This window comes from Phodopus roborovskii, unplaced genomic scaffold (genome assembly GCF_943737965.1).
Source record: "Phodopus roborovskii unplaced genomic scaffold, PHOROB, whole genome shotgun sequence".
In the NCBI taxonomy this organism is placed as follows: Eukaryota; Metazoa; Chordata; class Mammalia; order Rodentia; family Cricetidae; genus Phodopus; species Phodopus roborovskii.
Window position 1 is genome coordinate 15,009,246 of NW_026126547.1, and position 72,089 is coordinate 15,081,334.

The 72,089-nt window shown below is 45.7% G+C and overlaps 1 protein-coding gene and 1 pseudogene across 1 annotated transcript; both read right to left on the reverse strand.

The window, feature by feature from the left end:
* Positions 1–23,955: 23,955 nt before the first annotated feature.
* On the reverse strand, positions 23,956–47,968 carry B3gnt2 (UDP-GlcNAc:betaGal beta-1,3-N-acetylglucosaminyltransferase 2). The gene is made up of 2 exons (XM_051200640.1): positions 47,739–47,968; positions 23,956–26,466 (listed from the first exon to the last, which is right to left on the reverse strand). Exon 2 carries the CDS (start codon positions 26,455–26,457, stop codon positions 25,264–25,266), a length of 1,194 nt encoding a protein of 397 aa, XP_051056597.1. The 5' UTR covers positions 26,458–26,466; positions 47,739–47,968; the 3' UTR covers positions 23,956–25,263.
* A 20,219-nt stretch (positions 47,969–68,187) lies between these two features.
* On the reverse strand, positions 68,188–68,900 carry LOC127233962 (14-3-3 protein theta-like; annotated as a pseudogene).
* Positions 68,901–72,089: the final 3,189 nt, after the last annotated feature.

Sequence of the window (72,089 nt, forward strand, 5' to 3'; positions counted from 1 at the left end):
GATGCTGCCTTCTGGTCTCTGTAGGCACCTGCACACATTGTACACATAAACCCATGCAGCACACACACATATATAAACAAAAAGTAAATCTGAGAGAGAGAGGGAGAGAGAGATAAAGCCACCAACACAGCATACCTCTCTGGGTCCATTCTCACTTACATTGTTTCTGTGACATATTTTATAAGAGCAAAAACTAGCAAGTTTTATCTTAGCAAATTTGTTTACAATAAAATTTCACTGAACCTAAAGAAATAAAATTGTACATGAGTCCCAATTCCAAGTCCCTCATCTTGAGATAAGGGTATCACACTGATTAAGTTAGATTGCTGTTCTTATTCCAGAATGAGCTTTTGGTATTTCTCCCAGGATGGGATGAACTCTCCCTGACCTTCCAAGAGCTAGTGACAAGACAAAGGCCAAAGGTCTCTCTGATACTAAAACTGCAGCATTCTGGTTCCATGACACCACAAGCCCCCCCACCCCACCCCCACTTGCTCATTAGATGGTTGCCTGAAACCAGGGATGCTGTTTGAGATACAAGGGAGTAATTTACCAGACATAGCAGCTTCCTGTTTCAACAGTTTAATTTTCTCAAGGTTTTTCATATTCTGTAACAACATGATAGACTGGTTTTGAGTTTAGTTTGTTCTCCCCCATGTTTTATGAAAGTAGGTAGAAAGCCCCATTAGGGCAGAGAAGTTGTCTCTTGCTAAAGATCAACCCACAATGAGCTTAGCTGGTAGTTGCAGAATGAACAAACAGTATTATTTACTGAAGAAAGAGGTGAATTGAATAGATGATAGGTAAAAACCCCCAGTGTTTCACAAGATGTTGTACTACACACAGAGACTGATTTAATTTGAATGGAGTATTTGTTCTTGATTTTTCATGAGCGAGTGAAATGTCCCACAAGAACAGAGTTATGCTGCCTCTTGAGATTGGCTCCATCTGTACCTTGTCAGTCATAGGTGATCAATAGATGATCATCAAAGGAATTCAGTGGGCATGGTGCTATTTGTTGAAGAAGTTAGAAAGCATCGAGAAAGGAAGGAAGAAAAAGCAGGGACATATTTAGGTCAGTTGCTCGCTGTTGTATCTGTCTGTCTGTCCTGTCCCATTGCCTTGAGTGAGGGTCTTGCCAGTGCGGAGTAGCTTGATGATTAGCTGTGGATACTGGTCCCTTACCTCAAGAGCTTCAAGCAGTTTATCTCTGGATTCCAACCTCAAGCTGCCTCTGCCCTTTGTTTTGGGGCCTAACCTGTATTTCATGATTCATTTTGAGACCTGATTCCCAGCATGCACCACTGGATTCCTGTCTGGCATTTGTTCTTCTTCTAATTGAAGGGATTTGAAATTGTTGTACAACTCAAGCTTATTTCTAGAACTTGCTGGGACTACACTATGTCAGAAGCACAGGTAGTAGCTTTGTCTTCCCACAATATCAACAATAAATTCACAAGGTATGTTAGTGTCACCGGCAGCAACTGCCAGCTAGTCCTGTTTGTCTTGATAGTCCTGGCCAAGGAGCACACAGGTTCTTTATTCCAAACTTAACTACTGATATTAACGTACATCATACAATAAGTGTGTCTCAGTATATGTATATATGTAGGTAACAGAGGCTAAGTGCCTGCAGCAGAGTTCTAGGAGTTTCAGAAGTCTGGTAGAATGCAAAGAGGGTCTGCTGGGGTGAAATAAATAAACAAGCCTAGAGGAGGCTACAGTTAGACTCAGTGCCAGGCTCACTCCATGGACTTAGCAGTAGACTAGGTTATCTTCCATACTCCCAGTGATCCGTCAACAGTTTTGACCTCTTACACAGCGGTATGAAGGCCTGTCCTCAGACAGTCACCACACCATGCCCTGTGATGTATCTTCACTTCTGGCCCAACCCTCGGGCCATTCACCTGCTTTGCCCATTCCGGTACCCTTCACTCCATATGTGAAGCTTTACTGTGGTTAGACCATGCACTTGCCTCTCCCTTACCTGGAAGGTTTCTCGCACATCTGTAGAGATTCTCACTAAGGCACTTCTGTCTTTATGGGACATACTGACAAAATCAGCCACAATGGAAATATCCACAGCATACTGGATGAATGGGGTCCTGTGAGAGTGAATGTAAGGAGCCACTGAAACACTTGAAAGTCCCCTGAAGAGGCACAGCTCCTAGGTCAGAGGAACTTGATAGTGACCCCAGATTTGCAGAAACACTAACAATACGAACCACTTTACAAGTGTCAGACTGAGAAGCTGAAGACCACCTGACCAAACATTCGAGAAGAAAGACTTCAAGTTATTCTTTGCTGAGCTCTGGGTTCAGGTGAGAAACCCTTGCTTGATGTACGGTAGAGAGTGATCCAGGAAAACACTGGGCGTCAGCCTCTGTACCTTCCACACACATACGTGCAGTTCCCGGCAGACAGGAATGACTGGCCGGGCCCCATCTCCACTCCCTCCAACATGGGCCTGAAAATGGTATTTGGAAGTTGTCTTTGCTTTAGACCATTGATTCTTCACTTGGGCCCATGAGGCAACTAAAGCAAAATGAAACCTGACAGTTCCCCCTGCATTTCCTGCCTGTTTCCTTCACTCTGGCTGAAGGCACAGATGTAAACTGCATTAACTTGCTCTTGAACCACCTTGGATTCCAGAAGAAAAGGAACTCCTTAGAATCCCCCTGAGCTCCCGGGGCCAGATGAGGGCACTTACCCATGAGACCCTGCTGTACCCTGGAGAGGGAGTCACACTGTAGAACAAGAGCCAACAGAGCCATGCCCAGACTGACTCCGGGCCACCTGGCCCCTTCAGTGTTTTACACACACACACACACACACACACACACACACACACACACACCAGGTCAGTCATTCTTGGGAGCAGCTGACAGAAGGCAGATGGAGAAGTGAAAGTATGCTTTTCTTAGAGGTTAGTCTTAGTGAGGGAAGTCTGCAACCACCACTTGTGGTAAGCGGCCTTCAGAGAATGAGAATGCCTATGTGTGTGTGTGCATGTGTGTGTGTGCTAGGGGGGTAGGCAGAGACAGCCCAGTCAGTAAGAGGACCTGAGTTTGCTCTTCAGCACCCATGTAGAGAAGTGGAGTGTGATAAAATGTACCTGCAATCCTAGAACTAGGGAAGCAGAGGCAGTAGGATCTCTTGGGCCAGTGACTTCCAGGTTCATCGAGACTCAAAAGGGCAGACAGTGGTAAGGTAGGACATTGGATGTTGGAGTCTGGTGTCCAGACACACACATGGGGAGCTTAACTCCTGTCTCACTCTACTCAAGGGAAAGAAAACACCCATTATTCGATGGGCAGTGGTGCTTTACACCTTTAATCACAGCACTCAGAAGGCAGAGGCAGTCACATCTCTGAGATCTAGGCCAGCCTGGTCTACAGAGTGAGTTCCAGGACAGCCAGGACTACACAGAGAAAGCCAGTCTCAAAAAAACTTTAAAAATAAAATGGCCATTATTCTAGGAGGCACGAACCTCACTGACCCCAAGACTTCTAGCTCTGAATGAAACAAAATGTCTGTGTTATTTTGTTTTGATTTTGAGACAAGTCTCATTATGTAACTCTGACTAGCCTAGAACACACTATGCAGATCAGGCTAGCCTCAAACTCACAGAAATATGCCTGCCTCTGCCTCCTAAACACTGACATTAAAGGCATGTGTCGCTACACCTGGCAATACCTAAGCTTTTAGATCTGACAATTAGAACTAAGGTCTGCTATTAAGTACTAGCTTTCTTATGTAAACCAGTGGATTTCTCTTCATTCCAGGTGACTCCTTGGACTGTCACAGGGTTTCCTGGACTCTGTCCAGCTCAGCGAATCAGTTGAGTTTATCGGAATTATTACAGGGCAAGAGGGCTTCTAGGGCAGCTGTACTGTCAGCAGACCAGTCGCAGTGAGGCTGACTCATGGATGGGCGTGTCACCGCCCCCACCCTACGAATCTTCCACCTCCTCCTGCATGCTCTGGAGGGCCAAGGACCACACACACCTGGGGCAGGGCAGAGTCACACTGGACAGGATGATCTGCCCCTCCCTCCAGGAATGTTAACGGCCTCATTACCTACCACAGACTTAGTTATCTCCATCGCCCAGCTTGTGTGTCCAGAGGCTTCTGTTGGGGTTAGGGTTGTGAAGGGCGGGGGCAGGAGGCACAGCTCTCCACTGTCACCTCCAGCAGCCCTTCAGGGACTTCAACTTGGACCTGAGATTTGTGGCTTTGGTTCAGAAAAGAATCTCAGGACTGGCCAGAATGAAGGCGAGGGAGGGTTTAACAAAGATACTAATACAGAGAGGCAGCCAGAAAGAAAACATGGGTGTAGGCTGAGCTGAGGGCACTTCTGTCCTTACAAAGGAACCTAATTGGATGGGGTGGATTCTGGTGGCCATCTGCCATGATGACAACTGACAACACTCTAGATATACCAGAAGGTAGATTTGTTGTTGTTGTTGTTGTTTTTCGACACAGGGTCTCTCTGTGTAGCCCTCCCCTGAATGAAAGTGTAGCTTTCTGATTGGGTGAGAGAGCATGCATAGGCCATTCGGACTCTCACAGGCTTAGTTCTGGATGTGATTTTAAAAAGGAGCATTCTCTTGGGCCTGGTGTTGGATGCCTTTAATCGCAGCACTTGGGAGGCAGACAGGCAGATCTCTGTGAGTTTGAGGCCAGACTACATAGTAATTTCCAGGTCAGCCAGGGACACACAGTGAGACCCTGTCTCAAAAAAAAAAAAAGTTGAGATGGGAAAATCACTTGAGGGGGGGTTGGGGCCACCTTGGGGTCACAGTGATACCCGCAGTCAGAATAAAACTACAAGGCCCTAAGTATGTGCTTTATATTAACAACTCCCTGTGCAGAATTCCAAATAACTCAGGTGATACACAGCCTTGAAAGAGGAAAGCATAACTCCTCACTCTCTACATCCAAGCTGTATGTGATAACTCACTCAAAAGCAGTGTTGGCAAAAAGTCACTTTGAAGATTGTTTTTGTGTTTATGGATGTTTGCCAATGTGTATGTTTGTGTACGTTATGCATGCCTGGTGTCTACAAAGGCTGGAAGAGGGTGGCCTGCCCCAAGTGGGTGCTGGGAACTGAACCTGTGTCCTCTACAGAAGTAAGGGTAACTAAAGACTTGGCAAATGCCTTCTTTTCAAAAATGAGCAAAGGATAGTTAGAGGCTGGATGCAGGGGCACCCACCTTCAGTCCCAGCACTTGGGGGAGGGGGTCTGCAGAGGCAGGGGGTCTCTTAGGTCAAGGCCAGCCTGGTCAGCTACACAGAGAAACCCTGTCCTAAAGAAAGCAGGGTGTGTGGGCCTGTAGGGGGAGGGTAAGCCTGTCCCTTTGTTGTGATTAAAGAAAGAAGGAGTGTGTGTGTGTGTGTGTGTGTGTGTGTGTGTGTGTGTGTGTGTGTGTGTGTATGTGTAGGGGGATAGTTTGTTTCCATGGTTTTCCTCCCTGTAGTCCCAGACTCTGGTTCCATTGTGAAAAACATCAAACAAACTTCATTTAAAGGGTAGTCTAAAAAATTGCCTAGCAAGAATGCGTCAGAAGTCAAGGCTCTCAAAAATCAGGAAATTGAGAAATTACCACAAGCAAGAGAAGCCCTGGATTGGATCCCGGAAGAGAAAAGGTTAGGTGGAAGCCAGGCACTCAATAGAATGTGGACTTTGGTTGTGATAATGCCTCAATGTGAAGGGGTAGCAGCCAGGGGCAGATAACGAGTTCTGAAAGGCCTTATAAGCGTCCTAGGACAGAAATGACAGCAGCTGGGGAGGTGGCTCAGAAGTTTACGGCACTTTCTTCACCTGCAGGGGACTGGGGTTCAGTTCCCAGTGCCTGTGTGGCAGCTCATAACTGTATAACTGTCTATAGCTCTGGCTGTCCTGGAACTCGCTCTGAGGACCAGGCTGGCCTCGAACTCATAGAGAGCGGCCTGTCTCTACCTCCCGACTGCTGGGACTAAAGGCATAGGATACCAACTTCTGGTGGAAATGTTTTTTTAAAAACTAAAAAAACCGAAATCTATAACAGAGAGGAAGACTGGAAATCTCCCTTGTAGGAAATGTGGTTGATATATGCAAATGACTCATAAATGTTGCCTAGGCTCAATTACAGCCTCGACCTTTCCCCAGCTCTGGCCTGCTCTCCCCTGGAAGTCAGTGCTCTTTTCCCTTAATAAATCACCTCTGTTTCTACCTCGGCCCTCACATCCCTGCCTTGTCTGTTCTAGGACACAAGAGCTAAGAGGTTCTGCCAAAAAGGTGCCTGCCTCCACTCTCATACTCACCTGAGATACCACACTGTCCCATTAATTAGGGAAATGGTATCCTGCGAATATAGCATGTTGCTAAAGGGGAAACTGTGCAGTATATAAGAACTTACATTGTTTTCATAATAATGCATACACACACATACATGAGTAAAAAATAAATCTTAAACAAATTAGTGTGAGTACATGATTTTAGTGGCATGTGTATAACCCTGGTTTTAATTTCACATTGCCACACAGTCTGTATTCTGTGACTATTGGCGATGAAGAAAGCTGGCACTGGATTGTTAGTTGTTGGTCTTGCCTTTCTCCCTGATAAAGGAGGTCATCAAGGTGGTCAGATAGTGGTGGCCTGTAACTCAGCACTCCCCATGAGCCAGGCACTGTTCAAATCACTTGCCCCAAACAACGTCTTTAATCCACCTGCTCTCCTTTGGCTTCATTCTCTTTGTCTCAAAGAGAACTTACCTTTTGTTTTGTTTTGTTCTGAGACAGGGTCTTATGTAGCCCAAGCTGGTCTCAGACTCACAATGTGGCTAAGGACGGCCAGTCTCTACCTCCCAAATGCTGGGACACTGGGTTTGGGTTATATGTTGATTTGAAAAAGAGTGGCCCCCGAAAGGTTCCTCTGCCTGAATACTTGATCCCCAGGTGGTGGAACTGTTTAGGAAGGATCAGGAGATGAGTTTCAGGGACGGCTGCGGCTGCGGCGGGCTCTTTTCCAAAAGACCCCTGCCACTACAGTCAGTGCTCTCTCTCTTTGGTCAAGACGTGAACTCTCAGCTGCTGCTTCAGCCGCCTTCCTTTTGTAAACTCAGTTAAACTCTTTTATACATTTTATAATCATGTTTTATTGCAGCAATAGAAATGAGGTTATACAGGCTACTGCAGTCAGCTTTTTTTTTTTTTTTCTTTTTTTTTTTTTTTTTTTTTTTTTGAGTTGGGTTGAGATAGTGTCTTGCTCTGTATTTCAGCCTGATACTATGTAGCCAAGGCTGACCTTGAACTTGCAGTGATCTTTCCTCCTCAGCCTACTGTGTGCTGGGGTTTCGGGTGTGATTTATGTGCCTGACTCGGGAGGAAATCTCCTGAATGCTGGAGATTCACTGTCTAGATTTGAATCCTGGTTCTGTTATTACTAGCCCAGGGACAGGTGCAATCAGAGCCTCTCCAGACATGGCTTCTGGCTTCTGGTCTACTGACTGGCCCCCCACAAACAGAAAAAAATCAAGCAGAAACCTCTTTGGTTTATACTGGTCACTCTTACATACCCTCAAATAGGTGCAGGGGTAGAACACTGCTGTAGCTGGGCCCAGACAGTGCCCATTCCATGCCTGCCTGTTGCCTCTTCCTTCCTCTTACTGCGACCTGCTTAGGGGTTAGGAGGTGGCAGAGCCAGCCCAGCGATTACCATCCTCTGGCAGCATGGGGTCTGGAATGGTCCTGAAGACCTTGACGTTAATTGCTGACTGACTTGCCTCTTGTCAGTCAAAGGGCAGAGCCAGTGTAGCTCTCTCAGAGGTAGAAAGGTACCTGGGCATGGATGCAACTCTGCTTTCTGTGCAAGAACCAGGACCTGAGTTTCCATACCCAGCACACAAACCTGTAACCCAGTGCCAGAGGGTACAGACAGGTAGATGCCCAGGGCTTGCTGGCCAGCTAGCCTAGCCAAATCGGTGAACTCCAGAATGAGAGAGGTGCTGTGCTTTCCGTTCATTTCTTTGTGTTTTAACGTATAGGAATATTGGACTTGTAGACTTGTGTTCACACCCTCAGTCCCCTTCCCAGGCCTACCATCAAATGGGATGCTGTCTGAGGACTACAGGAGACAGTTCCCGGGGAGTGGGGACCTGGCCTGTAGCACACGTCAGTGTGGAGTCACTTGAATCTGAGGTGTGTGGTGACTGTTTTAAGTGCTTGCTGTCCTGTCTGTCTATACGGGGTGGTGTATCAGTGCCTGGTTCATTGTGAAATGCCAGGAAGAGCAGCTCTCCAGAGAGCATAGCCTTTGTGATTGCTGCATCTCTTACATTTTTTACCCCTGTGCTCTCCGACCCTTATACCAAGGACTTCTCAAACTAATCTTGGGTCAGTTCCCTTGAACAATGTACCTTGGCAATTGTCATCTGCCCTCCCGAGTTTCCTGGACGCCATGAAAGACTTACTGTTATTTCTCTTTTTTAATTGTTGTCCCCTTTTAAGCTGCAGCTATGTACCTGTCCTATTCAGCAACTGCCCCTCCAATGCTACCAGCAGAGGCTAAGCCACAAGAGCAGAAGCCACAAGGAAACTTACTTAAATCTCTGTCCCACTAAAGAACTTTAGATTCAAGGGCTAGGGTAGCATCCTGCTTCCCAGAGAGGCTGAACAGCAAGCAGCTCCCCTAGCTCACATCTTCCAATCTTCCAAGAAGTCCTCGTGCTGTCTCTCACCCCTTTGCCACCCGCTCCTCCCTACAACTTCCTGTCAGCTAGTTGCTGACCCAGCTTCCTGGCTGTAGGTGAATTTTTATTTAATCAAATACATCTTTGCATCATTAAACAAATGTTCCAGAGCATAAACAAAGATAATGTATTTTAAAATAATATTCTACAACAACTTCCTCACTAGCCTCCCTGTTGGTCAGGCCCCAACTGGGCCACTGCGTGTGTTCAAGCCTCGCACAGCTGCAAGGCTAGGCCTGCTTTCTTCCCATCATGCACTTGCCTCCACCATCCCTTATATAAGTCTTTTGTTTGCCTGCCCCTGGGTGAGCACAGAGGCCATTTTGTTGTTCTGTCACTCATAAGCAGGAAAAGAATTATAGGATGGTCCAAGTAGCAATGTGATGGGCCATCATTAACGACTCAGGCTGGTCCTAACTCTCTGGAAGACTAGGGCAGCTCCTAGAACTTCTTTGATGTTGAAGACAAAGGCTGGGCTTCCAGGGGAGAAATAGCTGACTCCCTCTCTTGAGGATAGTACTGCCTCTACTTTTCACAGGGGACAGCAGACAGCGAGGCCCATTACTCAAGAGGTGCCCAAACCTATCCCCCGAGTTCTGAGATGACAGGGCAGGCACCTGGTGATCGCAGGTGCCCTGGCCTTATTATTTCTGGGGAGAGTAGGCTAACACAGGCTCCTGAGCCTGGCAGAGAGAAGACTGAGTCAAGAAGTCTCTGTGTGCCTTCCGGAAACACTCACAAAATGAGTCATAAGGAGAAAACAGAAACGCACTGAGATGTGTGACTAACGTTCTCTTCCCTTGGCCACAAAGCAGGGAGAAAGGCAAAACCATGGGTGCGCTGCAGAGGGCCCCTAATTAAGAAAAGGGAGACTTACAACTGTGCAGGGTGACCAGGTCCCAAGGTTCTCAAGACAACCACCAGCTACTTTCTTTCCATGGAAGAGGATAGGCTTGCGGAAGTCCCAGTGTATTCGGGGCTGTCAGCCCAAATGTGAGTCCTTTAACCTAGACAACAGAAAAGGTCTGATGGCTTAGCACCTTAGCCCTTAGCCTTGTCCTTGGCTTCCCGTCTCATTTACATTTCAGTGGGGGTGGGGCGACTCTTGGTCTTGACCCTCGTAGGATCACCTTTGGGCATCCTCTGGGCACACCTGTGAAAGATTATCTTGATTTCATATGTTGACATCTGTATGGGTCCCACTGTTGCTCGGGGAGGGACCCTGGGCTGTATAAAAGGAGAAAATAGAACCGGGTTGGAGAGATGGCTCAGCGGTTAAGACACTCGCTGCTTGCAGAGAGCCTGGGTTTAGTTCCCAGCACCCACATGGTGGGCTCATAACCATCCATAACTCCAGTTCCAGGGGAGCCAAGGCCCTCTCTTGGTTTCCTTAGGTAGCAGGCACAAATGTGCCACACAGACAAACATGCAGGTAAAACACAATATGCATAAAATAAAAATAAATAAGAATGAGAAAGTGAGCTGAGCATAAGCACTTGTTCATGACTGCGGGTGTCATGTGGCCAGCTGCCTCAAGCTCCTGCTGCTGAGATGTCCCCCATGGACTGCCCTCACACTGTGAGCCTGGGCCCCTTCACCCTTACCTTGCTTTTGTCTTCCCTTTTCCCTTCCTTTTAAAATTATTTCGTACGTTTGAGTGTTTAACCTTTGTGTATGTCTATGAATTGCCTGTATGCAGTACACAAAAGGCCAGAAGAAGGTGTGCCATCCCCTGGAACAGGAGTTATAGACGGGTGTGTGATGGGGGATGTCCTTCTGTATATATGTTTCTCTTATTGGTCAATGAATAAAACACTGTGGCCATTAGAGGCAGGGAGATAGGCGGGACTAGGAGACGAGGAGAATTCTGGGAAATGTAGGCAGAGAGACACCATGTAAAGACTGGGAAGATAGGACACACCAGGCATTCTCCAGTAAGTTAAGGCCATGTAGACATACATAAATTAGTAGTTATGGGTTAATAATTAAGACAGAGCTAGCCAATAAGAAGCCCTAGCCATCAGCCAACAATTTAATAATTAATATAGCGTCTCTCTGTGTTTATTTGTGGCTGAATCGGCTGTGGGACCTGGTGGGAAAAGAAACTCCAGCAACAGGTGTGAGCTGCCATGTGGGTGTGTGGATTGAACCCAGGTCCTCTGCAAGAGCAGCCAGAGCTCTTAACTGCTGAGCCATTTCTCCAGCCCCCAGTCCAGAAACTTTAAGAGCAAGTCCAGTATACATTTCCCTCTGCAGCCCACCACCAAATCAATGGCATAGGCTTCTAAGTGTTCTCACACTCGGTATGTCCTTACCTGTAATTCCAACACTTGGGAGGGTGGAGCAGGAGGATTTCAAGTTTGAGGCCAGCCTGGGGTTTGTAGTTTGATTATCTCAAAGGTTCTTTTTTTTCTTTTTAAATTCTGTGTACTCTTAGAGTGCATGCATACCCCATGCAAAACACCATGCCTGGATGCTGCCCCCTCAATGTACCACTGCTCACAGATGAGAAGGCTCTGTGAGGGGGCAGGACCACCACCAACTACAGTCTGTGTGACTGACAGGTGAATCCAGGACTTTCCCTATGACACCAACTGGGTTGCCCTACCCTCTCACCACATCTGGAAAAAATGATTCAGGTGGCAGTGGGCTGACCATGTTGCTCTTGTGTGCTGAAGCATTTCAAAGTGGGAACGCGTGCTCTGGCTTTCCCCAGGCTCCACTACGCAAAGGTCACAGTGTTTGTGAAAATGTGAGTGTTCAGTGGCTGGCTCATGGGAAAGAGTTTCAAAGGCTGAGTCTGAGAGAAGGTTAGCTCAGGGGGCTTCTCTGCAGAAGCTCAGCCCACCCCTCCCCTCACTGAATGCTCCTTCCCTTCCTGTCTGAGTCCCTGAGCTCTGCCTCTGACTGACAGCCCCCTTCCTCATTTATCTGAGGTGACTTGTTCTCACTGAGCACCCAACCATACAAGAAAGGAAGGCTGAGACCCAAGACGGTTTCAGGTCTTTTCTGTAATGGCAGTTTTTCTGAACACATGGAGGTGTTTCCAATCCTGACTTTCTCTTAGTCTCTGTGGCTCTTGTCCAGGGTTCTGAGGGGGCCCTCAGCACTCAATACTAATGCCCTGGCTTTTTCGACCCCTGCATGGAGGTCAGTAAAGCCTCTCCCAGACAGGAACAGAAAGACCTTCTCTATGGTCCTTCTCACCATTGTAGACCAGCAAGTGATGAATAGAGAGGACTCACAGATAGCAGGGTGCCAGGCTGAGGTCTATTTGCCTGTGTGATTAAGATGTCTGGAAGCACAAAGGACCAGTTCATGAGGTGGGCAGAGCTCACTGAAGCTGCATGGGAAGGGGAGGCCAGGTGCTCCTGGCTTCGCTGTTAGCCAGTGGACGAGAGTGAAGGGCCCTCTCTGCAGAGTGGCCCCGGAATCCAGCCTTCTGTCAGACAGTGCCCTGGAAGCCCTTGTCTGTGAGCCGCTCATCCTGTGCTTGTGTCTGACATGAGTCTAAGCTAGATGTGAGACAGTAACCACCACTGCTCTTGAGGAAGTCCAGAGGGGTAGGGGAGAGATGGATGCTGGTCACAGGCACTAACTACTACCTGAGGAGAGTTGCCACCAGAAAAGCAGATGAGTTCTAAGATGTTCCTTTTTCTTAGGTTTGGATTTATGCTGCTCTTTGGCACAGATGCTGTGAGTCTTCTAACATTGCATCCAGAGAGGTGAGGTATCCAGACTCCACTCTCTGAAGTGGTCCATCCATGCGGGAGACACACCGTCCTCTTCCTTAGGCCTAGCAGAGGACAAGTCTCCAGTCCCAAGAATCATGCAGCAGGCCGTTTGGGAGTTCATGGAAGCTGCTCCCCTGCTGGGACTTTCAGAAATGCTGAGAAAGGACAGCCATACTTGCCTGCAGGAAGGAAGACTAATTTCACATTAGAGGTAGTGAATGATGGGGATATCTTTCTGTATGCTGTGAACATGTGTTTCTCTTATTGGTTAATGAATAAAAGCTGTTTTGGGTAGTGAACCGGCAGGATTTAGCCAGGCGGGGAAATCCAAACAGGGATAGACAAAGGTAAGTAGTAGGCAGAGTTGAGGAGATGCCATGTAGCTACAGGGCAGGTAGGATTTCTGGGCATTCTCAGGTAAAGCAAGACCACGTGGAGATACATGGATTAATATAAATGGGTTCATATTAGCCATTAAGAACCTGAGCCATCTGTCAAACAGTTTATAACTAATACAAGGCTCTGTGTGTTTATTTGGAACTGAATGGCTGCAGGAGGGGGCAGGACAGAAGCTCCATCTTCAGGTAAACAAAGGCCTTGACACTGGCATAGGAAATTGACTACTAACCGATATTTCTTAATTTCCCTAAAAAGCTTATAATAAGAACTTTCAAGGACTAGAAATTTATATTACATTGTTAAATGAGTTACATACTTTAAACAAGAGTAAAAACGTATATACAGTATTTAAAAAAAAACCTTAAATTTGTATCAATATACAAAAATCCATACCATTGTAAAATCATAAGACTAGTAGTTAATTTTTTAGTTTAAAAGTAGGTTCATAATCTGCCCTTTTATCTTATTATTTCTATACTATATCACCCTGCTTTATTCCTTCAGAAAGAAATCCCTGAATCTAATCTCTTTTGTTCTGCTTTCTTCCTGTTCATGATAAATAACAACTTGTAACCAACTCCCTAAACAAAACCAAACATCCATAACCCACCAAATGGCCAGAAACCACCTACCCCACCTCTTGGGAATGTAGGCATCATGTTCTCTAGAGTCCTTTTGTTGTCTGGGGGTGATGTATCTTTAGGGGACCCTGAGAAAATTGGGATAATGGTCAAGTCCTGGGGAACTAGCTGTTGTCCAGTCTTGGTGTGATTGAAATATGCAGGGCTCATCTGAAGTCCTAGCGGAGAGTCTGTGAGGCTGGACCTCTCAGCTAGCAGCTCTGAAGTTGTTCTAGATACAGAATTTTGAGGAAACTGCAAAAGAGGCATTCTGAGAGGATGGATCAGCTGGGATACTTGTCTTTATTGGCATGTGGTCCTCTTTTTTCTGCAAACACATAAACCTCTAAAGGTAACATATGTATCTGCATTAACACAAGTATGGAATGTGCAGTGTGCACAAGTTAGCTAAAGATTTTTTTTTTTTTTTTTTTTTTTTTTTTTTTTTGTCTCTGTTTGAGCTGGTAAAAGGCATTTATCAACCTTATAAGTTTGTTTGGACTGTAAAACCAAATCTCTTTCCATGCCATATGAAAGGATGACATGTAATAACAAGTCGTGAGGGACTCTGTAGTCAACAACATTCATCATGTCTCACCTGGTGTCAGAGCTGTTCCTGTAGAGGGATCAGCATATGTATCACACGCCCTGTAGTCTTTTTCTTTCATGTGTGTAGCCAAGATTTTCAGTTCTTCCCCAATCAAGTCTGATCTTCATAAATTTTGAAAAGAAGCATAACTTTTCCTTCCAATGCAACTTATTTTCTGGCTTCCATTTTGAATTTAAGACATTCTTAAAGTATATAGGCTGGTTCAATTTAGAAGTTTCCATAATCCAATGTCTCTCAGCAGCTGTCATTCACTCATCAGCACTTAAAAAGTTCAAAGCTAACAAAGCACCATGCGGGCCCCAGACACCTGTGTACTTCCCATCTTTACATCGCTTATTCATTTCATATTGCTTTACTCTTTAAAGACCTTATTGTTAAACTATTTATTTTTCTATGACTGTCTATACCTATTTTCTTTTTTCTTCAGCACTTTTTAAGCATTTTTAAGCATAATGTACTTTTTAGAGGTTTTTCTGTGTGTGGACCTGGATTTACTAAGTGCTTGCAGCATTCTCTGACCAAATAAGACAAATCTTAAACTGGCCGGTGGTTGCTAGGCGCTCTGCTGCATGGCCTAGGCTAGTTAGTAGTGCTGGTGGCTGGCTCCGCCCACTTCAGGTCTGCCTAACCATCCTGGCTCTGGGAAGTTGCTGTACCCATGATGTGGCAGGTGTTTCTATCTAGTGCCACAAAGCAGGGCCTCTTAAAGGAGCTGCAACTCTGCACGCCGTGAGCAGTGGGCTCTGTGTAAGTGCTACACGCCAAATGTAGCAAGCTTTTCTCCAGGACCCCCAGCCTGCAAATAACCACACAGAGACTAATTATGAAAGCTCAGCCTCAGCTTGGGCTCGTCACACTAGCTCTTTTTTCTTTTAAGATTCTTTTATTTATTATGAATACAACATTCTGCAGATCTCATTATAGATGGCAGTGAGACACCATGTGGTTGCTGGGAATTGAACTCAGGGCCTCTGGAAGAGCAGCCAGTGCTTTTAACCTCTGAGCCATTTCTTCAGCCCCCCCAGCCCACTAACTCTCAAAACTTAAATTAAGCTGGGTGGTAATGGTGCCCACCTTTAATCCCAGTACTTGGAAGGCAGAGGCAGTCGATCTCTGTGAGTTCAAGGCCAGCCTGTTCTACATGGGGAGTTCCAGGACAGCCAGGGCTATTACACAGAGAAACCTTGTCTTGAAAACAAAACAAAAAGCAAAAACTTAATTAACTCGTATTTTTTATTAATCTATGTTCCAACTCGTGTCTTTTACCTCTCTCCCTTCCTGTGTGTCCAACTCTTTCTGGGTCTCCTTAGCAACCCTGTGCCCCTCAGTTACCCTCTTCCACTCTGCCCAGAAGTCCGCTATCTCTCCTGCCTAACTATTGGTCCTTTAGCTTTTTACCACACCAATCCAGCAATACCTCTCCACTTGGTACACACATCCCACAACACTTCCCCCCTACGAGGTTGCCTCATCCAGCCTTGATATGGCGGTATGTACCTGGTCTCTTTGTGGTTTGTCATGCTGTATTTGGGTGATATCCCTGGGAGGCCTGCTCTTTTCTGAGGGGAGATGGAGGAGGTTAGATTTGAGAGGAAGAGGAATGGGGGTGGGAGGAGACTGGGGAAGGGAAGGGAGGGGAAGCTGTAGTCAGGATGTAACATATGAGGGAATCAAAAAAAGGATATACAGTATACACATTCCCATTCCAAAATGGAGAGTAGAATACCAAAAAAGGCCCAGCCCAAAGCAATGCAAACTCAGAAGGGGCAAAAGTTATGCCCTGTAACTGTGTCCAGCCTCCAGGGCACGCGGTGACTACAACTCCTACAGCTTTACCACTCTACTCACATGGCTGGCCCTACTTGTTGCCTGTGGTTTTTCTTGGCAGATGTTCCACAGTCTTGGCACCCAGAACTTCCTTTGCTCTCACGGCTTCCCACATTGTCTTCTCAGGGAATCCCCACAGGGACTCCAACCCCTGTGTGCTCTCAGGCTTCCCTCTGAAACCCACTGAAAGCCTTGGTAACTCCTGAATTCCGGTATTTTGAATCCCTGGTAGTGGTTTCTCTGATGATGCAATTAGCCAAATCAAGCCAAATTAATTAAGACCAAAACATCTTGGGTGATTGCCCCCCCCATGGAGGAAATCATGTGACAGGTCTAGCTTAAATACCCTGTAGGGGAGCTTGAGCTTCAGGGGAGGAGCTGCCACTTGGCGGTCTTTCTGAGGGCAGGGCCTGGAGAGGGAGGACAGGAGCCAAAGCAGAGTTCCCAGCTAAACACACTCCAGGAACTGTAAAGCCAGCACTGTATGGTGGCCACAGCATCTAAAACCCGAGGGGCCCGGATCTTCTCATTCAGGCATCTCCAGAGAAAACAGAGGGACATCGCCAAGGCTCCCTATACTTTGCCACTTACACTTTCTGCTTCAAGACATCCATGCCCCTTTCCAGATGTCTACCAGGAGCAGGGCCAGAGCTGACCTGAGTTTTGGTATCTTGGGGTAGGAATCTGAAAAACCTGCAGGTAGATTCAATTTAGATCTCAGGAAGGGAACTGGGCTCTCACAGTCTCAGTCAAAACCAAAAGCCATCCACTTCCAGACAGCTTAAGCCAAAAAAGGGAAAGGGTTTCTATCGCTGTGAAGAGAACCATAACTATGGCAACTCTTTAAAGAAAAATATTTCACAGATTTAGTCCATTGTCATCATGGCAGGAAGCATGATGGTATACAAGCAGCCACACTGCTGGAGAAGGAGCTGAGAGTCAGCATCTTGACCTGCAGGCAGAGGAAGGGACTTGACTGAACATCTGAGAACATCTCAAAGCCCACCTGCAGTGACACACTTCCTCCAGCAAGGCCACACCTCCTAACAGTGCCACTCCCCATAAGCCTGGGGCCATTCTCTTTCAAACCACAGAAGCTGGAAGGCCAGGACATCTGTGCTTACTCCTTCCTCTTTCCTCTTTCACAGACACACAGACAACCCTTTTGCTCACCTCCATAAGCTTCCTTAAGGTCCTTGGAGAGATGGCCAGTAACTCCATTATCCCCTTTAATCATGGAAAGAAGAGCAGCTTTGCTGTCGCAGGCCCTGGGCCAGGCAAGCAGGGGGCCCTTGTCATCCCTCCCCCTCCCCCACCCCATGGCCCTAGGCAGAGAAGGACCCAATGCCTAGCAGGCCAAAGCAGTAGCCACAACAATCCTCTCCATGGCAGCTATTTTCAAACACGAGAATCATCCCATCTCTGAGTAAAAATAGAGCCAAATGCTCCAAAGTGGGGAAGAGTCGGGGGGTAGGGTAGGGGGTGGTTCAGAAAGCTGCCAAGAACGCCATCCTGTAAATACAGTGGTGTGCTGGCACACAGGCCTCCTGAGGAGCAGCCATAGCTGTGCTTGCCCATCTGCTGGCTGAGCCAGCACAGAGGGGCTCTGGCTCTGAAGCCCACTCTCCCAGAGCAAGCTAAGGCTGCCACTTCAGGAAGGGCCAGCTCCCACAGGCTCTCTCCACCCACCCGGTCCTCCTCCTAAAGGCTGCTTTTGCAGCAATCCTGCCCTAGCCAGCTTAGCCAGCAGGGGCTCACTCCTGCTCAGGGGCTGGATTATGTGAGTGTCCCCTCATCTGTCCAGCAGGGTCTGTCTTATCCAGACCTCCAGGGATGTGGGGCACCAATGCCTCCCTCCCCAGGAGCCATGACACTATGAAAGCCGGCACAGTCTTAGAATCATCTCCCACTCATGCCTGCTTTGAGCTCCTGTTTTGTTGTTTCCTGAAATGGGGTCTTGCTATCTAGTCATACCTGGCTGGTCTTGACCTGGCAGCAATCTTCCTGCCCCTGCCTCCTGAGTGCTGTGTTACAGGTCTGTGACATGCCCAGTCTTTCTGTGCCTTTCTCAAGGCTTATATCCTTAACATCCACGGGTATGTGGAATGAGACAGCCAGTGACCACTGGGGCAGGACAATGTGAGGACAGGACAATGGGCAATCAAAGTGTGAACCCAGAGGAGCCGAAGACAGATACCGGAGCAAGAGCTAGTCCGCTATTGAGCAGCTGTTGCTTGCCAGGCTCTGGGCATTACACACACTGATACCTTTATTTATCGGTATGTTTCAAAGTACAAACATCCCTCATATATCTTAATTACAAAGGGAAAAACAATACCTTACTGTGGAGAAACCCAGCACATACTATTGGCAATGGGGACATATGACATCATGAATCCCGATGTGAGGTACCGGCATGGCTCTGTGATATTCTTGTCCACAACACCTAACCCACTCTAACCATGAGAAGACAAAAGACAAGCCCCCACTGAGGAACATTCTATGAATAGCCAGTAGTGGCCAAAAACATCAGTCATGAAAGACGAGGAAAGATTAGGAAACAGATGGGAGACCAAGGAGAAAACATGAGTATGTGTGTAAGGTGAGACCTTAAATAAGATGCTGCGGGGACCACAAAATGACCTCAGCGAGAAACACTGTCAAATCCAATGAGTCTGCAGTACAAGCAATGGACCTGTGCAATGCTGATTGTTGTTGGTTGCTTGCTGTTGATTTTGGTCAGTAGTTCACAGAGTTAAGGAAAGCTGGACAATGGTACACAGATGCTCTGCACTGTTTTCATAACTTTTCTGTATAAAAAATTTAAAATAAAAAAGTTAGGGGCAGCTGGAGAGACAGTTTGGCAGCTCAGAACACTTTGTGCTCTTGCAGAGGACTGGGTTTGCGTCCAAAGCATCTCTATGCCAGCTCACAACTGTAACTCCTGTTCCAGGGGATCTGATACCTCTTCTGACCTACTTGGGCTCCAACAGTGTGCAGTAGACATACATACACTCAGGCAACAGTACATGCATGTACACACACACACACACTTTTAAATTTTTTTAGGGGCTAAATATAAATGGCTCAATTGTTAAGAGCATTTACTGGGGCTCTCCAGGTGGTTCAGTAGTTAAGGACAGGCTGTCCTTCCAGAGGGCCTGGGTTCAATTCCCAGCAACCACATGGCAGCTCATAACGGTCTGTAACTCCAGTTCCAGGGGATCTGGCACCCTCACACAGATTTACATGCAGGCAAAACACCAATGTACATAAAATAAAAGTATTTTTTAAAGAACACTTGCTGCTTGGGGCTGGAGCAATGACTGAGAGGTTAAGAACATGCATTGATCTTGCAGAGGACCTAGGTCCAAGCTCCAACATCTACACGGTGGCTCACAACTGTCTATTGATTCCAGTCTCAGGGAATGGAACACTCTCTTCTGACTTTTGTGGACTCCAGGCATGCACATATATAAACCAAACACTTATACACACTAGATAAGATAAATAAATCTTAATTTTTTTTAAATAAGAACTTGTACTTATTGCAAAGGACCAGTTTTGTTCCCAGCACCCATGATGGGTTGCTCACAATAGCATGTAACTCCAGCTCTAGAGGATCTGACACCCTTTTCCTATCTCTCTAGATACCTACACACACACACACACACACACACACACACACACACAGCACATACAAAGAGAACACATGCACACACAGAGGCACATACATAAACACAAGACAAATTTTAATTTTTTTAATTTAAAGATGTTCCAAATGAGTCACTCAGTCACTTAAAATACCTAAGCTCACTGGATTAGCCTATTAGCAATGAAAAGGTGTCCTGGGACAAAACAGAATACACTCTTAAATTATCTGATATATATTACATAGAAATGCCACAGGGAGTGGGGTTTTATTGTTCTATTGAACCGGTCTCACTAGGTAGCTCAGGCTGGCCTTACAGGCACATACCAGAACATCCACCTTGACGGCTTGTGGTTGTCTGGCTTCACAGCTATGGTCAGCTTGTACTCAACTACAGGGATGGGGGCTAAGTACTCACTGAAGGGTGCCCACTTCTGGAGGTAGGAATAGTAGAGAGCGCTTGCCTTCAAGCATGAGGTAACTCTCCCTCCCAGCAGAGAGCCAGCAGGCTCCCCAAGGGGCTGTTTCCCACCCTGTCTCATTCTTAGGTCCAGCAGGTCTCTGAGTAAACACAGTTCTCTAGCCTTGCAGACAGTACACCAGCAACCCCCTCATTCCTTCCGTGGTGACGTACTTGGGAGCTTTTGCAATCAGATAAATAAGGGCATTCCCCACTAAGCTTCAGCCCAGTAATGTATCTGCCAGTGCTCCCTACTCATTCCTCATTTCCCACAAGACAAAAACAAGAAGGTGAGGCTGTTGCTATGTGAGCAGCTCACGTGTGCCCACATTTGATTACTGCCTTTTTTCCTATGTGCCTGGGCTCCTCCGTCTCACCAGCCAGGAGACTGTAGCCAGAGTGTCTGAGTTCTGGCCTTTGCTGCAGCTTGGAATGCAGGACTATAATAGCCGAAACGAGGCAGGGCTTGTGGCTTATCCCGCCAGGTCTCTCTGTCCAGGTAGGTCCCTTGCAACTTGTCCTTTGCTGGTGTTGTGTTCTCCCTGCACAGCTACACACTTCAGCCTCCGTCCTCTGCCTAGCAGAGTGTACACATTCATTCTCATCTCAATTCTGTGCTGTTTGGCAGTGGAGAAGAAGGGATTCTGGCCCTAACTGCCTTGAGCCCTTAAATGAGAGGGATAGCTACAGATCTGGGCTTTCTCTAGGGTTCAAGATGTGAAATCAGACAAGACGTGGAGGGCCTGGCCACTCCCATCCACCCCAGGAAGGAGCAGTTAGACAGGCTTGGGTAACTGAATGAACCCTGGAACATCCTTCTGGAAGCCATGCCCAGCTATTGGGATCTGTGGCAGAGCTTCTAGGCCTTACAGGTCAATGCCAGTTGTCACCAACAGATGAGTAGAAGACCATCTCCCCAAGACAGTCAGAGGAGGGGCAGTTCCTCCACTGTAGAGGACATAGGAGGCTGACCCTGATGATGACAATAGTCTGATGCAAGGGACACACTGTGCTGAGCTTAAATAACATGCTTGCTTTATCTGAGAGAACGATCTAGAGCTATGGAGTGGAGAGCTAAGGTGCATCCCACACCCTGCCTGTCCATACATGCTTTCTTAGTAGAATGCCTGGCTGGCATCCATGAAGATACTCAGGGTATGAGAGAGAGAGAGAGAGAGAGAGAGAGAGAGAGAGGGGGGGGGTTACTTTAAATCAAAATGGAACCCCTTCCATTTTCATACCAAGTCTCCTCGGTTACAGAGCGTGGGAGAGGTTACAGAGGATGGAGATAGGGTCAGAGAGCCCTGCTAGGCTGGATAGTGACACCAGAAAGCCCACGAGACACATGGGACCCCTCAAAGTAGAACCCTTACTGAATTTCAGGAAGAAGCCAGACATTCTGCAAGGTTCAACCAAGGGTTCTGGGGAGAGTAAAGTCACTGGCGCTGGGCAGGGTGTAGACAAGCGTGCAGGTGGAAGTTCCCTATTGGCTTAAAGGCCAACAGTCTCCCAGAAAGGAAGACTAAACAATGCAACTGACTCAGAACAGAAACAGTATTTTAAACATGATTTTCTAGGATTTTTTTTTTTTTTACATGTCAGCTGTCCAGATACAACCCCGAGGAGCAGAGGAGACCTGAGGTTATATCCAAGGATGAAGCTGTCAGCAGAACTAAGGGGCCAACAGCGGGAACAAAGACCCCAGACGATGGGTGCTACATTAGCAAGCAGGGGTTTCTAGGTGGGGTGGTTAATGTCAGGAATGACAAGTAGACCTGTGCACTCCCAGTTAAGAAAGTAAAAGGAGAGTTTGCCTGCCCCCTCACTAAAGTCACCACAGATACCACTGAAAAGATCCTAAGACACCCAGTGCAGGCTGGCAACAAAGATGGCACCACCAATTTCTTTCAGACTTGGAATTCTATCCATAGACAAATGGAAGGGAGAATGCTGGCCAAAAGATGCAGAGCGCCCTCCCAAGGAAGCTCCTGGTGTGGAGGCCATGGGGTTATGAGGTGGAGGGCTTCTGCAGCACGTGTACAACACTAGCTGGGTCAAGTTTAAGCTCAACTGCTTTCCTAGAGGTCTTCCCTAAACTGAACTAGGTCTGTAGGATTGTAGAGGACAGAAGGCCGTGCTAGCATTTGAGACCAAAGCCATGGCTCCCAAACCGCTTAACCCATGAAAGCAAAGTAAGACATACCTGCAGCTTCACATGGAAGCTGAAGCGGTACACGTTCTTGAATACAAAACATTTCCTGAGGGACAACAAGATGGTTCACACTGAGTAAATGTGCTTGCCTGGCCACCTAAGTTCAATCCTGGAACCCACATAAAGGTAGATGAAGAAAAATGACTCCAAAGCTATCTTCTGGTGCTATGTTTTAGAGATATGAATTTTTACATGTCAACCGAGTTCATAAAAAATGCCGAGATCACTTAGTATTCTCTTCCATGAAAATATTAGCCACACGACAAGAGGTTAAGTATTAAATACTTTCAAACAGAATTCATTTTGGCATCCACTCATAAAAACAGCCTCCTGTGGAACAAGCAATCAGAAAACAAGACATTGCTGTTTTTTGAGGGTTTTTGTTTTTTTTTGTTTTTTTTTTTTTTTTTGTGGAAGGAAGTGAACAGGGGCAGCATCTCATGCACCCTAAACTGGCTTCCAAAGGATGGATGTACTTCAGTTCTAATATTCCTGCCTTTACCTCTGGAGAGTGCTGGGACACAGGAATGTGTCACCACACCCCATGCCAGGTCTATGCAGTGTTAGGGTTTGATTCCAGGGTTCTGTGCACAATGGACAAGCTCTCTATCAAGTGTTTTAAAGGGAAAACTAGTGAAAGGAACATGTCTACAGCCAGGCATGGTGCTACAATCTTGTAACCTCAGCATTTGAGAAGCAGGCAGGAAGAGAACGGTTTAAGAACACCTTAAGCCACATAGTAAGACCATCAAATAAACAGAAATCCTATAGAGCGTTAACATTTGTCATGGTTCAACCAAACTTCTTTTGGAGTAGATTATACTAAGTAGCTATGAAACCCTGCAGCCTATTTTTTAAGCTAGTGTACACACTTTGTAAAAATTTATGTCATCGATAGACCTGTTTTTAGAAAACATCCCAGCTTCCTTAGCTGCAGATACTAACCATGAGCACACATTCTGTAGTCCCTCCAGGGCTCTCAGTAGATTTCCAGCCTCAGGCCCAAAACACTACACACACACACACACACACACACACACACACAAGAAGCCTCACCTTGGAGCGTGCTTCTGAAAGGTTCCAAGAAAGGTATGAGTTTTGTATTCTGCATACTTCTCACATTTTGAAAGTAGTAACAGAAGTGGGTGTTCCAGATCAGTAAAACAGTTTAGTCACTATCAGGGAGGACTTTGAAGGGCATGGAGCTGCACAGACGTTGATAGGTTGAGAAACAGTGAGTGAGAGAGTGTGGGTCCTTAGAGACACTTAGGATGAAAGATGCAAGGGCTCTAGGTGGTTTACAGCTAAAGTGCTTGCCTTTAATTCCATAACTCTGAAGGCATAGGGAGGAACTCTGAGTTCCAGGTCAGCCTGGTCAACATAGAGAGCCCCAGGACAGCCAAGACTACAGAGAGACAGAGACAGACAGAAAGAGACAGAGACAGACAGAGGGAGACAGAGACAGACAGAGGGAGACAGAGAGACAGAGAATTGGCCAGGATGGACAGCTGCCAGGAAGCCACAAATAGTACCTTTCCATGTCTCAATTGGGAAGCGCTTTGAGGCTAGAGATGAAGTAGTGGCTAACCCACAGAGATAGACAGGCAGTTAATATAACGGCTTCTGGGAAAGAGAGCCCGTGTAGGATGTAATAACACACAATAACACACAGGAAAACAATAACAGAAAGATAATTATTACACATGGTAATTAAAAAATACAGTCACTTTATTTCCATTTCCCCCAGTCCCCAACAGCACAAAGGAGAGCCCTCTAAAACAACAAAAAATACTTCAAGGAAGCATGTTACAAGATACAAGGTATAAGCAACAATTTGGCAGAACCTTACCAACTCTAGCAGTTCTACCCCCCAATCCAAATTTTAAAATTCAAAAATAAGAGTTAACTTTATTCAACATATGTTACAGCTTAACATTTAAAACATGCTGGAGCTGGATCTGGGAGGTGTTGGGGGAGGTGAATATGGATCAAAACACATTGTATGAAATTCTCAAAAAACTAATTAAAATGAGAAAAAATAAAATATCATGCTCTAGTTAAATATCTCACAGACAACACTGTATACAAATAAAATATTACACAAAATATTTTTAAGAAAATGTTTTGGTCTTTGATCTGAACAATAAATAAAAACACAGGTACTTCTACACTGAGACAGGGAAGCATCACTACTCAGAAGAGCTTCAGCTAAGCAACATGTGATAGATAATACAGCAAGAATAGAATCCTGGGGTTTTAAACTGACAAACCACTTAAGAAAATGCCTTCAAAATCTAGCTTTTCATTTCAAGTTCAAAACTCACCCTGACCCACATGGAACATTCACAAACCCATACGGCTGTCGGGCTACTGAGTCTTCAGTAGGCCATTAGGGAATCACACTCGAGATTTCCAAATACTAAGTTAACTATTATGATGCTACCCAGGAAAGCAAACACAAGTAAAAGAAAACCCTCTGCCTTCTCATGGCCATAGGCCAGATGAGATGGACTGCATTTGCTGCACGGTGGCTTTCCTTTTGTAAAGAAAATGGCGGGTTCTAGTAACAAGGAGAATACTGTTGGGGTGACAGGGAATTTCAACATCAGTCCACTTTCTAGCCAATTTTAAAAGCCCATCAAAGTTTTATGAAAATAAATAATTCCATTTCACAAAAACACCAAATCATGTCCTACAAAATCTTGATTAGTCAATCAATGTATAAACACCTGATCTGTTTCCATCATTATAATGGAAGCAGGAGTACATCATTACAAGGACAAAAAAGACCTTCCGATTCTAAAGATGATTTTCGAGATGGAAAAATTAGGAACTGAGGACTGGCAGCCAGAGAAAGGGTCAGAACCAGTCCCCCTTGCCACAAAAGTGTGGAACTGAGGGCTCGAGGCCCAGATGCTATTCATCAAGGCGGATGGCTTCATACAGAAGTCACCCTACTGTGAAAGCATGGGAACTAGTCAGGCTATGCCTTTGTGTGAAATGTAGCTCAGATGTATTTTAGCATTTTAAATTAGGACTTTGCAACTGAGACCAAATATCAATCATCTCTTGAGGTTTTCTGCTATGTACTAACATTAGATCTATATATGAACAAATATTTTTTTTATTTTTCTCTTCAATATCAAATGTCCTGAAGCCTTTGTGTTTCTCTGGAACAAGGCCCAGTTTCTGAAGGCACATTCCAGTATAAACATCATCTATGGGGTAGAGGTGGACCCGGTCAGTTACATTGTACAGTCTCAGGGCCAGGGCACCAGAGTACAGGAATCCACCTCCCCCTGCATATGGTGGATAGACCCCAGTGTAGAAGACTTCTGGGATGTAGTACTTCAGTTTCTTATCCCGATGAGGCCCAGCATTGTGGATCACGTCACCGATAAACAAATCTTTGGCTTTATTCTTGGATAAACTATTCAAGTAATTCAGGATGTGGTGAGTATTCACAAACACATCGTCATCGCCTTTGAAAACAAACTCCGCATTTGGACAGGAAGTGCTCACCCACCGGAGAAACAGCACCTCCTTCAGAGACAGGTTGAAGAAAGTATCTCTGTAGTTCCACATGAGGATGTCCTGGTACCTCTCGCTCTCAAACTTCAGCATGTCTGAAAGGTCAGGGTGGTTGTCCTCTGGGGGCGTCTTGCCCAACAAAAAGACTCTCACTACTGTCTGGTTCCCCACGTTGGTTTCTCTGCCCCAAGATTCCCGAATTGCTTGCCTTCTGGCAAAATGTGGAATGAGGGACTTAATCGCCAACAGTAAGAAGGGTTTCTTTGCACATTTCTTCGGTTGATCTATAAGCAGTGAGTAATTTCGGCATCTCAAATACAAGAGGAAGTCTTTAAATCTGTCTGGTAGGTTATTAAAATCTGTCACAGCTGTCATGACCCTCGGGTCAGGTTCACAAAAGCCCAGATGACTTGTATTTGGAGACGCATACAAATCCCCCGTCTGGTTGGCCAGCCTGTTCAGGATGGGATTGTACCACTTGTTCAGCTTCTCTTGCTCTCTGTTCCAGTATGCCCGGGAAGGGCTGGATGTCTTCCAGAACTTTTCTTTGGGTATTATTACTCCCCCCTTTCCATTTTTTTCTTGGCTACTGTTTTTGGAGACTTCCACAATCAAATAAATGAAGACATTTGCCATCATCAGGATACCCAACAACTTTATTCTTCGACGTCCAACACTCATTTCTCATATCTGGAATAAAAGTTAGAAAAGCATATTAGTTAACTCTAAATTTGAGCTCCATGTACACTCTAGGTAATTTTATTTTTTTAAGGAACTTCATGAAAACACCTTAGCATGGTGACATACATACAGTTTTACTTCCAATAACTCAAGAGGCAAATGAATCACTGAGTTCCAGGTCAGTCAGGGCTACAGAGTGAAACCTATTCTTTTTTTTTCCTAAAGTCTTTCCACAAAGAAATGTTTTAAAATAAGGATTCCAGATTCACTAGCTCTGGTTCAAATTAAATTTCAATTTCTCCATCTATAAAATGAGATGTTTGTAGAAAGTATGTGATTGTTATATACAAGGCTTTTGAAATCATGCCTGGCTCATTACAATCATTATGTAAAGTAATGACTAATATCAACGTTACTTTAGACACTTGGTGGACAGAGACAAGCATCACTAAATAACCTCATGATTGTTCAACTACTTTGCTTAAAAAAGTACATACAAATCAGTGCTTTGCAAACTAACTCATCTATAATTCATAACATTTTTTTTATTCTGGCATCCAATATGCATATGTGCACACAACATCACTATATATTATGTTACACTACACACAATGTCACATTATTTACTCTGAATTTCTGTCATTTCTTTAAAAATGCAGATCCAAATCTGAATAAAATATGAATTAGCAGGCCATTTTAGTTTCACCAGCTTCTAACCAAGCGTCCCAAGGTGAAAAGATTTGTTGTGCTGAGAACGATGAGAAACTATTCTATCATGTACAGCTCAGATGATAGAAATTCAAGGCTCCTTTGCATCTCTTGTAATATATCCAGTAGTTTGTACTGAGGACTGTCAAATAGCTCTACTACAGACAGCTTACAGTTAAGCCCTCTGTAACTGTGGCGCAAATACACAAGGGGCGGGGGCTGGAGAGAGAATTCAGCAGTTAAGAGCATGTACTGCTCCTGCAAAGGACCCCGACTGAGTTCCTAGCACCCCATATGTCAACTTACAACCATCTATAATTTCAGTACTGGGAGATGTAATGCCCTCTTCCCTTCTTTTCAGGCACTAGACACACATATGGTATGAATACATGCAGATAAAGCACAAACAAAATAATGAAATATTAAAATGAATATATAAAAGGAAACTTGCCTGTGCCTAACAAACATTGCAGACTTCCTTTTGTTATTCTTTATGTAAGCAGCACAGTATAACAACTATTTACTTAGTGTCCAAACAAGCAAGTAAGCCTTGTAAGTAAAGGAAAGGTTATCAAAGCACACAGAAGGAAGCCTGAGAGGTGGTGTACACCTCTACTCCCAGTCCTTACAGGAGTCAGGAAAGAGACCAGGGGTTGAAAGTCAACACTGGCTGCCTAGTAAGTTCAAAGCCAACCTGAGCTGCACAAGACTCTCAAACAACAAACTAAAACATGCCCCAGGAGAATGTGCTAGGTTATATACAAATTACCATTTCACAAAACTTGAGCAACCAGGAATTTTGTTATCTGTGGGGATCCTGGAACCAAACCTCCATAGACACCAAGGGCAACTCAGTAAGTTAAAGTGTTGTCTTGGGTACTTTGTTTTGGGAAGCAGAGTGTTACTGTATTGTTTGGGACCAAATTCCAAAGCTCAAGTGCACAGTCTCTCTTGAGTGTTTTAAAACAGCTCCTACCACAAACCACCCCTCCCCTAGGCCACTGCACATCCCAAAGAGCACCTCAGAAAAGAAAGTGACATATGCAAACAGCTCTCCAGGACCCCACCTCTGAGCCAGGAGAAAGGAAAGCTGCCTTTTACTACCACAAGAAGAAAACCACTAAATGTCTTACTTCTTGATAACAGTTTTAAAACCCCTGGCCACACAGCCAGAATAGTATCTAACTGCCTATATCCACCTCAGGCCAATTCTGTTCAGATGAACTTTTTCTAAGTACAGCTTACAAAATCTCTCTGTATCTGATGTTGATAAAGAATCATTTAATTTAGAAAACTCAGACAACTCTAAGCTTGACTGATTTTTGAAACAGGCTGACTTCAAACTTACTATGTAACCACACCAACTTTTAATTTCTGATCTTCCTGCCTCCACCTCTCAAATGGCTAAGATTACAGGGGCATGCCACCATGTCCAACTCAGTCCTTTCAAAAGACACCGGTCAAAAATAAAAGGCTCCTGTTTTGTTTTAATTCTTTCATTTTTATGTGTGTTGAGTGTTTACCTGCATGCAATCATGTGTGCCATGAGCATGCGTGGTGCCCACAGAAGCCAGAGAATGGCATTAGATTCCCCTGGAACTGGAGTTACAGATGGTTAGAAGCTGCCTCGTAGGTGCTGGGTACCAAATCTGGTCCTCTGCAAGTGTTTTTAACCTCTAAGCTGTCTATCTCTCCAAGCCCCCCAAAATGGTCCTCTTTAAATTGATGGTTCTACTGCTAAACGAGCCCTTTGCAGGACTGAGGGTGAAGCATTTGTAATGCATGCAGAGGAACTGAGTTTGAATACCTGAAACCCACATAAAGCTGGACATGCAACATGCCTGTAAACCCTGTGCTCCTTTAGGAGACAGGCATGCCGGTAAAAGAGTGTCTGTGTTCAGTAGTAACACAAGAGACCCATGTGACCAGCGCTGGAGTGGGTCTTGTCCTTGACATCTGTGCTGTGGCAGATGCATGCCCACATGTATATGTACACAGAAGGGGCTTCCCTCACAACTACCAATCTCTTGGCTGTGGGCTCTTTCTCCTCTGAAAGAGGCAACAAGAAAAGGATAGACCCATCATTTGGAAAGGCGCACAGGAAACAAACAAGCAAACAAACAGTACACACACACACACACACACACACACACACACACAAACCCAGGTAGTGGTTACACATATCTTTAATCCTAGCACTCAGAAGCAGAGGCAAACGGATCTCCCAAGTTTGAGGCCAACCTGGTCTATAGAGAGAGTTCCAAGATAACCAGGGCTACAAAGAGAAACCCTATCTCTTTGTAGAAACCAAAACGACAGTACACACTGTGACTAAAGGCAAAAGTTGAACACTAGACACAGATTTTTCCATTTAGTAAAAACATTTGAAATACCAATAAATAAAAGACAACAACAGCTTACAGAAGAAGATAGAGAAGCACACACACTAACACAGCAGGTTGTGAAATTCTAGAGTTAATTCTCCTAAGATTCAGTAAAATTGTAGAAAAATTACTGCAGTTAGACCAACAAGTCACACGCCTAGCTTGTGGGGACCAGAGACTACTAGAATTCAGCCAAAACTATGTGACATTTCTCATGAATCCACCAATCCTTCATTTTTAAAATTACTCAATTATACATATATATATAATTTATATATACACATACATATATATGAGTGTTTTACCTGCATGTATGTCTGTGCACACATTTCAGGAGCCAGAAGAGGCTGAGAGCCTCTGAAGAAGGAATTATAGACTGTTGCTAGCCACCATGTGGTTACTGAGAACAAAGCGTAGGGTCTCCGGAAGAGCAGCCAGTGTACTTAACTACTGAGCCATCTCTCCAGCCCCACTAACCCTTCACTTGAAGCTCTCTAAAGAGCGCACCGTCAGCTGTACTTGCTCAAGAGTCCAGTCTATGGAGCATCTTCCTGACTATCACCCCACCTCAGGCCAAGTTCAGAGGATGCCACTTTATGAGTAGAGCAAACAGAGGGGTGGGGGGCATGACACTGACTATCACCTAAGATTCGTGGGTGAGCCGGATCCCAGCGTGCGGCTCTTTGCATGCATTCTTTTCTCAAGTTGGTACAACTTCATTCTGCCCCAGGTTGCTGGTGAAGTCTTGGCAGTTTGGAATTATACACACCAAAGAGCAGAAAAGTTCCTGGGTCCTACCGGAAATGCCAGCCTTTCTTAGAAGACTCTAAGTCCCCAAAGGCTTGGAGGAACCCTTTCCACTAATTTCAAACAGGTATTCTTCTAAACTTACCTGAGGAGAGGGATGAAAAACCCCAGATTCTCCCCCAAGGTTAGATGTTACCATTTTCTTGTAATCTGAGTCTAAGAGAATTTTGCTTTTAGATCTGACAGCAAGTGAGTTCACCAAAAAAAAAAAAAAAAAAAAAAAAAAAAAAAACCTGTGGGAAAAGCTCTCTAAGTAGTTAAGTAATTCCCACTGCAGACATGAAGCCCATTGTGTGGTTTTTGGTGTTTCCCCCTCCTCCCCCAGGAAGTTACACTGCTTAAAAAGAATTTAAGAAATACACCAAAGCTGGAGAAACGGCATTTCCCCCACACACACACACATACACACTATGAGAACAAGAATTTTCAAGTAAAAATCCTATATACAATCACCAAAATTTTAACTTTTCACATTTCTTCCAAAAGGGATGGACCCCCTCTCCCACAAGCACACAGGCTTCTCTGTGTAACCCTGTGTAACTCAGAGACCTGCCTGCCTCTGCCTCCCTGAGTACTGGGACTAAAGACATGTGCCATCACACCCAGCAAGGCACAGCCTTCTACAACACTGTAACGGAATTTAACAGCAAAGCAATTTCCCTTTTTATTCTGCAACTAAAATATTTGGAAAGGCAAGGATTACCACACATATAAGAAAGCACTCAAGCTACACAAAAAGTACAACTCACTAAAGCCGCTGGGACAGACTGTGGCGGTCCCTTAATGCTGTCCCACTGCCGCTCTGATCTGGAAGCTTCATGGAGCCCTGAATGGGGCCATTGCATGAAGCCCCAAAGCCTGCCTCCCCCCTCTCAGGGCTGTCTGAATCCCACCGAACTCAGAGTGCCAGGCCACTTTACAAAAGTATGAATCCAGCTGGCACTTGGAACTGGCAATCCTATCAGGCAGCTACTCTAAATGCTCTCCTCCTCGCTGGCCCATGTAGACACTGAGCACAGGAAGTGAATGGATCTGCCCAAGATCACACAGTTGCTTAATGGATGGGCTGGGATTCAATGCAAATGAGTGCAGAAATATAATGAAAAGAACTAAGATGCATTAGTCTTAATTTCCAGTGGTTAATCTTGGAATAATTTTTAATGATAAGATTTTATGTTTATACATGTCAAGCCAGAAAAGTCCTTCAAGTTAAAAATCAGATGCAAGAGGTAGATAGGGAGGAATTATCCCATGTTGGCCATCTCATAAATGAGGGAAGTTTCCCCAGTTCCTGGCCGAGGTTGGGAGGCAAAACTTGATGAACTAGGGCAGACTTTGCCGTGGGATCCAGAAAGGTTTACCACACCCTCAGGACAGAAACAGGAGGCCTCTTCTTTCTTTATGACCTTTAGAAAGCCAGGGGCTGGGGACTTAGTTTCTTTTTCCCACATAAAACATGGTTATCAAAAGGCACCAACTTTAAGATTTTCCAGTTGTACTAACCAGCGGCTGTGTCCAAGCCTATCGCCTACCCACTCACAGGAGACGGTCACACCACCACACCCAGTGTGTTTAATTCTAGACAAAAGCAGATAAAGCCACTGCAGCTATGCAGGCCATACTAACTCCTTCCTTTATGGCTCCAAAATACTAGACAACTATAGAAGCCACTAACATGTCTGGTACTAAGAGGTTCCTTCCAGTTCTGAAAGATATATAAGCATTTAAGCAAGCTATTACCAGTCAGCAGACACCTGATGGTAACCAGGGTCTCACTGAGCCATGACCTCCTTTTTCAAGGGACTCAGGCAACAGCAGCAAACCAGGGACAATATCAGCAACACATCCAAGCCAAACCTAAAGCCTGCACCAAGATGCCTTGCATTGCCTGCAGTACCAAGCTATGGGGGGCTTGGGTCTTAAGTGTCTTCCAAAGGCCTGGTCCCCAGCCTTGCCACTACTGAGTGCTGTGGAATCTTTAGGAGGTATACACCAGTGGAAGGAAGTTGGGAAAGTGGGACCCAATCTATTCCTCTTTCTTCAGCTCACTTCCTGACTGGCTCCCTTGGCTACATGTTCCCACCATGATATATTTATTAGACAACCACTGGCCCAAATGCAACGTGACAAAGTGATTAGGCATAGACCAAATAAACTTTCCCGCCTTTAAGTCTACTTAGCACAGAAATCTTGCCAACACATAATGTTAGGAGTACAAGAAAGGCAGGGCCTTTCTAATAAAACAGAAGTGATCTGTCACTCCAACCCAATCTGGCTAAAACAAGGTTAGAAGTCCAAGCTCGCAACTGTACACAGGTGGAGTCAGAGGCCTCTAAACCGGGCCTTGCATCTCAGAGAGAACAGAGGAGAGCGAAGCAAGTCCTAGCCTGCTGCCTCACCACTGCCCATTCGCGTGCCGCTGCGCTGGGACCCTGGCAAGAGCCACTTCTCTAACCCTTCGCCTCCCATCTGTGGCTGCTCCTTGCCAGCCTTTCCTGGGCCCCGTTCAAGCAAACAGAGGTGGACACAGTTTGCAGCTAAGTGATTCTGTGGAGAGAACACCTTCCAGCAAAATGGCAGATGACAGGTTACCAGGGAGGAGACCAGCAGGGCCAGAAGGCCTGAGCCATTCCTAGAGTTCCACCCTAATCTGTAAGAGACCTGGCCCAGGTTCTTGCCAGGGCTGGGCGAGGGAGTCCCAGAAGTCCCCTGTGGCATCAGGTTAGTTAGGAAAGTGTGTCTGCCAGTGCTCTCTGTCTGCAAGACACAGGACAGGCCTAGAAAGAACTGGTTCCTGGTCCAGCCACATGTTCCCACAGGCAGAAGCACAGATCAAAGTGTCTGGCAGGACACGTTCTCACCTTCACCTATTCCTCCTCTACAGCCCTTATGACTAATTTGCTCAAATGGAATTTATTGTTTAAAATAAAAATTAATCACACGGCCAGGGCTTACCTCATGGCAGAGCACCTGCCCAGCATGCCAGCGGCCCTAAATTCCATCTTCAGTACCACAAACAAAACAAAAAACATCTACCTCTGAACTTGTCTTTCAAATAAATATATGCAGGACATTCAGAAAAGGAGGCAAAAATAAACCGAGGTCATCTTGCCCCATCTTTAGTAAAGCTGAAAAAAACTACACAGTCTTCAGTAGAAAGATTATGTAATTTAAAAACAGGGCTAGAAGAAGATAGCCCAGACCTATGTTCAAGCTGAAAGCCAGTCTGACATCTTCCATCAAGCTAATCAGAGCTAGATTGTTTCCTTGACCTCTCCAAGCCTGCCTTTCTTCCTGAGCAAAATGGGAGTGATAGACCCTACATACCAGCTCACGGTCTACATGCCATGGTACCCAACAGCTCCCCTCTGGACTCCTGCTCCTGGCACCAAATACTAAATACAGCAACATTTCTCCAGTTTTGTCCTTCACTGATTAAGAAGTTTTCATCCATCCACTGAACTTCCAAATGGAGCGCACACGGTTTAACACTTCTAACCCTGAAACTGGTCTCAAAGAGTGGTTTCAGAACGTCTAACAGACAGCTCCTCTGCACTTTACACTTGCAGAGAGTCAGGTCTGAGCACAGGGGAAACCCAGAATTTCTTCCTGCTCTCTACAGTTAACCAGTAGTCACATCCTGGGCTCCTGCCTCCATCTTGTCACTCACGTCCTCTGCTAATGTCTTCTCCCTTCGTGGAACCTCGCACCCATACCCGCCCCAGGAACCCAAGGCTCACTGCTCACTACAGTCTTGCCTGGGACTCCCTGCTCATACAGCTCCCCAGGGAGGTAAAGGGATTACTGACTGCACCCCTCTTCACATCTCCCCTGCTCCTGGAGCTGGAGCTCAGGGCCCCTGTAACACCAGCTCACTTTCCTCTCCTGGCCAGGGTGGTCTCTGATGCACCATTACACACCAAGACACAGTGCCTCAGAGGGACTCGTTCAGCATCTGACAAGGTCACTGAAAACAGTGAAAATAAAGTAGAAACTGGAACAATTAAATACATATGAACTTCCCCCGAAAAGACATTAGAAAAGTCACTTGCATGTGGGCTAGTGGAATGTTTGTATTATATAAGTCTGCCTCGTTCTATTAAGTACTGAAGAGCTGTACAAGAAGCAAACACTTTCTGGAGGTAGGGGACTGGAGCTTCAGAAATAGTGGTCAGTGTCAGACCTGAGAGGAAATCTCAGGAAACATCAGTGTTCCCGGATCAGGAGCTGAAGTGGCCTTCCCTCTTCAGGAGAATGGCAAGGTGGCCAGAGCAGCTCAGGACACATGCTTAGCACACGGTGGCTGGTAGGGCTGTACAGACCATGGTCTCAACCTCACATCTTCACTATGCTACCAGAGTGAGAACACAGCACTGCCGGTCAGGTATTGGGGAAAGATGTGTCCTGGCACCAGGGAGGGTGAGAAAAGCAACCAACACTCTAGAAAAGAACCAGAGTCACCATTATAGACAAGAACCCAGGAAAAAACTCTCTTCATCCTCCTAGCAGAGCAACAACCACCAACTTACAAAGAGTAAAGGAAAACAGCTAAAGGGCTCAGATCCATTTTCAGAGTCAGGAACAGCAGGTGCATGTGCGGTTAAGTAATCAATGATGCATTGCAAGCTGAAAATCTCTACACCATCAACCCAAAGTCACCTCTACCCACAGTACCCGTTCCTTTAACTCTGGAGTTAAGGGAGAGGCCACCAATCAGAGTCCTGCACAGTAAGTTAGCAGTGGCTTTAACTGACAGCAGGGGTGAGGCAGGACTTTAGGGGTTGTAGAGCAGGGCTAATTTCACAAGCATGGGGAGCAGCAGGGTGCACCAGGGTCAGAATGAACACAAAGCAACTGCAGGCAGATGAGCCCCGGAGCCTCTAAGACAGAGTGGGTAAGAGCTGTGGACCAGGATTCTCCTGGTTAGAGAACCCTGCTCTAATGGCTAACCTGTTGGCTGTGCGGCTGGGCTGCCAGACAGATTACAGTGCTGTGTTTTCTCTCACACCTCTCTTGAAAGTGAAAACTGATCAGCGGTATCATACAGACATGAAATCAAGGAAAATGAAGGTCTCCGGAGGAGTGTCGCAGTTGGCTTGGGGTTCACTGAGGCATGTGTTCTATACAGCACAGGCCACGTGTCTCCTCCTCACAGCTCTCTGCACACCCGCCTGCTTGCTTTATCAACGGCTAATTAACAGCACCAACACTTCTGAGTCCCCACAACTTGAAAAGGCATAACGTGACACCTCTCTTTTCCCATCATGTGAGTATTTGAGGAAAACAAAGAAGATGTATTCAGAAGTTAGTGGAGTTACTGTGGCCACACCCAGCAGAGGGAGAAGCCAGACTGTGTTGTCACAGTGCACACAGGAACACAAGGTCACCCACTGACTTAGGGCACTGCCTTCCCTTTTTCTTTCCCCCGCCTTCTCATGGGCTCCCTTCCTAAGTCCCCGCTCTGTCCTTACCCACTATTCAGTCAGGGTGTTCTCATGTCATACAGTTTTCTCAACCAGCTCCCAAATGTGAAGTAATCAGGGTTAGAGCAGTGAGCCAATCCCAGTGGAGGTGTGCTCTGACCTTTGAACCCCACCAGAGGCTGTGCCCGTGCTGTCGGCTGTGTCAACAGTGGCAAAGAGGATAGGGTCCTCTAATGACAGCAGTTTTTCAATAATGGAGAAACTGAAACCACAGCATTGGTTGATACTTGAAGGAGCATAAACAATTTTAAGAAAAACCAAGGACTGAGACTTATAAAAAGAAAAAAAAATCAAATTGGGAAAGAAATAACATAGCAAATAAATGGTCAACTAGGTGCCAATCTCTGGACTGAGGCAGGCTGGTCTGGTGAGAGGCAGCATTCATGCTGTGGGTTTTATGACTCATGAGTTACTCTTGATTAGTTACTCATTCACACTGAAGAATGAAAGACTGGCAAAGGTTTTAACTAGCCCAGCCACAAACATGTCCACACAAACCTTCTATTAGAATTTTCAGTCTACAGCTCCCCTCCAGCAACAAAGACTGACGGAAGGGAACCAGTATGGCCACAACCTAGTCTCGCCTGCCCTGAAAATAACCAGCCTGTGACAGAAAAGGTAACTAGAAACAGTCCCAGGTACGACGGCACTCATGTGTTTTCCTAACAACACACACCTATGCTTTTCCCACAGGATCCCAACCCAATTGCTGAGGAAAAAAAAAATTGTAGACCAGGGTCTGATAGCTCATTCACCTCATTTACAGAAGAGGACCAAAGTCCACAAGAACAACAGGGCCTCTATGTGCTACCGTCACCACAGGGAGAACCAACTTGTCACTGTCAGTCTGCAGTGAGAATTATTACTGGTGACAAAGTCTTTTTCCAGTCTACAAACTCTGGTTCATTAACACAACAAAACAAAAGCACCATTGTCTCCGTCCTTTCACTCCCTCACCCGCCCTGGGACGGTTTTTATTAGTTTCCTTTGACATCTCCTCCACATTTATCTGACTTATCGCTCTGTGGTAGCAAGTCTGACAGGACACCAGGACTCTAATCTCTAGTCTGCCACCCACCTCACAGACAACAAACGTGAGGAGGAACACACAAGGCTGAGGGCCAGGGAAGGAAATAGCAGGACTTAAAAGAAAAAACTTTTCTGTTGTTTTCAGACAGATCTCTTACCAGGCTGGCCTTGAATTCCCAGCACGAGGGATGACCTTGAGCCCCAGGTCCTCTGACACCACCTCCCAGAGTTGCAGAGCTAACAAGCAGGGGCGGGCACCCACTCTCAGCCTAAAGACCAGGCTTCTAACACTGCTTTGAGACAATCGTTCTTCCCTAATTTCATACATGGGCCACAAGTTTCCCTCTCCAGTCCTTGGCTTGCCAATCCTTGTCATGCTTACCCAGGAAGGTCGAAAGCCTCTTTCCTTTAATACCTCACCTGCTATTACCAGGGCATTACCCAGTACAATCAAGAAAGAAGAGATATCTGAAAATACCTCTCAGGAAACAGTCACAATTAAGTAGGTCTATAAACAAACACAGGCCCAAGAGATAGGGAAGGAGGAAGAAGGCAATTAAAAATTAATAAAAATGCACAAGCATAGATTATAGTACTGGACTAGAACTGAATCCCATTATGTAAACTGTGTAACCGATTCTGGAAATAAGCAGGCCACTGGTCTGGACTTGGTTATCCAGGTGGAGAACCTGGATGGGTGCTGCCTATCCATCTCTACCTCATACACTCAAAAGTCAGTAAAAGCAATTAGGAAGCAAAACTCAAGTAACTATTAGAATGGTCTTGTTCTCCAGGGCTTTGACAACCTCTTCTAGCCCCCAAGAGCAAATGTATTCTCTCTCTCCCTCTCTCTCTCTCTCTCATACACACACACACACACACACACACACACACACACACACACACACTTTAAAATAAAAGTAAATCATCTAAACATTTTCAATTAAGGGATAGAGAGATGGCTCAGTGGTTAAGGACACTGGCTGTTCTTCCAAAGAACCCAGATTCAGTTCCCAGCATCTACATGGGGTGGCTTCCCAACCACCCCTCCAAAGCCTTCTGGCTTCCTTGGGCATCCACATATGTGGCATGCATACAAACATATACATATTAGGTAAACACTTTAAAGATAAAATGTTACCTCTGTAAGACTAGACATGATGTCACACACCTGACTCTTGGGGAATCAGGAGGATAACAAATGGGTGTAAAGACAGCCTGGGTTATCACCAACAACCAACAACACAAACCTGCTATTCCCAACAGGCACTCCATGGGCAAACTGTCTCAATTCTAACATGATATTTGATAACTCTTATGTCCTATGAAATATAGTTTGAAGGCATCTCCATTCCAAAATAAAAGATATAACCTCGAAAACTCAGGAAAGCATTTTATAAACAAGCTGCAGTTTGGGACTGCACTGAACACATTAATAATTATCTTCTCTTGCAACTTCAATAAATATTTAAACTTCTACCAATGACAATCACTGTGTTTATTTTAAGTAACCTGATAAATTTTGGAAGTCTCAACTTCTCAGCTGTTAAGACGAAGCCTTCTATTGACACATTTCCCCTACAAGAGGATATATCCTTTGTTACTGTGAAGACAACACCAAGGACAGTAAGAGACAGCATTGAGACTGCAGGGCTCCTTGACTTACAGCTTTGGAGTCTCTCTTGTGAAAACAGGCGTGAGAACGGAGGATGCTGCTCCATGGATGAGTGCTTGTCCAGACTGCAAGCAGCCCTGGATTTGATCTCAGCACCACACAAACTAGGGGGTAATAGTGTATGCTTAGCATCCCAGTAAGAATGGAAACTGAAGATCAGAAGTTCTCCACAATAAATTCAAGGTCAGCCCGGAATACAGAAGTAGGCATGAAAACTGTAATAGAGCCTGGTGACATAGCACAGTAGTAGAACATTTGTCTAGCACACCTCAGACCTGGGGTTCCATTCTTAGGCAAAATAAAACAGAATAATGACGCTCATGACTTCGTATATGACTTTAGTCCAGGTTTACTTTAAATAACAAACTGCACACTTAAGTCCTCAGGCACTGACTGAGCATTCCTCCTAGCCACAAGTATACCGAGGGCCCACAGAATGCATAAGCCAAGAAAGCAGGCACATCCCCACACTTAGGAAGAAGCTGAGCCCTGGAATCACAAACTTGCCTGGGGTTCCCTAAGATGCAGGAGACAGCAAGAACTAGAAACCAAATGCTCTGTCCTTTGCCCCTAGGATGGAGCAGCATGGAGTAGCAGGGTTTAGGGGAGTTGGCCATCCCCAGCCTCATTAAGCACTCTCATGAGGATCTGGACCCTGCCCACCCAAGGTGCTGCTCTGCAAGCCTTTGACAGGTCTCTTGCTTCTCAGCTCTCCCCATTGCTGAAAGGCCAGGCTCAATCCCGCCCTCCTCTGTGGGCAGTGAATAACCACCTCCTTCCCGTGAGTCCATCCCAGTGAAGGAAGAGAAGAGATCCAGTCCCCGGATATACAGTCCCTACCAGGCCTGCTTCCCAAACAGAATTAGAATTAGCTCCAGGAAAGTGGAGACTGGCTCTGAGCCCAGAAATAGGCCGTACTGTTCAGTCCCCCCCCCCTTTTAGATGAACGCTCCCCTAGCATCCTACTAGTAAAAGCCAGGCACCACTCATCAATCTGTGTGAGCAGCCTCTGTAATGCCTCCTCTTCTCTAGGGTAAGGGACCATCCTCCTCCCCAAAAAGACAATGTTCCTAGTGACATGTGACCCCGGGGTGACAAACAAGTCAACGTTCCCATCAGCCCCATCACTGATTCCTCCAGCCTCTTGGAGGCTGCTTAGATTTTAACTACTTACTGAGAAGTAGCTGTGGACTGTTTCAGCTAAGTTTTTCTAAACGTAAAATAAAGCATATAAAATGTGACATTTTGGGTAAAAAGATCATCAGTAATTCAACCAAGACTAATGGCTACATATTTCAAGAGATGAAATAGGAATGTATCTTTCTTTCTCTGGCTACCTGCCAAGAAAAATTAGTGTTCACTCAGTATAGGGGTACAAGGCAGAACAGCCTGGGAACCCAGCCCCAGCCTCTCCACCTGACTCTCACCTCAGTGTTACACCCCAGCACGTGCAGGGACCACAGAGCAGCAACCTCCAAGGCCAGCTGGCTTGCCTGCCCCGCCCTACCCAGGAGCACTTCCCTCTCCTGCTTAGTGCCCACGGCAGACAGGATATGGGCAGGGTGGGGCAAGAACATAAGTAGGATTGCCCCAGAGGGCTCACCACACTACTGCATTTGAAAATTTCCATTATAAAGAGGATTTTTTAAAAAGACGACCCACCAGAACCTTGAGAACAAAAACTCGAAAGAAAACATTCAGTTAAAAATAGGAGTATTCATGGGAGATATTTTAAGTCATTTGAAGGGAATAATTCCTTATGTGGCAAGGAAAAGTCAAATGGTTGCTTCCCATTTAAACAATCAAAGCAACCAATGTAGGTGTGCTGACCCCAAGACTCTCAAAGACCCCCCTCCAAGAGCCCTCATATGAGGGCTCAGCACCCAGAATGCCCTACAGAGTCTCCGATGAGCCCTCACATGAGAGCTCAGTTCCCAGCATTACAGAGCCTGGTAGACTAATACAGTACAAAAGCTACAGGAGAAGCTGTGAGGTGTATCTTTAACTTGTGTTACTTTTACTGTTGTGGCATTATTTTCTATTGTATCACTTTCTATTGCATTTCCCCCTAAATATTATCCATCTTTGGTTGAAATATCCACCACCGAGCTCAAAGACTCAAAGGCTAATAAACCCACCTAGACCCTTTTTGGTGTTAGACAGATAATTCAAATAACTTTGTTTTTAAATGCCACTGGACTTCCCTTTGACAATCTAAGGCCAGACCTAAAGGGTCCATTTAAGCACACAGGCAGCCAGGCACACGTGCAACTAGTGCATTTCAAAGAACACAAACAACTTATTAAAAACCTGAACATTGATTTTAAGTGTGGAGTTCATGGGTCATAGAAACTTGCTAGAATGTTAGCAACTTCACAGTCAGGGCTTAGAGCAATCATTCCACCCATCTGTGTGTGAATGTGGCCTTAAGATGTCTGAAGACAGGTTCTCACTATGTAGCCTTGGCTGGCCTGGAACTCTGATTTAAAACTCAAGAGATGAGTCTACCTGTCTTTGCAAAGGAGTAGGAAACACCTCCTTAACCTTTGCCATGGTTGCCAAGATGCCCATTGTCAGCCACAAAGTCAAAACAACTTTAGCAAAATCTCTAGTGGAGGCCACTGTCCTAGACTCCCACGATGCTAACAGAAGACACTGGCACCCTAGAATCAGGGTAAAACGGCAAATCCCAATGTCTGCATTCTGATGGTCACAGGCATACTGTCCTTGTCACGCTCCTAGCCTTGCTTAAACCTTCCCAGTCCCCTTCCCTTCTAGATTGTGATAGTTCTTGAATTCTGCTGACTTTCAGGCCCAACCCTGCTGGCCATGACCTCAACTGCACCCCCCCACAACACCGTCTCCTGATCCAGCTTTGGATCCCCGCCAGAGTGTCCTCAAAATGGCCCCCATCGGTAGAGCTAGGCCAAGTCTATATTACTGGGCTGGGACTCCCTTAGACCTACCACAGATTACACCCAGTTAGACCTGCTCACCTTCTTTAATGTTCCAAACGCCATCCTATCACCCATTAGTTGTTTTGTTTTTGTTTTTGTTTTTTGTTTTTTGTTTTTTTTTCACCTCTCACCTCTGTCAAATTCAATGTACACTTTAACCCTGGACGACTCCTGAGGCCCTTAGCTCCCCCTCAAGACTAATGAGATACCGAACAAATACCAACATGGAGTGCCTGAAACAGACAATAAAAATAAAGTTGCAAGCTCACTCAAGAAGTGGCAAACATGGTAAACAAAGAAGAATGATGCCAAGAGAAGGGTAGGACTAACACTACTAAGAGGGAGTGGTGGGCACAAGAGCCAAAGGCCAGAATGGAATGGGAGGGGCGAGAAACAACAAAGATATTCCAACAGAGACAGAGGAGTCAGCACAGAGGAGTGACCTCCAGACATTTCGATTTTTAAAGACTCCTTAGCTTGTGAGAACACATCAGGCAGTGTGATAGGAAGCAGGCAGTCCTGCAGGAACACAGACTAAGCTCATCTTCCTCAACAATTGCAAGAACCTTCAACAGCTCCCCACTACCTTACAACTCTCAGTAAGGCTGTGCCAATGCTTTTCCCACATTCCCTGTTCTGCAAAGCTGAAGTATAGACTGGGCGTCCCTGACCTTGCCTGCTTGAGCCTCCTGCTGTGTCCTCTCTCTCTTTGCCCTCTGAATGCTTTCTCTGCTCTTGAAATGATTTTTGTTCATCCAGTGTAGTGAAGTTTCAATGCCACTTCCCCAGGAAGCCTTTCTTGGTGGCTCCCAATGTATCTTCTAACACTGTGGAAGCACTATAGACCAAGCATTCTCCAGATCCAATGGCACAGACAGGACCCAGAACCTATCCATCAACCTGTCAACCGACCTGTAAATACAACTACTACAAGCAGCCATTCCCTCTCAAACACTGACAGGAACAATGTGTCTGCTTCTGTCAGCCCCAAGGAGAGGCAAGCCTAGGGTGTACAAGCCTAGTCTGTCAAAGGCTGTCATGTCTTTCAGGCACCCTCCAAGGCAGACTCACAAGTGTCAACGTCATCTAATCCAGCAACATAATTTTCCTGATCCTTCCAGAAAGGCCAAAATGCAGAGATGAGCTCCTAGAAGGGTACAAATGAAGTTGACGACAGGAAGCTTGCAGAGCAACCCCAAGGCAATTTCTTTTAAAGTATCTTGAATATTGTTTCTAAATAAATGTCAAGTAAAAAGATCCTTTTAGAAAACAAAACACCAAAGTATCTTCCAAGTTGCAATTAAAGAGTGAGAAGTCAAAGGAATATGAATGCACGGATACACTGAAAGCAGTTTAAATGGCCACAAGAAAGCATTGATTAAAACAACTGGTATAATGTGTTCTCACTTCTGAAATAATTCATTCACAACACAAGAAGTGGTAAAAACTGTCTGAGCACCATCACCTCGCCTTTTACATGTGAGCTCATACTATGCAGGTGCCCAAACAGCTGAGTAGGAAATCTATCTCAGTGTGGATTACCACACACAAATCTACCAAAAATAGGAGGTCATCAACTTTAAGAATACATCCTATTTAAACTAAATGCCACAAAACAAGGTATTCAATCAACAGATTTTATTTCTAACTTTCAATGGAAGCCCTACACACTATCCAGGTGTGGGGGCACACATTTTTAATACCAGCACTGGGGAAGCAGAGTCAGGTGAATTGGAGTGTGGGGATCTGCCTTATCTACATATTGAGTTCCAGACCTCAAAACAAGACTTAAATAGCTTTTATAATGATGTAGCCTATTCAAACAAAGAATATACAATTCTTTTAGTTACCACTATCTCAAGTGTAGTGCCTGTGTTTTATTTAATTTGCATGCATGCCAACGTGCACAGCCTTAGCATGCAGCAGAGGTCAGAGGACAGCTTGTGGGAGCTGCTTCTCTTACCATGCTCACGAGGGCCAGGGACTGAACTCGGATGGTCAGGTTTGATAGCAGGCACTCCAGACTCACTGAGGCATCTCACCCACCCAAGTAGCTTAGCTTTAATTTTCCTAGCATCTCATAGTTCAGGGAAGCCAAGCAACTCAGCCATACTCATAGAAGTAGTGGTAAAACCAGAATCAAACCCCATTGTTTATAAGGCACTACATATGCTATGACTGATTCCGATTAACTGGAAGGCAGTAAAACTGACCTACAGTACTGTGAATGACGTCTGCAATGATGTCATCCTGCAGGGGTGAGCAAAGGAGCACAGGTGCCTTAAGGAGCAGCTGAAGTTCCTAGTTCCTGTTTCTTAACATAACCAGGAGCTCACACCATCTATACATTCAGCACATGCTACACCACCCTCGCCAGGTGGATCTCTGTGAGTTCAAGGCCAGCCTGGTCTACAGAGTTCCACAACAGGCCCCAAAGCTACACAGAGAAACCCTGTCTCAAAAACAAAAACAAAAACAAAAACAAAAACAAAAAAAAAAAAAAAAAAAAAAAAAAAAAAAAAAAAAAGAAAGAAAGAAAAAGGAAAGGAAAAAACCTCAGCCAACTGACTCCAAGTTCATGTTCCTAACTACCAAACCACCTTTTCACAGCCCAGAGCATTGCTACTGATTACCTTGGTTAGTAAGGTTTTGGTTTAAAAAAAAAAAAAAAAGTGAAGAAATCTAAATAAACCTATTTTAAAATGTCACAGAATGGAAAGTGGAAAGTATTGATTTCCTGACTACTGGGAATTTCCCCTTAGAAGAAAAACCAAAGAACAAAAAAAAAAAAAAAAAAAAAAAAAAAAAAACTGCTGAAGAGATAGAGACACAGAAAATAATTTGTAATAACATGTTAAAATATGCATTACATTTAATCAGATACAAAAAAATGGATTTTGTTACAATAATGAAGCCATGCTAAATAAACAAAGCTGACAGCAGAAGAAAAAAAAACTCAGTAGGAATAACTCTATCCAGTAGTAACTGCACCAGGATGCCCCAGGAACAAGTCCTTAATCAAGTCATAGGTGCCTCTCAGGCTTTGTTCAGACTGGCAAAGCCTTTCTACCAGTGGGTGATGATGAAATCATTACATCAATTCTCAAAAAGCCTCACCCCACACATGCACACAGCTCTTACCCGAACAGTAATTGCCTCTCCAGAGAGGCATATATTCATCCTCCCATTTTAATGTATTCATCAAGTACCCACTCCAGAATGGGAGAAGAGACGCTAGGAGCTCTACATTCAGGGTAGGGTAGGGTAGCTGGGCTGGGGTTATGTGCTATCTATCTCCTTCACTGAGTGATTTCTGTTAAGCAGTTAGGAAATATTTACTGGTTCAATTTTTGCTTTAATCTGTACACACCAAAGAATGCCACACAACTGATCAGAAGATTATAGAAGACAGAAGACCACTATAATAATTTCTGAGTTTTGGTAGTTTATATTTCACTATTTGGGTGTTTTAATGGGTGTGTTACCAAATACTAGGCTGGTTGCAAAATCTCATATTTATGAACTATACTTAGTAATTTTTGAAGTATGAACAGATGTCCAATAAAGCAGTTTTAAAATGCCCAGAGAGTCAAATATTATACTCAGTAAACAAGTCAGGAGGAATTGGCAACATCCACCCAATGTGTCAAGACAGATCTGATAGAGACCCTAAATTACGGAATATTATTTGTTCCTGAGATAGAGTCTCTCCCTATGTAGGCCTGGCTCTTCTAGAACTCCAAAGATCTTGCCTCTTCCTCCCAAGCACAGGGTTTAAAGGTGTGGGTCCCATACCCTACCCTAAATAACGGTTTAAAAACAGAACAGTGGCTGTTTCAAAGTGTATTTGAGAAACAAAGACATCCTTTCTCTCCATTATTTGAAAAACAAAAAAGCCCCACAAATTTCTAATATAGAGTATCCCAACTTTAAAACCAACCAGCATATTTTAAGATGAATATTTGGATCTTGTTTCCTAATAAAACCCTTAAACCTAACACACACATTTGAACAAACAGAACAGTAAAAATTCAACAGTAAGTTATCCATTCCCCTTTCCTATTTTTAGCATAACTGTAAGTATGTTAGAATTAAGGAACTCCAAATCTCTTTTTAATTTTTTTGGGTTTTGGAGACAAGGTTTCTCTGTGTATCTCAGGCTGACCTAGAATGTGGTGATTCGATAGTGGGGATCAAAGGCATGTACCACCATGCCCCGCTTTGATGACTTTTTAAAACAAGCATATCTTCAAAACCATAAGCCATCTCTACGCCCAGGCCTTCAAAAGCCTGGGGACTGGGTGAAAGCAATTCATACGCAAATTATGTTTGTTTTTCTCAAAGACTACCTCATTCCTTAGGTCTTAAAAACCTGTTATCTTCATCTGTCAAGCTTGGGTGATTTCAGGCTAGAAAAATCTCAATGGTTCTAACAACACATCACTGTTTTTGGCAATGGGAAGCTGAACCAGTGGGGCCTTCGTCGTGATCTCTGTAATCATCCTATTTGTCTTCAAATACAATCTTATAAAGCAAGTTACCCGTTCCCGAAACTAAGTTGGGGAAACAAGACTCATTCGGAAAAACTAACTTGTCATTTAACAAACAGCCTGTGGCAGAAAACAAGGCTAGTGAAGGGACTCAGGTTTAAAGGAGTATTCGACATTTCATTTGCCATTTGCACAAAAACACTAAATAAAGAGCGGCAGGCAGAGTTCTGAGGGGGAAAGAAGTTCCGTGCAGATCTACTGATAAAAAAGACCACCGCGCTGGAAAGGGTGAACATTACTCAGGCTCTACAGGTCTCAGGCACACTTCTTTGGTCTTAAAACCTAACCAAATATAAAGAGCTCTCGGACTGTGCGTAAAAACCTCACTAGGTTTCAATTTAAAAAACAAACAGAAGTCGGGCTAGAACAGGTGGGAGGTGACCACACTGCTTCGGGCGGTTCCCTCTCGTTTCGAGGTCTGAACCCCACTGGAGCACCCTCTGGGCTGGGCCCTGGCCCCACCCTCCCACTCCAGGCCCAGTCTTTCACCAGCCCAACGCCTTCCAAGGCTCGCGCTCACTAGCTTGCTCTCTCTCTCTCTCTCTCTCTCTCTCTCTCTCTCTCTCTCACACACACACACACACACACACCCCTGAAAGAATCACACACACACACACACACACCCCTGAAAGAATCTGTTATACCAGAAAGCCCATTTTCACCCACTGGCTTCTAAACCAGTAAACCAGAAAAGCACGACTTGCGAGGGGGAAGGGGGTGTGGTGTGGCAGAACAGGTTTTATCGTTCCAAGTAGAAGCGACCACCGCAGGCAGGGAAGCAAAGGCCAGCCACCGCAGGTGCGGCAGGAGCGAGTCTCCAGCCAGCCCAGGTTACAGAAAGGTGTACTTTTCAAGATGACCTCGCATGCCGTGACACTTAAGACTTGTCCCCACTGAGCTTCCTTTCCACTCAAGACCCCAGGGCTTGGAGGATCCCAAGAGAGTGCCATTAACCCGATGCTGGCGTCAGGACCTCAAAGGGGTCCCCGCCTGCAGGCGCTCCCACCTGCCAGTCACAGGCTCTGTCCCGAGTCTGGTTAATCATTCAATGCCGGCGGCGTGGAACATTTTTTTAGAGGTCAAAGCGAAAGGTTCTCCCGAAGTTTCTCAGAAACCAGTCTTTGGGGACCCGGAGGTAAGAGTGTCAGAGCTGGGGGGTGGAAAGCGGCTGCCGGCGGCTCACAAACACCTGATCTGCCCCTGCGGCACCCGAGCCCGGCGCAGTGCGCGGGCGGGGCGGCAGGCACACCGCACGCGACGCTCCCCCACCGCCCAGGCCCGCACCTCCCGCGCGGAGTGCAGCGCGGCCCGGGGTGTCACTGCCCTCTCCCTGCGGGTGCAGGAAGAGCAGGGGCCGAGCAGGTGAGAAGGTCGGGAGGGAGGTGGAGACCCGGAGACCGGGGAGGCGGTGAGGAGGCTGCTCGGGAGGGGGACGGACCCGTGGGGGAGAGGGCCGGGGAGAAGACCCCGGAGTGAGGACGCCGGGGAACTGATGCGCGGAGCCCAGGGGAGTGAGGAACCTGGGGGAGGCGAGGAGGACCCAAAGGCGCGGAGGCGCACACACCGCAGCGGCCCCAGAGGAGCGGCGAGAGCGCACGGCGCCCGCAGCGGCCGGAACAGGCGCGGCGGCGGGGCGGCGGGGCGGCGGGGCGGCGACGCAGGGCCCGTGCCCACTCGCCCGGCCCTACCTTGTCCAGGGGCAGCTCCAGCTCTGCGGGGCGGGGCGGGAGACCGCGGCCGCATCCACGTCCCAGCCGCGCGTGCGGCTCAGCCCCGCGACCGCCGCCGCTCTAGCTCCATGCGCGACGCGCGGACGGGCGGCCGGCCGGCGGGGTCTGGGCGGCTCCGGCTCGCCTCAGCTCCAGCACTTGTTGCCGCCGCCGCCGCTGCGCCTCACTCCCGGCCGGGCTCCCGGCACCGCCGCCGCCTTCTGCGTCCCTCCGGCCACGCCCCTCGCCCGACGCGCCAATCAGACGCCGCGCCGGCCGCGCGCGTCACCGCAGGGACGACAGCGTTCCCGCCCCGTGGCCCAAGTTTGGGAAAGGCCGAAGTGGCACCCTCCCGCCGTCGGCGCCCGGGCCCCTCCGGGCTCTCCGCCCCTCGCTGCGCTTAGGAAACCCTAGGCTACACCGGGAAGCTCGAGCTCCAAAGGCAGCAGTTCCCCCCTCCACCCCAGGAAGTACCCCCTCTCCCTCTAAAAACAGCAGCCACGGAGTGGCAAACTCTGCCGAAACTCAGGGTCTAGTCCTAACTTCTCAGCTACCGGGGCCCCTCCGTGCCGTTGGCGCGGCGCTCGCTGAGAGTTTTGATGGCCTTTCCCGGCCACGGCCGGCGTGTGGCTAGGCCTAGACAGCTCCGGGTGGTTGGTGAGAGGGTTGAGGTGAGCGGAGGGAAACCTGGATCTAAGTGAACCTGACCTTTGCTCTCTGCGCACCCCGTACTCGCAGCCCCCTAGCTGCCCATAGCCTATTCAGATCTTCGGGTTGTGAAGCCGTCAAAAACATGGATTTTCCACATGGTTCCACTGGCGTCTCAGGAAGCCAGGAACGCAAGATGCGAGGGGCGCCCGCACCGCGACGCCAGGAGCTGGGTGCAGCGTGCCACTCAACGCTCGACACTCCGTAACGCTGCTGGCGTGGGCACTAACCACACCCACGCGCAGAGCGCTCGGGACCCGCCATGCTCGCCCCTAACTCAAGCGCCTCAGCAGGATCCCCAAAGCGCTGCACGCCAAGGTGAACCCCCGGGGAAAGCCGGCGAGACCGGATGGAGAAGTTGCTCTAGTTTGCAAGGCTTGGGTGGGCCGGCCGGGCCGGCACGCCCTGAGCACCGAGCACCGAGCAGCGCCCTCCTGGAAGCTCCCCCTCCATCCTTAGCTCCGAGGCCTTAGAAGGACCCAGGAGTTAATCCGGTTGAGGAATTAACATTCCACACCTGTTTGATTTTTTTTTTTTTTTTTTTTTTTTTTTTTTTTTGGCAGAAGGCTGTCAGAAGGAATTGGCCAAAGAGAAGCCATTGAATTTTCAGCGCCTGGGGTTGAATTTCAGCCCGCTAGACCACGGAGCGCTTACTTACTCTCAGCGAAACTCAGCAGCCAAAAGAAATGCTTGTTGTTTTGAATGTGTCGAGCCATGTGGATGGGGGTCATCCAGAAGAAGGAATTCTGAGTCGGTGGCTCCGGAAATGTTAAGATTGGCAGTGTCCAGACCGAACTGTTTTCATGTTGGTCACGGTTCTCTTAAGGGCGATATGAAGTCCAGGAAACAAGCTGGATTTTTGTGTATCACACAAACTGTTAACCATTAACACTCTGAGCAAGAAAGGGAAATTGTATACCTTCCTTAGGGGTGACCCCCCCTCCGCGCCCCACCTTTTTATTCATAATTAGGAAAACTATCAAAACATTATAAAAGAAGCAAATTAGAAGTTAGGTCTGTGTATTTGATTGGCTGCAGGCCGCTGTTTTGATACATAAATACTGTGAGGAGACAAGGCTGGATTCCCTGCTGTCAGATGTTAGTTACTGTTTTCCCTTAAATGCCCTCTCAGTGGCCACAGCCATGCTTTCAAGGATTGCTAGGAGTTTTGAGTAAAGTCAGCTGGCAAGCAACAGGGAAATAAAAGCTTCAGTTTTCCATAGCTGCCAAAATCTGCCCAGGCCCTGAAGTTAAAAAAAAAAAGAAGAAGAAAATGGGAAGCGTTCTCTCGGTGGTGCCCCTGAGTGCAGCTGGAGTGTGGAGGCCAGCTTCCACGGTGACTCTGGGGAGCAAAGCCATGCTGGGTTCTACACCCACTCAGCTGTTGTGCTTACTCTTAGGCTATGACTGGGATTCATCATCCATAAACAGACATACACATTCAACAAACGTGCTGTCCAGAACAGGTGCAGAGCACAGTGCTGAGCATCAAACATGACACTTCCTCTTGAAGCTCACAGTTCCCCACACTCACAGGTGCTAAATTATTAAATGTACCAAAATTAATCACAGTTTTGATGTGGGCCTAAAGAAGTGTAAGAACAGAATCATTGAGGAATTCAAGTTAAGTGTCTTTAAGCTTGTTTTTCTATTGCTGTGATAAAACACCATGACCAAAAGCAGCTTGAGAAGGGTTGGTTTGGCTTATAATTCATCATCAAGGGAAACTGAGGCAGGAACTAACACAGAAACAATGGAGAAACCCTGCTTACTGGCTTGCTCAGCCTGTTTTCGTATACCACCTAGGTAGGAGTGCCTGCCTGAGCAGGTATTAATTTTTTTAAAAAATGCACTACAGACAATCTGGTGAAGGCATTTCTCAATTGAGATTCCTCTTCACAGATAACTCTTAGCTTGTGTCAAGTTAACAAAAAGAAAAGCAACCAGACAGGGTGGTGGTGGCACATGCCTTTAGTCTCAGCACTCAGAAGGCAGAGGCAGGCAGATCTCTGTGAGCTGGAGGCCAGCCTGGTCCACAGGCTACAAAGAAAAACACTGTCTCAAAAAAAAAAAAAAAAAAAAAAAGAAAAGAAAAGAAAAGAAAAGAAAGAAACAAGGAAAAGCAACCAAAATGTGAAGTCTCTAGCTGCTTCTAGGTCTAAGGGGGAAGTTGTAGAAATAAACAGAGTTTGGATTTTATTCAATGAGACATTTGGGGTAGAAATTATATTCTAAATTGCACTGTAGGTAAGTCATTCCGTGCCATATGAAGGGGGCAGGGCCCAGCCAGGAGGATGCTAATGCAGACAGCAGTAGAGAACAGACACCACCACAAAGACTTGGGCAGCTGCTTCAGTCAGGAGGAATGGGGGCATGATGGGGGGCTAAGTGAAGGATGGCCATTTTTTGAGTTGGGGAACCCTGCCAAGTTTCTAGCTTGGTCAGAGGAGGTGTAAGAAGCCTGTGAGATGTCCTGTTGAGCACTTTGTATCCTGGAGTACTGGTGTTGCTGTAGTCTAAGAGAAGGTAGAGTTAGATCAAGAGGGGGCCTGAGACTTGGCCCTGACAACTCCTACCTAGGGCAGGCACAGAGTGAGCTAGCTCACTGTGGGAAAGGAAGAGTGATGGAGAGGCAGGGAGGACAGGAGCTTGGGGATGGTGAAGCAAGCAGACTCTGCAGCAGAGACCAGAGTTAAGAGCTCTTAAAATGACAAAAACCCAATCGAGGTGAAGATTGGTGTGTACTTGGTTTAGTGGCTTTGATGTAGTTGGGAATTCTGCATGTCATGACTGGTAGAGCAAAGAATGGTCTAAGTGTAAATGAGAGATGAAGAAAAGCACTCATGGGAGGGAGAGAAATGATGTTAATTATACTTTAGTTTCTAAAAATTGAAAAAAAACTACAAATAGAGCCCCAAAAATAAGTAATAAAAGTAATTTTTTTTTTTTTTTTTTTTTTGAGAGACAGAAAGGCCCAGAGTGTAGGAAACTCTAGAAAAGTTTGACTGTGAAAAGTCAGAAGTAGCCAGAGGCCTGGAGAGGCTGCTCAGCTCAGCTGTTAAAAGGGTATTTGTTGTTCTTGTGGAGGAACCAGAGGTCAATTCCCAGCACAATTATCCCCAACTCCAGTTCCAAGGCATCCATCCAACAGCCTCTTCTGACCTCCGTAGATACCAGGGACACATATGGTACACAGACATACATTCAAGCAAAACACACATATACTAAATAAATCTTTTTTTAAAAATACCAGAGAAGAATGTTATGTCAGACATGGGTTGTGATTTATATGTTTGTCCTTGTTCATAAGGTAAAATAAGAGTTTGTAAATGCAGAGGGAAAGAGCCCATGGAGAAGAGGAAGGAACAGCAAAGATCCTGTATCCAAGGCAGAAGATGCAACCAGGGGTTAGGAGGAAAGGTTGAGCTCATGGAGGGGCTTTATCTATTCCAGTGGGAAGAGGTGTAGAACATTTGCACCTGGTGACAGGGAGGCTAGAGACAAGGCAGGGACTGATGTGAGATTTGAAGAGTAGGGGAAAGTTTGGCCCAGTTATCAGAAGGTTTGGGAGGGTTGGAATGATCAAGCAGAAAGATAAGCAGGTCAGCACAACAATACATCTGAGGTTGGTAGCTGTGGCCTTCCTTTGTGGTTTTTCCAACAGTTCAGCTGCCCAGTGTGGTGCAGGCTCAGGTGAGGGAATTGTTAGAGCAGAAGAGCAAAGGAGTCAAGAGCCTGGTCCAAAGTGATGCATGCACCATCAGAGACAAAGGACCCTAGCTAGCTCCAGTCACTTAAGGAGGAAAGAAGGTTGGGTTTGAGATCTGGCTGTTCAGAGGTGAACTGTAGGGTCATGGGCAAGGCAGGAAGTGGTGGAGGAGAGTAGGGGTGAACACCCTGAAAGTATTAATACCAAGGCCAAAGAATTAAGTGGCAAGGTTAATGGATGGGACATTGGTATGAGTGAAGCAATCCAGGATGTGGGCAGGAAATAAGAATGCATTATGGAGACACTGGGTCAGGAGCTAAAGCTCTAAGGGATCAGAAGATGGGAAGCACCAAAAAGGGGAAGGGATATGGTAGAATGTCAGTCTTCTCAAAGACCTACATGCAGGACACAGGAGGGAGGGTGTGCTCAGGTAGAAGGAGGGTTCATATGCACCCCACCCCCTCCACTCTGTACCCTTGGAGAACACTGATGAGAGTCAGAAGCCTCACCTCTCAGCACTGCAGGGAGAGCAAAGTAGGTGTTGAATTCTGAGTAGCAGCTGCTGTTGGGGATGAGTGCTCAGACTCAGACAGACAGGCCTTTGGACTAGGTACATGGATAGACCCTTGCTTGCAGGATGAGCCAGCCTTTGATTCACTCTGCTTGCTGAAGTCTGAAGTTTCCCAGGACCTATGGAAGGGTTATGTCCTCATCACTTCCTTTTCCTTCCCAAGATTTCCATCAGGGCGAGGTGTCCATAAGCCTCCAGTATCCACCAAATAAGTTCCTTTGGGCCCAGTGCAGCTCTGAATCTCAAATACTAAGCTGTCCTACCTTGCTTGGTCCGTCACCTCTTCCAGACATGAATTAACTTCTTAGCCTTAGTTTCCTGTCTATAAAATGGGGCTGTTAAAATGCACCTGTCTCTCCTTGCAAGGAAGAGACAGCTGACATACACCCACTTTCCACATTCTGAAACCTTGACTGTGAGGGAGTTTCCTTGTTCATAACCCCCAATGTTTTCTCATAGCCTTCAAAAGATTGTGAGTCTCTGCCCCAGAGGAGGTTATACTTTTGCTTCAGAGACAAACACATCCAAAACAATTAGAGAAGAATGCACAGCTGGGCCCGATTAAGTGCTAAATTGTTAGGTGCCTACAATAGGAGCTCTGAAATCAGAAAGTGAACAATTAGCCAGGGTTGGGGAAGCCTGGGAGGGTTCCTGTAGAGGGTAGTGTGGAAGGTACCCAGATTGTTCAGCCAGCCTGGAGAGGACATTTGCAGGTAGGCCCACTCCTTTGTGACCACAGTGTGACATGGATCCATCTTAGGTCATGGGTTTCATTATACCCTTTTCGATCAGTCTGTTGCTACTTGTGGGTCCCTAGCCCCTCAGGACTTAAAGCTTGGGTCACATGGCAAATCAGTGCATTTACACTGGGCCCCCCATATTTGGCTTTCCTGTCACTTGTTGGTGAAGAAACCTAAGGTGATTCTGCATGCATGTCCTGTACACCACAGGACCGATGTTTTTTCACTGCCTTTGGGTCACTAGATCAGGACCACTTACCAACCAATCAGCCCAAAGTTGGCTCCTACCTCCTTGGTTCTGTGGGATCCAGCTCACGTGATCCTCAATGAAATGAAGACCTCCTTCCTCAGTGGCAAGCCTCTTAACCCATGGCCTGCTTGGTACTTTTACCTCACTCTGCCTTTCACACACAGCAGGCATCAACAGCAAAAATTCCCAATACATGCTGTGAATTTAGGTGGTTGTAGACAGTAGCAAACTTAATAGTCATGAAGTAGCAACGAAAATACTTTTATGGATGGGGTCACCACAACAGGAGGAACTGTATTAAAGGGTCACAGCCAAGGTTGAGAACCACTGTTTAGATGGATAACAGTGTTTTGCTAGTCTCCTCTCAGTGGAACTATAAACACACCAGTCATTGGATGAAATAGTAATTATTGATTGAAAGTGTAGAATCTTGGCACTGCAATTCTTAGAATTCTATTTTGAGTCCTTTGAAACTGGCAATTGAAGGGGGAAAGACCCTAAAGTGACTTTTCAGAGACCACATACCACAGATGCTGTCTTGACTAGTGGACAAGCAAGTCACAGGCTAAAATCACCTGGCCGTAAAGCAGATGATTTGTTCCCAGGGTGACTTGCAACAGAGGAAAACAAAGCCTCATCATCAGATGCAGATGCTAGAAACAAATGTCATGATTCTCAGTGTAACACACTGTCTCCAAGTCTGTGAAGTCTGGCCTGTACATGACATTGTGATGGTTTACAAGGTCAGCCATTTGCAGGCCATCTCTATTAGGGTCATTATATTTGGGAAATGAAAGACTCAGTAAGGAGAAATGCAAAATCAGTCGTAATTATCAAGCTGAAGCATTATGCTCAAGAGGAGAGGCCTTAAATCGCAGTGTGGAGCATGAGACAGCACTGTTCATATGATTATCAGAGCATAAGCCTGTTAGAGAGCTTGATTGCTGGCACCATCCCTCACAAAGCTCCCAGGGTCTAGAAACCATCTCAGTTGTAAACACAACTGTTACAAAACAGCCATTTCCAAGGGGGATAGCAAAAATCTGCTAACCTTTACCAAAGGCCAAAGCTGCCTGGCTAAGAGAAAAGAGAACATTTCTGGAAAATACAAACAACTCTAATCAGCCCTTTTGGAGAAAGTGTGTCTTGCTGCAAGTCCTCCAGAGCAGGAGAGCATTAAATTTGTGGATATAATTGAGAGGTCTAACCACCGCAGGCATGAGCCAACTCAGATGCAGTGGCCCAGGTCTTGGCTACTACTAGTGAAAAATTGTGATTCCAGGCTCAAATCCCACTTTGGGAAATTCAGTGTGTTTCTCATGGGAATGGTAACACTTATCTCAAAGTGTTCCAGGAAAAAGAAATTTATTTGTGACTAAGCACCACTTGGTATGTAGTAAGTGTTTCCATTGCCTTGGCCAAGGGACCATCCTTACAAGAATAAAATGCAGGAGGTATCTTCAAATCAAATGGCAGTCTCAACATTTGTCCTGGACCCACAGGAAGTGTCACTCTGTCTTCATTCCAGCAGTCTCAACATCATGTTGAATGGGAAACCAATAGGCTATCTCTAAGAGGAAGCACCTATATTAGTCATTAGGATCCCATGACTTTTGAAACACGAGTGGCAAGTTTGTCTCACAGCAAAACCATCATGGGGAGACAAGGCACAGATTCCTCCAACATGACAGTAGTCAGGGGAAGCAGAGACCAGTGACCTGCAAACAGTCTTAGAAGAAGTAGGATAATACACAACATATTCAAGCCACAAAGCAATGAGTGAAAGAAGTCACAGATGAAGTTCAAGAATAGGCATAGTCCCTCTGTGTTGGTAGAAATCAGAACACTAGTTGCCCCTGGACGGACTTAACTGGAAAGAATCAGAGCAAGTGGGCTCCTGGGCTGAGAGCAATGTTTTCTCCACTGCATGGGAACATGCATTTGTTACGGCATTCAAACATATGCTTCCTAGTTGTGCTTTTCTTTTCCCATTAAAAACAATAGTCTTTCAAATTAGTTTACTGTGTGCATGCCAAGCACATATTATTGTTTGTAAATTATACTTTGGGGTAAGGAAAGGGGAAAAGTGGGATTTAGACCAGGGAGGGGGATGATCCTCACCCACGAATCCCACCCACTATCAGTTCAGGTAATTTAGGTAGTACCAAATCCAGGGCAGCTATGAACTAACATTCCAAGATCAACTATGGTCAGACTGAACTTTTAAATTTGACAGCCCCCACCCCCATTCCTCTACATGCAGAGAGCCTCTCATCTCCATTTCCTTCCTTGCTGCTAAGGTCATCCTAGGAAATGGGTTTTCAGAGTCAGTATCTGGCCCAGCAGGTCAGTACGACATCATGGTGCAAACTTGGGCCTCTAGACTTCATACCATAATTCTACAGGGAAAAAAGGAAGCATGGTTTTGCTAAATCCAAAAGAGACATGGCTAGTCATCAAAAGCCAGGAACGGAGAGTTTGGATCTTCAGAAACTCAAGGAAAAGGGTGCTGACAACCAAGCTTTCAAAGGGCAGCAACAGGGCTGGCTGGTGGAGAAGCCACTCTGTCTTTAAGTATTTGCATGGCAAATCCCTTCTTTGCTGTCAGGGGTTATCCCAGAGGACAGAAGTGGGCTAGCCTAATTGTGTGTTGTTTTGTTTTTACTCTTTAGGGGCTCAACACCCAGCTCCCAAATAAGCACAGGGAGACCTACTCTTACTTTTGAATGCCCTGTCTCAGCCTGGCTTTTCTTAATTTAAATTATCCTGCCTATCTTTTGCCTCTGGGCTTTTACCTTTCTTTATTCCATCTACCTCTCTTTTCTTCTTACTCCATGGCTGGCTGTGTGTCTGTGTGCCGTCTGTGTGGCTGCCCCTCGTGTCCTCCTCTCCTTTTCTCACTCCTCCTTCTTCTCTCAAGCCTAGATTTCTCCCCCTATTGCCTGGCAGCCCTGCCTATCCCACTGCTGTCTAGCTAGTGACTGGCCAGCTCTTTATTAGACCAATCAGGTGTTTTAGACAAGCAAAGTAACAGTTTCACAGAGTTAAACAAATGTAACAAAAGAATGCAACACATCTTTTCATCGTTAAACAAATGCTGCACAGCATAAATGAATATAACACAGCTTAAACTAATATTCTACAACAGGGTAGACCCTGGCCTGGCCTACAGTGGCTCCAGTGGCTCCAAGTCAGCATCACTTCTCTGCTGTTCTCTTTGCTTTGTTTTCTTTTTTCTTTCTTTCTTCCTTTCTTTCTTTCTTTCTTTTTTTTCTTTCTTTCTTTTTGAGACAGGGCTTCTCTGTAGCTTTGGAGCCTGTCCTGGAGCTCATTCTGTATGACCAGGCTGGTCTTGAACTCCAGAGATCTGCCTCTGTCTCCTAAGTGCTGAGATTAAAGACATGTGCCGCCACTGCCCAGCCAATGGTTAAAAGCACTTACTGCTCTTTCAGAGGACCTAGAGTCAGTTCCCAGCACCCACATCAGATGACTGATAACCACATGTAACTCCAGGTCTGGATCTGACACCTTCTGACATCATACGCACTTGCATGCTTGTGCTACACTTAAAGTTACACAGGGCACATATACACACACATCAAAAATTGATGCTGCTTGCTTTCTATGGCTACTTCGGGCATCTCATTCAAAGCCAACACCCAGCAGACCAGGTGTCTTTCTTACCTGCCTCTTTTATAACCTAGGAAACCTATGTAAGTTCCCTATCACACATTTCTTCCCATGCCTTTGACTGGAGTTGAAGTCATATGACTATCCTTAAGACCATCACTTGAAAAAGAGAGCCTGCCCTCTGCTGAACACAGCCAGAGATCAACTGGCCCAGAAAAATGGAGCATTGCAGGTACACAGGGGTTTGCAGAGAGGAAGTTTGTTGCCTATTTAGCATGAACATCTGAGGGAGACGAGGTAAGCTAGGTTTTTGGTTTTGGTTTTGGTTTTTGGTTTTTTGAGACAGGGTTTCTCTGTATTGTTTTAGAGCCTGTCCTGGAACTCACTCTGTGACCAGGCTGACCTCAAACTCACAAAGATTTACCTGCCTCTGCCTCCTGAGTGCTGGGATTGAAGTTGTGTGCCACCAACGCCTGGCTTGAAATGAAGTAAACTGAAAACGAGAAACTCAACTTCAGTGCAGTCATCGCCATGACCTTAGCTGATCTTTCAGAGCTCTGGGCCAGAGATGGCTCAGAATTAGTCCAAGTTGGATGTAAGAACAAGGCCTTTTTAATCCTACATCAGCCAGCCATTCGATGTGGCTGCCTGTGGTAATGTGAGCATGACCTTAGACAAGTTGGCTCTCTTCAACAAAGGACATTTGTCTCAGAGAGGGGCTCAGTAGATAGTTTCTGCCATCAGCACTGATGAATGGTTGAGGAACTGAACCCCATTATCTCCTACCCTTCCACGGTTACCTCCAAATGTCAGCCATTACTCTGGTTTTTAAGGGACAGAGAGAAGGTGGCTGTGTCGACTGAGTTTGGAGCAGCACCCAAACCCTCAGACATAGGGGCATAATGCCCACAGGAATGAAAGTCCACAGGATTAGTCTTGAGCAAGCTGAGAGTTTGCTAAGCCCTGGCATCTGCTGCACCTCCCAAATCACACTCAAGACTGCTCAGTTCTACATCTCCCGAGTGTGCTTCCTGACAAGCTTCCCTACACAGCTGACACAGTAGAATGATTACAGATACTCAGGTCAAAGGAGCCTTCCCTGGGGTAACTGAGACTTCACTGTGGACAATTTACATAACAGGGGGAAAACAGAAAGGAAGGGGTTTGTGTGGAATGGTTCCTGTATCACTGAAAATACTAAATAACATGCTACCCAGCCCCTCTAGGCTGCCCTGATCCCCCATCTCCTACTAATGTTCTAGCCCTTGAACATTCCCCATCTCTATTACAGTACTGGCTGCAGGGCCAGCCCTCAGCAAGTGGTGTGCTAGGATATGAAAGTAGTTGTCATTAAAAGGAGCCGGGGAATCCTTTTGTACACTATTTTTACCTCATTGAATACCCAAGAATTAATGCCACATACCTGAGTGTGACGCAGGCATTGTGTGCATGTGTGGGAAACACAGAGATTATGTGTTACAGAAACCTCACGCATTTCTTTAAGGGCTTTGTTTTGCTCTTTTCACCTAAAACATCTCAACCGTGTTATTGTACAGGACTCATTCGAGCCAAACAATACCAATCTTGGGAATTCAGCTGTGGCCACATGCAAAAAAGATCATCCATCCCTGCTGGCGTGCTCTGCTGCCATCCCTCATAGAAGAAAGGCAGGGGTCTCCAGGATCCTCACCTGAGCATCCGGTCACTCTGTACCATCTGTTGCTTGCAACTCTGTCTTAAGTGCAGGTGGCTGTGAGCGGGGCAAGAATACATAGGTGGGGTAGAGGGGGCTCCATCTATTAGGCTGTGCGGAAACCTGCTGGTAACGACTCCTCCAGCGTGGCCTCTTGGGGTGGGAGCACACACATTCCTGTAAGCAGCCCTCATCTGTGCTCTGTTAGCCCAATAAGCTCATTGGTGCTCAGTGTGAACTTTGGTGGCATGGTGTCTTGGTTTGTCGCTGGGACCTTAAGGAGGCAGGAAGGTGTCATTTATGTCTTCTCAGGGAAGGAACTTTAGCAACCCACCTGACTAGGTAGCTTGAGGAGCTTCAATATTGCCAGGTGCTATGGAGCCAGAGCTGTCACTCTCAATCTGAGGGTCAAATGACACTTTCACAGAGGTCACCTAAGACCATTGGAAAAACACAGATATTTACATCTTGATTCATAACAGTAAAAAAATTTACAGTTATGAAGAAACGACAAAATAACTCTATGGTGGGGGTCACCACAACATGAGGAGCTGTATTATACAATCTCGGCATTAGGAAGGTTGAAGCACTGGTCTAGGTCTTTGTCTCTTTTTGCTTGCTTCTTTCTGGTGTTGGGGATGGAACCCGGGCCTCAGGTATATTTGGGCAAGTGTTGGACCCCACTGAATCACACTTCGAACTCCAACTCGATTGTATTAGGGAAAGCTGCTTTCCACACCTTGGACTAGCAACAGTGACATAGGACCTCCTTAGACAGGAGCACTGGAAGGCAAAGGCCTTGCTCATGTAGATGTGACAGGTTTTTGCTCCAAAAAAGGGGCATGAAGAATGGTCTTGTTCTCTCTCTCTCTCCCTCTCTCTCTCTCTCTTTCTCTCTCTCTCTCTCTCTCTCTCTCCACTCCCTGTCTTTCTCTCTCTTCCATCTGACAAAGGTCACTCACTCCCTGCAGGCCTAAAATCTCGTTTGTTTTTGTTTGGCTGTGAAGCCCAGGCTGGCCTCAAGCTCAGTGTGCAGAGTGCTGGACTGACAGGTATATGCCACCATACCCAGCCCTTCTATGCAGTTCTCTTCATGTCATTCTTCAAATGGGGGTGGTGTCCTTGCACACGCCCTGTGTACCTACTCTGATACTGAGCTACACTTAAGCCCTCTTTGTGGTTCCAAAGCCCACAGAGTATTGGAATATTAAAGTTTTTTTCATAAGATGGCACCAAAATCAGACTTACTACAAATCAGACAGTAATCTGTGGGATGGTAGCTATGGTTTATCAACCCCATTTCATTTATACCCTGTCCCATTACATATGTGTTTGATCAAATGTGTTGGCTGAATTACATTAACATGAATATAGTGAAATCTGAGGGCATTAGATAACATATGACATGCTCCTGATTGTGTTTCTAAAACTTGGAAAATTCTAATTCTTGAATGAGGACTATGGGCCAGTATTGGAATTTGACAAAATGATAATCCAGTTGAGGTCAGAATAGTAGGTCCTCCAGAATCAAGGTTTAGAGCCAAGGCTTATATTGGCAGAGAGGGGAAAAGCTTTGTGTATATGTACTTCCTTCTCTGGGCACACTAAATACCTAATGGGGGCCACCTCACATCTTGCCACCTGTATATTGGGTCTACAAAAATAATCCCTAATCTTTCATATCTTTTGGTGGCCAGAAGCATTTATTTCTGTTGTGTGTGTATAATGTACATATGTACATATATATATGTGTATATATATGTATATATATATATATATATTATTTATGATGAGAGAATAGAATCTTTGGAAATCAAACCAAGTTAGTGAATGGTTCAAGAGGGCAAACCTAGCAAAGGGAAGACAGGGAGAAGTAGGAAGAACCTCAGCATGTGGGGCCAGCAGCCACAGGAAAGCCTCTTTGGCTCAAAGCCGCTCACCCCATAGAGATGGGTGGCCAAGAAGCAGCCCCAAAGACCTTGTCTCACACAAGGCTGAGGACATGGCTGAAGCCCATTTTATCTTTTTAAAACAACGTTAAAGAGAGAGTATTGATTGTAGTTTCCCAATAAAGGCACTTTCATTCACTGTATCAGTGAAAGCCATAGAGCAGGGACAGATTTGCTTGCAGGAGGCCTCCCTTTGGGACAAAAGGCTGGGAAAACAGCAGAGAGCGCACAGAAATGAGAAGTGGGGAATTTGCTCAATGCCCTGACTATTTGTAAATGGAGGAGTAGGAGACCTGGGTAGTGGGAAACTGGGAAGCCAGTGTGCTGAGCTAAAAAACCTGAAGAGCCATGGTGGACAAGGAAGTATATTAATGCGATAAACACATCCCGGCTTTATAGATTGGAGCAATTTATAGGCGCTGAGAGAAATGAAATCAATTGTACCATTTCACAAATGAAAGCAAGAACGAGGCAGGGCGCAACAAGAGGCTGCAGAGAACAGCTCAGAACTGGCGAAGCGGGGCCACACCGACTGTAAATATTCACTACTGGCCACTTCCTCACTTCTGTCCATTCCCTTCATTTTATGAGAATGAGGTCTGGCTAACAATTGCTGGCAGCTGTTGCTGTGTGTGAAATCCTGGACATAGGGCCTGAAGCTCTTCATGGCCAATGGTGCCTGAAGGAGATGGGATCAGAGATGAAGATTTCCTCATACTCTGAGAGGGAAGGGCCAAGTCCACAGCACTGTGAGTGTGTGTGAGTGTGTGTGTGTGTGTGTGTGTGTGTGTGTGTGTGTGTGTGTCTGCGTGTGTCTGCATGTGTTTGCGTGTGTCTGCGTGTGTCTGCGTGTGTTAGAGAGGACAGCTTGCTCTAGTTTCCAAATGGTACTTTTTATTTTCACAATCAGCATTCAATGTTGTCTTTAAATGACAGCTCAGGCAAATGGGAACAAAGATGAAAGAGAAACAAGCTCTGTCAGGATGACCAGAAATTAGCAGGATATGCCACTAAAAAACTAGGCAAGGTTCCATGAGAAATCAACTTCCGTTTCCTTTAGGCTTGGTTTGGTTTTCAAGGTAAATTTCTAGATAAGACGATAATTTGCCCAGGGAAGACACCACATTTACAAAAAAAAAAAAAAAAAAAAATAGAAATTAGACAGCGGAAGATGGGCATGGAGGTCCCACCTCTGGAATCCCAGCTTTCAGGAGGCTGAGGCAGGAGACCAAGACTCTGAGGACAGCCGGGGCCACATGATGGTTAAGAGAAAGACCCTGTTTGGAAAAGAGAAAGGAACGTTTGAGAAGGGAAAAAGCTACATTCCTCTGGGGTAAACATCAATGAAATAGTCAAATGTGTACTTACTGTGAGCAAGACAAAGAAGAACGGGCTGGACCTTGCCCTTCACACATGCACTGTTTGAACGTCTCTCTATTCTTTCACAGTAGACATGCTGCCTGGTAAACAGTGAGAAAATGGCTGTCCAGTCTTCTGAGATACAGCACATCCTCCCCACTTGGAAAGGTTCCCACGCATCCTTTCCCCAGACATTTTTAGATATGTTAGTGTCAATAGGTACTCTGTACTCTAAGATGTCACAACTCACGATACTGCAAAGCCACCATTTTCCTGTAGTTGATGTGCACAGCTGGCCATTACATAAATGATTGTCCTTCAGACAGCCAGGCACCGTGAGATCAGACCCTCCTAGTCAACAATGGAGCAGGCAACCTGCCTCAAGACCATGAAGTTCTCAAGCCTAGAGTTAAACATGCTGTTCTGTACATAAAGGGACCCTAGGTACAGTTTCTCCCTTACTTAGTAGGAAGAGCCTAGCTGCTGTGTTATAACAGAAGTGGAGAGCTATTATAATTTGCTCCCAAAAGGCACTTTTAGGTCTCCAAAAGGAACTTACAAAAAGTCTACAAATTAGAATACACTTCCCAGGAACTAAAAAGAGCCTTGGAAGTATCTCAGGTGCTAATTCAAACCCTTACAAAAAGTCTACAAATTAGAATACACTTCCCAGGAACTAAAAAGAGCCTTGGAAGTATCTCAGGTGCTAATTCAAACCCTCCCCTTCCAAGGGTGAACACCTACTGTTCCGGGAGAAACTTCACCTAGATGTCCTGAGTATCCCAAGAACTTGAGAATTGACTTGAAAATTGTAAGCCATACCAGAAGGGTGTTCACAGGCATTTCTTCCAGAAGCTTTTCCTACAGGCCATAGCTCATTTACATCAAAGGAATTCTATCCCCCAAGTGCTCTGGAAGAAAGCATATCTGTGGCACTCAGCAAGGAAGATGCAGCTCACTGTCAGGAATGTGAGCACTGCTCTGTGCAGCCTCCATGGCAGATCGTCCCCTCCCCAGCCCAATGTCGCTGGCACAGAATCACAGTCACCAGAGCACTGTGACAGCACTTCACTTGCTCTCTTGCTATTGTAGAATATTTCTTTGCTCATGGCATTGAGCCCAGCCCTGGTCCAGCCACCAACTGCTGCCAGGCATTTAGGACAAAAGGGAGACATTGTGCCCAACAGGACATACACCTTGCTAACCTGTCTCATCAGCCCAAACACAGGTTGCTTCCTCTGCCTGTGTGTGGAGATCAACAAAATACTCAAGAATGAAAAAGTGCTTTGTATTTTGAAAGATCCATGTGAACAGTTGAGCTGAGGTATGTAATTGTAATTTAGGAGTTATTTCATCCAATCTCATCCAGTAAGCATAAGTGACTGGTTGATATGTCATATACTATTAGACCAGCGCTCAGGCATGTTGGCTATGGGTTCTGCCATGTCTCATATCCCAGATGTCTGGGCAGTGACTACCTGTTTGTCTATGTTTTATACCTTCTGCTCAACTCAATAAGCAAATACTCGTCACTTCACAGAGGCCAGTTAGCTAAGAGGACATTTTCTCAAATTGGCCTAGTAGGAGTTGACGGTAATGGGGTGTTAGGGGGGAGGGGAGTCATTTCCTCAAAGCCAGGAAATAAAGCCAGCATTGTGGTCCATACCCTGAGCACAGAAGGAGACAAGTTCAAGGCCAGCTGGGGCTTCCCAGGTAATTTCAGCCTGCTCATACACGGGCTTACACACACCAAAAGCCAATAAATGTATTGCCTAAGAGCCGACCAAGGAAAGCCTTGACTTGGGGTTTCCTTCCTCAGAATGAAGGCTGGCTCCAACTGCTATAGGCTTGAAAGTTTTCCATCTGAAGTAAAATTAGTTTCTTGGGGTAAAAATGCTTTATTTCCAGTGTTGCATTACATGGTCATAAAATAATGATCTAAACGGTTTTCAGAGTAAGAAGCCCTTGGCCTGTTCCCACTCGACAGCTTACTGGAATTAATGTAGCTTCTGCAGGGTGAGTGAAAGGTTTCCATTCCACTTTCTCTTTGTAATACAGATGAGCTCTAAACTAGAGGGTTGCTGGGCATATCAAACTGAGCTCTTGCAGCCTTGGTGTGAGGTTAAGGAGCAAATGGAAACAGCAAGATTATTTTTATTTTTACAATAATTTGCCTTCTCTGAACATACTAATGGGAAAAGTGCACTTCAGTTCTACTGAGAAGGACAGTAAATGGTCTCAGATGATCCCAAGCTTTCTCTTGCTTCTAGGTAAAAAATTTTTCTCAGCAAGTTGGGGTGTATTATCCTGTCTGCCTGAGAATCTGCCAGGAAGATTCAATAGCAGTCTGCGATACAAACACCAGATTTCCTACCTAAGATGCAAATGGGAAAACACAAGACCTGATTTTACTTGTCCTTTCTCCCCTTCCCTGATAACACTTTAAAAAAATATTCTATTTGTTTCTTTAGTCCTGGCTTCTGGCAGCAGCCATTTAAAAGAAAGACTCATACAGCAATTATTAATTTTGCATGGGATCAACTCAGCTTTCTTTGGAGATGCAGCTACATGAAAACAGACTGTGTTAATTTCATCCTTCTGAAGTTGCTTGGCAACAAGGCCTTGTTCTAGACCATCTCTTCTTGGCCTAGAGTGATTTCTTTGGGGTGTCACTCAAGCTAAGGCAATCATCACCCCATTGCTGCTACTTTTGGATGTCTACCCCAAGGCTCAGTGTTGTCCAGGGCATTGGAAGCTCAGCTTCAGTCGAGCTGGCTAAGGTCTGTGTAAGACCTGGCTATGTCAGTACAGGAATAACCTGGGTCTGGAGAATTTGGAATTTGTGCAAATCAGGTTAGATAGGAAAGAGAGAGGCTGAGGTAACATTAAGGGAAATGGAGTTTAGATGAACTAAAATTAAAGTAAAATAAAATACATCACTACAATCTTATTTGAAAGAACGTTGAGTGCTCTTCCACTGGGCCATGTCTCCAGCAAGATATATTTCTAAATAACCAACAGAAGGTCCAGTGTGCACAGGATGCTGGTCTCTGAATGTGTGCAGAAAGGGAATGAAGACATTTTCACTGGATGTGGTGGTGCATGCCTTTAATCACAACACTCAGTGTAAGCAAAGTCTGAACTATGCTATGTAGTGAGACCCCAGGGCTGGAGACATCAGTTTAGAGCACTTGTTGCTCTGACAGAAGGCCTGGGTTCAATTCTTAGCACCCACATGGGGACTCCCAAGCATCTATAACTCCAGTGTGTGTATGTGTGTGTGTGTGTGTGTGTGTGTGTGTGTGTGTGTGTGTGTGTATGTGTGTGTGTGCGCGCGCGCACGCGTGCGTGTGCGTGCATGCGTTATTTCAAAATTAAAATTTAAAAAAGGTATTCTCAGTATTAACAACCCAAACACACTTTGTACAAATTTCCTGTTGTTCTTGATGAAGGAAGTCAGTTTGGCTAGTTTGAGCTTTTTGAGTGACTTAGGTAGATGAACATTATGAGCTACAGAAAAAGCCTGAGGCTAAGAACATTAGCTTTAATCAGAATGTGGTTCCATCCCTGTCCCACATGGCTTCAGCTGTGATGCCTAAAGATGACAGAAGAAATAAATGGCGGCAGCCTCCCCAGGGACTAGACTCTGAGTGTAAAATGACCCAGATGAAAGCATCACTCATCAAATAAGCCTGGCTGCACCTTCCTGCTCATCATTCAGCTTGGCTTCCGGTCCCGGTAGCAACTAGCTATTTCCCCATATATGGCTCCTCTGGTGCATACTTTTTTCTCAAGTTTTATTTGAAAATAATTAAACACTCACCTAATTACAAACAAAAGTTCTTTGGTCATATTCTGCATTCCATCTTGGAATCCTTCAACTTCCCAAAAGACTTTAAATTTGCATATATTAAGATTTTCTTAGCCAGGCATGATGTCCCATGTCCACTCTGGGCAGAGGCAGGCAGATTTCTGTGAGTTTGAGAGCCTGGTCTTCAGAGAATTCCAGGACAGTCAGGGCTGCATAAACATACCTTGTTTTTTTGTGTGTATTTTTTGTTTTGTTTTGTTTACAATTAAAAAAAAAGACTTTCTTAGAGCTAGAGAGATGGCTCAGTGAGATGGCTCAGTGGATAAAAGCACTAGCTAGTCTTCCAGCAGTCCTGGTTCCAATTCCTAGCAACCCCATGATCCCTCACAACCACCAGTAACGATATCTGGTCCCTCTTCTGGCCTACCAGGAGTATGTGATCATCATCTCATCATCATCATTATCATCATCTTATCATCATCGTCGTCGTTGTCATCATCAAGAATCTCATTTTAGACCTCAGAACTCATATAAGGCTGGATGGAGTCGTGTGCATCTGTAGTCCAGGGCTGTAGTACAGCACGAGAGGAAGAATAAGCAGGTGACACTCCAGAGGCTAAGGGGCGGGCTAGCCTGGTGGTTGGCGCGTGCTGTGGGGAACGAGAGAAGAGAACACCTTCAACAAGATGGAAGGTGAGGCCAACACTGGAGGCTGACCTCTGACCCCCACATGTACACCTGCACTCCTCTCTCTCTCTCTCTCTCTCTCACACACACACACACACACACACACCTCTTTTCAAAAAGTACTTTTAAAAAAGAGTTTTTCCTTGTGATATGGAGTTCCATGGGCCCAGGAAAATATCTGATGTCAAATATTCGCCATCACTGTCATACAGGCTAGTCCCCCGCAAAGAAAAAAACATGTCCCAGGTAACCTATTCAAGCCTACCTAACGCCCAGCTTCTGGGAGCTACCCCTGCGTGTGCATGCTTCCTAGCACAGACTTTGTCCTCTTGGCTTCATACAGAATCTGACTCCTGCAACCAGCTTCCCTCACTTAGCTGTATGGACTTAATACTCACCCACCTGTTGAACAGTCTCTCTCTCTCTCTCTCTCTTTTCCTTTCTCTCTCTCTCATCAATTTCCACTATCAGTTTCTTTTATGGTTGACTAAATATTCATAAAGTAAACACAAAAGAAGTTTCCACCCCCTTATTACTGGACCCTTTGTCTTCTAATTAAGCAGAGCACCATTTGTAACTAACAAATTTTTTGTGAAACATGGGAACCTTTTCTTCCTGGTGTTATTTTGTTTTGTTTTCTTTTTGTTTTTTTAAGGTCTAAGTGAATTTTTATTGGGAAGGAAGCTGTCAACTCAAACAGCAGCAAATGAAGATGCATAAAGGAAATTCCCTGTTGTCACAGACATATGTGACATATGTTGTCCAGAATATGTGACATAGGAGATATTTTGATCTGGGACCCCAAGGCTGGATGCATTAAGAGCTTTCCCATTCAATCTAACACTTCCTACTAAAAAAATGAATATGCAGTACAAGTATGGAAAAGTTGCTTCTGAGAGGAAACCCCCAAAGAAGGGTCAGAGAGGGAAGGTAGAAATCAGGAAGCTATTATTACAATTACTTTAAATTGTAACGTACTACATTTCCATATCTTCACAGTAATACAAAACACAGCCACTTGCAGAACTGGTTCAGATTACTTAAATACCAAATGCACTGCCAGTCCTCTACACAAGTGTCTGGAAGTTTACATGAAATGAAGCTATTGATACTTTTCTATGGGAGTAACCACATACCAGGAAGGCCGAGACAACACAAATCAAGGCATGGAGTTTCCCAAAGCTGCAGTGTGAAAAGACTATAAACAGTTGATCCCATACACATGAATGGGCTTCCTTACTAGAGGAAATCCAAGTGGAATAAGGAATGGAGATGTAAAAAGGTTTTCTAGGGGGGACGGTGGACAGCGCCCTGGATGGCTTTAGTTTTCAGCCCCCTAGGCTACATCACAGTCTTCTCCTGTATTGTCTGATGTCCATAATGTTGTCTCTAAGCAACTGCATGATGAGGGTGCTGTCTGTAGGAGTCTTCATTCAGTGTATCAAACTCTGCGATGGCCTCATCAAAAGCCGTTTGGGCCAGTGTGCAGGCAAGCTCAGGATTATTAAGGATCTCATAGTAAATTGCAGAAAAGTTAAGAGCCAGCCCCTGGTGGATTGGATGTGTAAGTTGTATCTCTTTCTTGCTTATATCAAATGCCTCTTGGTAGGCTCCTTGGGAATTATCTATCGTTTGTTTTCTATCATTGCCACATGCTACTTCAGCAAGATACAGGGAATAATCTCCCTTCATCTTCAGATAGAAGACCTTACACTCTATATTAGTTGCATTAGCTATTCAATACTTATCCAACAATTCCAGGACCGTGGTGCAGATGGACCTCAGCTCCGACTCCACTTTTTCCCAATAGTTCTTGTCAGAGGTGTCTGTCTTCTGCTCGATGCTCAGGATGACCCTCCAGGCATACCTGCGGCTCCTAACCACGTTCTTGTAGGCCACTGACAGCAAGTTGTGCTCCTCATTGGACATCTCAGCGCCCTGCTCCGTCACGGCTTTCATGCAGGTAGGCATGTTGTCATAGCGTTTGGCCTGCTCGGCCAGCTTGGCCTTCTGGATCAGCTTGGTCTTCTCCATGGCGAAGTGAGGGCGAGCACTGAGCCTTCTAGTCTCCACCGCCGTGACGCGAGTCCCACCCTCTTTCTGGTGTTCTTAACCACTGTCAGGAGTGCCAAGGTCTCAAAAGGTTTTCCTAAACTACAATACGAAGTGAGTGTCCAGCCTAGCCATCCTTCACTTAACTTCCTAGGTAAACTAATATAGAAAGACAGTGATTTCTCTCAGAAACCTAGGGTACAGTCTGCATATACATATGACTTTGAGAATAATTCAGTATGTTAACCTCAAGATTAAAACTATGTTCTTTCTTTTTGTTTTTTTGGGTTTTTTGTTTGTTTGTTTGTTTTTCGATACAGGGTTTCTCTAAGGTTTTGGAGGCTGTCCTGTAACTAGCTTTTATAGACCAAGCTGATCTCAAACTCATAGAGATCCACCTGCCTCTGCCTCCCGAGTGCTGGGATTAAAGGTGTGCACCACCACCACCACCACCACCACCACCACCATCACCATCACCACCACCCGCCTCTAAAACTATGTTCTAAGATTGTAATTTTAAATTCAAAGAATTTAAGGCCAAAAGAACATATGCACTGTGAGGTTGGTTTATCCCTTTTTTGCTTAAACAAACATGTATCACAGTGTTTCACTAAGTAAGGTGAGCAACACGCATACAGAACTAGTGTTTGCAATGTATCATATTACATCCCATGGGTAAAGCAGACAGAGGTGGTAGTTATTCTAGTTAAACCTTCAGCCAACATCTTGACAAGTTGGTTTACAGCCTCAAAAATGTTTCCTTTTTCATGATGACCAGTCTAGTCTTCCCCCAGTCTCTTCATTGTGTTTTATGAATGACAACTTCGGCGGCCTCCAACAACCTCAGTGCACGTCTCTCACTCAGCAGGTCAACAGCACTGCCCTGGTCTCTCTGTGTGCGAAAGTTGACCACAGTTGCTACCGTGATGAGCTTTGTCTCAGCTAGATGGGAAGCAGAGCTGTCTGAGCAGCAACAGTAACAGTAGCATGGATACTGGGGCACCCTCCAGCCTGCACACTAGACACCAGCGTCCTAAGGACACCAGCTCTGCTTGCTGCCTTTGACCTTTTCTTGCTCTTCCTCCCTGTGCGCTGTTTCCTTGAGGTCCATTTGAGTCATGCTCTACATTGTTCATTTTTTCCTTGTTCCAGAAATCTATGATGTGTGAGCACCAGGATTTACGTATCCATTCTCTCCTTGAAAGGCATTTGGGTTGGTTCTACATTTTATCAACTATTTGAGGGGAAGCGGGTATAAAATTCATATGCAGGGTTTTGGTGTAAGGACAGGTTTTTATCAGGAGTGCAATGCTTAGTTATAGATGGCAGGGAATGTTCTGGCTTGGAAGAAATTACAACCTGCTTTTCAGAGCAGTCATAACATGTGTTCCACTCAGGTCAAGTGACAGCTTTTCTTCATCCTGACTAGTACTTGGGATTTTCACTAATTCTGTCTTTACTTCATTTTGGAAAACAACACACATTTTAAAAGCAACGGAGACCTGTTAAATCAATTTGAGTTTTGTTTAAGTAAATCTGCTTCATCAAGTGAGGCAGTTGCCAAAATAAAGGTGCCTGAGCCAATCATCCTTGTAAGAGTTTTAGAGGGTATCTCCACCGTCTGTTGGCCTATACACCATAGCAGGAGCCAGGGTCAAGGTTAAGCGTTCCCCTTGAGGCTAGACACCAAAAGAGGGGAAGAGGGGTCCATGCCAGTGACCAAAAGGCTTTCTTAGTAAGCTCCGCTGCTTCTAGTTCCCACACCCTGCGGGGTTAGGAAACACATTTAAAGTCCAAATTACAGAAAACCAACAACTACTAGCATCTTCTATACACTTGCTCCAAGGTATGCTCTTAGAATGTTGGGGAGCCCCCACTCCCACCCTCACCCCCACTTGTGAAGGACTGGGGAGTTAAGCATGCGAGGGGAAGCCAGTTCCTCCAATATCAGCCCCAGAGCTCTACTAACTCATGAGCAATGGTGTCTGCTGGATGAGCCCTGAACCCCTAACAAGTGCTTAGATTAGGCACAGCTTTGACAAACCACCCAGGTTGTAGGGGAAAATCTCAGCCCTCAAAAGGGTAAAGAAGGAAGCCATTGACTGGATCAGTGGGGGCTCAAGCCAGTGCTTGGAGGAATAGGGAATGGCATTAATTGACTGTTTGAGTCTACAATAAGGAGTTCAAATCACACCTGGGTCTCATAAAGAGGTAGGACAACCACGTGGTCAGACCAGAATTGATTCTGAACCTTAAAAAAGCACAGTACCCCTTCCTAGTGGGTTCTGCTAACAAAGACATCTGCCCAAAGTTACTGCCACATTCAACTCTAGCCTTTTTCTTGATCTTTATTTATTTATTTTTCCTCAAGACAGGGTTTCTCTGTGTTGCCCTGCTGGAACTCTCTGTGTAGATCAACTTGGCCTAGAATCCACAGAGATCTACCCGCCTCTGTCTCCTGAAGATTGGGATAAAAGGTGAGTGCCACTACCACTTGGCTGATCTTGGTCTATTCTACGTCTAGGGTGGAAAGTTCCATTTGCTGAAAGTTGTGAATGTAGACCAAATTGCATTTCTGTACAGTTAGGGAATGAGTTCCCATTTCAAAGAAGCATAAGGGCTTGCTTATAGCAAAAGAATTCAGCTTAAAAAACAAAAACAAAAGACCAACTCTTTCCACAAAGGTCAGTTTTTGTTTTGTTTGTTTTGTTTTCTGGAACAGCAGAGAACTCTATGCTCAGGGCTCCACGGAGCAACCATGCTATCAGGGAACTTTCTGTCCTCCAGATACCCATTTCCACCCCAGCCCTTCCTGCCCGTCACCCTAGGGGGAATCTATTGTCCTCACTTCAGCTGGACTTTTAAAACGCATTTATTTATACTGCACCCTACTTTGAAAAAGCTTTGAAGAAATTTAATAACTTATTAAGTAGGGCAACAAAATTGAAATGTAGGAACAGAAAAGTAGATGGAACCAAACAAGCCTTTGCCTTAAGGAGCACCGACAGCATCTAATCCGAAAGACAACACTCTGTAGACAGCATCTGCCTTTTCCCATGCGCTGCAGTCACAGTGTGTACACCTCTTTTCCATGTGACTATCTGGTTTCCCAATTACTGACTTCTCCCTGGCTTATCCACTTAACAAACATTTGAAGAGGGCTCTCCCAGT

What these genes read in the sequence shown, in the direction of transcription:
- B3gnt2 (XM_051200640.1), bottom strand. Translation starts at nt 26,457, where the DNA reads ATGAGTGTTGGACGTCGAAGAATAAAGTTGTTGGGTATCCTGATGATG.